At 49.0% G+C, this 60,948-nt stretch overlaps 3 long non-coding RNA genes across 3 annotated transcripts; 1 reads left to right on the forward strand and 2 right to left on the reverse strand.

The window, feature by feature from the left end:
* Positions 1–3,035: 3,035 nt before the first annotated feature.
* On the reverse strand, positions 3,036–13,614 carry LOC123384340. Its single transcript, XR_006595278.1, has 3 exons — positions 9,678–13,614; positions 7,078–7,133; positions 3,036–4,518 (listed from the first exon to the last, which is right to left on the reverse strand). It is a non-coding gene; the product is annotated as an uncharacterized LOC123384340 (long non-coding RNA).
* Positions 13,615–16,099: 2,485 nt separating this feature from the next.
* LOC109498564 lies at positions 16,100–19,792 on the forward strand. The gene is made up of 2 exons (XR_002155388.3): positions 16,100–16,768; positions 19,527–19,792. It is a non-coding gene; the product is annotated as an uncharacterized LOC109498564 (long non-coding RNA).
* A 32,931-nt stretch (positions 19,793–52,723) lies between these two features.
* Positions 52,724–57,877, reverse strand: LOC109498565. Its single transcript, XR_002740817.2, has 3 exons — positions 57,633–57,877; positions 53,822–53,981; positions 52,724–53,467 (listed from the first exon to the last, which is right to left on the reverse strand). It is a non-coding gene; the product is annotated as an uncharacterized LOC109498565 (long non-coding RNA).
* Between the last annotated feature and the right edge of the window lie 3,071 nt (positions 57,878–60,948).

The following is a 60,948-nucleotide window of genomic DNA, read 5'->3' on the forward strand; positions in this document are numbered from 1 at the left end:
GATGATAATAATGACTTTTTTTTTTTTTTTTTTTTTTTATAAATCTCCTGAGGGGCACCTGGGTGGCTCAGTCGGTTAAGCTTCCGACTTCAGCTCAGGTCACGATCTCACGGTCCGTGAGTTCGAGCCCCGTGTCGGGCTCTGGGCTGATTGATGGCTCAGAGCCTGGAGCCTGCTTCCGATTCTGTGTCTCCCTCTCTCTCTGCCCCTCCCCCGTTCATGCTCTGTCTCTGTCTCAAAAATTAATAAACGTTAAAAAAAAATTCAAAAACAAAATAATAAATCTCCCTTTCTCGTGCATCTCCAAGGAAGGTTCCTTTCTCAAGTTCATCTGGGTCTCAGGCCCAGGGATGGGCTTGGCCTGCCTTCCCTGATAGCAGCCAGAGTCTTCCCCCCTATATTCTTTGCTTCAGGGGAGGGTAGAGGAATGCCTTCTTCCACTCCCTGGAGGCTCTAGCTGTCAGTGGCTATAGGTAGAGGTGGCCCAGGCCAAGATCGCAGCCTGTCCTGAGAGTGAGCCCTAGTTGTACAATTACTGCCCCTAACCATCCCCCATCCCCAACCCAGGAGAGGCCCCCATACATCCCCCAGATGCTGAACCTGCCTCCCACCCCCCAAGTCATGCTGGCTTCAGGCTCCCTGTGCCACCCCCACCACTCCAGACTATCCTATAACACCTTTCCCACCGGGCCCCAACCCTCCAATCCTGGTGCGTGGGGCCCCGGAGGAGAGTTTCCAAAGTGTTTTAGTCACAGATCTCTGCTTAAATAAAATCCTGCTCAAGGTGGAGTTGAAAACCCTTGTGGACCCCATTTTTTCCACTTTGCTAGAACTCCTAGAGGTGTCGACCAATTGTCATTAAGTCTGAACAACTGTTAATTAAATACATTGTTCACAGCTAATACTTACAAAAGGTAAAATTAGAAAAACCCTTTCAAGTAATTTTACGGCTAAAAATATATTTAGTGTGGGTACATTTAAAAATATCTGATACACTTTGATTTCAAAAATAAAAATGCCAGGGGCTCATAGGGAGTCAACCTCCCACACCTCCCCAAATTAACCAGGATCACCTGGTTTTGTCCCTACGCCCTGTTCCCTTTAGTGTCACCACACTCAAACTGCGTATTATTGATGGGACTACTTGTTTAAAGTCTTCCTTCCCCTTGACCATCAGCTCTGCGAGGCGGTCTAGACCACCATGGTCGTCCTGGGGCCAGGAACAGGGCATAGCCTGGGAGAGAAGGACTATTTTAGAAGAACAAAAATGGTACATTGGGCTACACTAAAATTAAGAGGCTCTTTGAGGTGAGGCACTCAAAAAATAGTTGTTGGAGAGATGAATGAAGGAAGGAATGGATGAGTGAATCCATACAAGGTGATGAATCCATACAAGGAGACTCGGGGTGATGGTGCCCCACGTGCAAGGTGATTGCAGAGGGCTTCCAGTGTTTGAATTCTGGGTTGGGGGGCTGGCCTCTGTCTCCACGTGGCAGACCATGCTGGTGCTGAGAGCCACTCCCACGAGACGGTGGACAGCATGGAGACACCACAGCGAGAGTGGGGGTGGGGGGCGTCTATCTTCATGCTGTCTGACGAAGTGACGGGTCGCTTCATGAAGGTGACTCTCCCCGACCCCATGGGATTCCACTGGCCTCTCTCCTGGACCCCCAAACTTGGCCATATCTGAAAGGGGGAGGGAGACTCCCTCCCTGTTTCCAAGGAGGCTGTACTGGGCTCCAGGGGTGGGGACAGAGGCAGGCCTTCCCTGTGGCCGGGTAGTATTTACTGGGAAGATCCGGGGTCCATATCTGGACGACTACCTTCGTCACTTCTAACAGTAGTACTGTCTGGGGACACTGCAGAGGTCTGGGAGGGGTCTGCCACAAGGAAACCTGACCTTTCTGCTAGAGCACGAGAGCAACCTTGGCCCTGGCCAAACACAGGAGGCTGGAGGGGAATGGAACTGAGTTGAAATGCCCCCTCTGGTACCTACTAGTCATCTGACTTTGGGCAAGCGGGACTCCTCTCTGGCTGGGCCTCTGTTTCCTCCTCAATAAAATGAGGATAAATCATCCTTAAAGCCCTGCACCCACATAATACCATTTGAAGAGAAGTGGGTGCAGAAGGCCTTGGCAGGGAGCCCTGCACACGCAGGGTGGCCATTCTTATGAAGGGGGATATAAAAATCTTACTAAAGGAAAAACAAACTATATAAGATTGAGCTGCCCAGAATCTTTAAAAAAAATTTTTTACGTTTATTTATTTATTTTGAGAGAGAGACAGAGAGAGTGAGCAGGGGAGGGGCAGAGCGAGAGAGAGAGAGAGAGAATCCCAAGCAAGCTCCGTGCCATCAGCGTGGAGCCCGATGCAGGGCTCGAACTCACAAACTGTGAGATCATGACCTGAGCTGAAACCAGGAGTTGAATGCTCAACCGACTCAGCCACCCAGCTGCCCTGAGCTGCCCAAAATCTTTAAAGGAAGACCAGAGACTGGACAGTGCTCATGCCTGGAATGAATTCTCTACTCCAGATACTTTCCTGGACTCCCTTGTGGCAAGGAGTGGTCATGTGACCCAGTTTTGGCCAATGAAACAAGACGGGAAGTATGCTAGACGCTTCTGGGAAAGGGTTTCTTCCCTCTACCTACACTTATCCCCCTCCCCCCACCACCACTTTCTTTCTCTTTTTGAGTATTGTCATATGAGGACACCAGCTGGAGAAGAATCATCACCCAGCTGAGCCCTCCCTGAGTTTCCAATTCACAAAACTAGCCCACTAATTTTGGGGGTAGTTTGTTAATGTAGCAGTGGATAACTAGAAGAGCCTCTATCTCCAGAAGGGCAAAAGGGTGGGCATTGGGGGATGGGAGGAACTTGTGGCTATTTGTGCAATCTACTACATGTACTTTTAATTTTCCTTACTCTGTTCCTTTTTAATAACGTCCTGTTCATGTTTTATGGATGCAGTATCTTCATCTCCCAAAGGACATTAATCGTAGGACTTATTTTTCAGTTTTCTTCTGTTCCCTTCATTGTCTCTAAGTCCCTCCCCCCCCCCCCCCCACTGCCCCCATGGTTTGCTTTGGTCTCTTTCATGTCGGAAATTTCTTTACATGCGGAGTGATCCCTGGCTGCTCACTCATATTAACACTCTGATTGGAAAGCTGTGGGTGGGGGTGGTGGACTGGTGGGCTTCCATCTGGAGTGGGTGAGCAAGAGGCTATTGGGCTCACTCTGTGGAGCATTCTCCCTTCTCTCAAATCATCTTATCTGTAGGTCTTTGTCTCGGAAGTGGCCCACCCTGGATATGACAGGGGCTATTTGCAGACCGGGCTGAAGAGGAGTCAGGGACCTGAGGGTTCATTGCTCCCAGTATGGACTTCCAGCCCAAGCCCCTCCCCGCCCCCACTCCAATCCCCACTCACTAGCACCTTCTGTGATAGCTGGTATCTGCAATTTTTGAGCCTTTCAGGCAAATCGACTCGTTCTTTTTTGCAGCTCTCCATCCCCATAGCAACCGTCTACCCAGGCACTTAGGTCTGACTCTCTTCCTCTCTGCTAAGCCACTGGCCATTTCCTTATCCACTTCCCTTCTCTGTAAACTGTGGTTCAGGGTTATACTATCTCCCAGGTTTCTCAAAGACCGAGTTTTTGTTTCTGTTTCCTGTTTTAGGGAAAATTGTTTTAACGAGAGAAGGGGAGTAGAGATGCCTTTTGTCTGCCATCTTAAAAAAAAATACCATTTCTCGAGAGTTTTAAATGGTTAGGGCACCATTATATTGAGCAGAAGCGTGTCGAGAATGTGGGTTTCCTGATTCTCACTGGCCAGCTTGTGCTATAACCCAGACAGCTCTGTGTTCTGCTTTTATAAATGTATTTGACTCACTTAATAAAATAGCAAATCACATATTAAAGGAAATACAGGCAGAGAGAAAGGCATTCCAGGAAGTCCTGGCAAAAGACCAGAGGTGGAAAACAGGGGTGGAGGCACAAGGCCAGGCTGTCTCTGCTATGGCAGGAGTGCCCACTGTCCCCACAGCTCGCCCCTCCCTGCCTGCAGGTGTCTGCTCAGACATCACCTCCTCAGAGAGACTCGTGCCCACCCGTCACTTGTTACCTACGATCTCTGTTTTAGTTGTCCTCGTCTGACTGCCTGGTGATGACTTTACATCGACTTACTCATCTCTCGTGTCTTTCTGGAATGGGAGCTCCATGGCGGGAGGGAGGTTTTCTTGTTCACTTCCATATGGCCAGTGCCTAGCACCGTTGCCTGGTGGATTAGTAGAGGCTCAATAAAGAGCTGGTACATGAACGAATGGATGAAGGAAGGACTGTGTGAGTGCACAGGTTTCTACAAGGGAGCAGGAGTTCCGAGGCCGGGTGGAGGCTGAGGGGGGATGAGAGGGTCTTGGCTGGCCCAGGCAGTGGTCTTGAGTTGCCTACCATGGCGGCCCCCCTCTCTTGGGGAATCACAGCTGCTTCTCCTCTAAGAATCCTCTCCTTGGAGGTCAGGGGGCTATGAGAAAGGGAGAGAACACAAAGTCGCTTTATTCGGGGGAGTGGATTCCATCCTGAGACAAATTGTTACCTCTGAGGCCACCAGCCACCCAGCCAGCCTATCACCATGGCCTCCCTCTCAAGGATGTGGGCATAGGCCTGGCCAGAGCTGAAATTGCCCTGGAAACCAGTCTTCCCTTTAATTAACAGGGAGAGCGACCAAGCCCTGCTAATGGAGTCGGGTATGGAGTGGGGGTAGGGTCAAGTTCATAAAGTCCCCAAAGCATCAAGGCCTCCTTGTTTATTTTCCCGAAAATGTTCCCCTTTCCCCAGAACAGGGTGGGGGCCCAGTGGGCCGCAGGCAGGGAAAAAGCTTTAACCTCCAGCCTGCCCAGCTCAGCATGTCACAATTTGACTTGCATTTTTTTAATAATTGCAAACTTAATGAAAAAATAACCTAACCCCGAAACACAGCAGGGACTCGTGGCCAGTAGTTGGCGGGAGCCCCTGGCAGCTGTGAGGACAAGACGCAAAGGGTATAGGAGCCACTGGAAGACGGTGAACGCCCTTCATCTGGAGACCCTCTCTCTCCAGAGCTAGGCTGGGCTCCCCATTGCCTTTCGTATCGTGCCCAACTGATTCAGCCGAGGTCTCAGAGCTGAGTTTCCTCGGGTCTTACGTCAGGACTCTGGGACCCTGAGGGGAGAGGGTATGGCCAGGTTGTGCGCTTGTGGGAGCTGATACAGGCAGCGGGATTGGTTGGCCTGAGCTCTGAGAACGTTGGAGGGAAGTGAGAAGATGGCCTTCCTATAGGCTGAGCCCTGGCTGAGTGTGCCCAACATGTCAGGCAGCTGGGTTTCAGGGTCAATGAAACTTTGTACCGGAAGTCAGGTTATCTCCAGGGGTATGTGTGTACTGAGGGCAGAGATGGGGACTTCTTAGGGTTTGCGGATCCCAAGCTTGTCATGCTTTTGGGGTTGGTGGCTGAGAGTGCCAGGATTGGGCCAGTCAGCCAGGCTCCTCAGCTTGCCCTATACATCCTCATGATCTCATGATCGGGCAGGAACACCGAAACCCCTAAGTCCAGCCTCCAGAGCCAGCACTTCATTGAATCCATTGAACGATAGATTCTTTGAAACATTTAACCCTGGAGCGTTGGAGGCCCGGAAGCACCCACCTGCGACTCTTGAGAGGATAGAGACTTTCCAACCTGGGACAATAGTAGGAGTGAAACATTTATCGCAACTGCTCCATGAGGCCGTAACCATCATGCTCCTTACTTTGCAGATGTGGAAACTGAGGCACCAGAAGTTCACGTAATTGGCCCAGTTTTAGGAGGGGTAGAGCTGCCCGTAGATAAACCCAGGCCATCTGGCCCCAGAGGACGCTGTGCCACTTCAGATGCCGAATAGCATTGAGGCTCAGCGTTTTAGAATCGTAGAATGTTACATGGGCAGGATATTAGAGCCACCGAATCTTAACGTCAGAGCACTTCGGAACCCACCGTCATTGACTTGTCAAATTCTGCAGTCGTAAAATCCGGGCAGCTTAGAATCGTGGAATTTTAAACGCCTGGGGGGGGGGGGCTTCAAGTCAGAGAAGTGTGGATTCTGGGATACTGGACTGGACAGAAAGGTTGGCAACCCAAGGTCCATCCTCCCATATGGCAGCCAGGGAAACTGAGGCCCGCAGAGAGGAAGGGAGGTATCCAGGAGAGGCAGAGCCTGGCGGAGTGGCGTCGATGTTTGGAGAGAGAAACTTGAAGGAACAAAGACAGACCCGAGGCAGGCAGGGATCTGTGTGTGAGGAGGAATTTGTTCGCATTTTGCTGCCCTGCCGGTTGTTACTTCCACTCTTGCCCTCCGATGCTGTCCTCGGAGCCTGCCCTCGCCAGGCTCTGCATCCTGTTTATACTTCTGACAAACTGAATTTTCAGAAGTTGGCTTCCTAGAAGCCAGCTTAACACATTGGAGGCTCCCTTTGCTTGCGTGCCGTTTCTTGGTGAGATGCCTGCTCTCCAGGGGCCCAGAGGAAGGACATAGAGGTTTTGCACACTCGCATCAGCAGCCCAGGAGGGTGGAGGGACAGGAATCACCGGGGCCGATGCCTTGGGAGCTTGGATAGACCCAGGAGCAGGGATAGAAATGGAGTGTCCTGAGGCAGGAGGTGACAGGTCCACCGGAGCTCCATGCTTCTCAGCCCACACCTGGAAATGTACGTCCTAACTGGGGGTCCTCGATCTCTCAGAGACATCAGCCAAAGGGATTCGTGCAGAGAAGGGCTGGGGAGAGGTCGGTGGGAAGCCCATGCACTTGGAGGTCTTTAGCCTGGAGCCGATGGGCAAGAAGCAGGAAACTTAGCCTCCTGGATGCCACCCCCTTGAAGGCAGAGGAAAGCCCAGAAGAAGCTTTATGGGCATGCTTAAGACCGAAGGGCAGAAACTACCGGAGAAGATTTGGTTTCCGTCAAAAGCAGTGGTTCTCAAAGTATCGTCTGGAATCCCTGGGGTCCCATGCCCATCCCAGGGGGGCTACAGGTGATATATCAGATTTCATAATAATACTAAGACATCATTTACCCTTTTCACTCTCAATGTAATTTTCCGAAGCTGTGACCTGTGATAGCACCTTCGCTCTGAAAACAATGAAAAAAAATTAATGCAGAAGAAAATTCATGATGAACAAAATGTCAAAATTTTAAATAAAGGCAAGATCAATGTTATTATTTTTTCCTTTTGCCTCAGGCTCCAATATGGATTTTTCAAAATACTGTTTTAAAATAGTCATCTTGATTACTGAGATTTTTGGGGCACGCCTCGAATTTTATGCTCATTTAGTTCTCCCTTCCCCTGGCTCTGGAGGTAATCGACATGAATAGAAGCTGTATAGGGTCCTCAATAGTTTTTAAGGGTAAAGGGGTCCTGAGACCAAAATGCTTGAGAATCACTCGTCAGTGGGACCACGTTCCTTCCGTTGGAATTACCCAACGGTGGAGGAGATTATATGTTGAGGTATTGAGTCTTCATGACAAGGTGCGTGCAAACAGAAGGTTAAAGAATCAGGCATGGGGAAAAGGGACAAGCGTTCAGTGTCTCTTGTCTGGATGTCTCCAGCAGCTGCCCTCGGGCCTCCTCTTGCCCCATCACCCCTGACAGCTAAGGGATCTTCTCATTTCTCCACCTAAAGTCTCCTGATGGTCTCCTATCACACCCTGAGCAAAAACCAAACTCTTCCTTATGGCCTGTGTGCCCCAGCCCATCTCCTACTCCAGGCCCCAAGGGGCCTCTAGCTCCTGGCCCCACATCGGCCACTTTCCAGTCCCTCAACAGGCCAAATCCTTTCCCACCTCAGGGCTTTTGCCCATGATCTTCCCCCTGCTGGGAATACCCTTGTCTTCACTCTTTTGGTGGCTGTTCCTTTCATCCTCTCCAGCTTGACTGTCACTTCCTCTGGGTGGGCCTACCCTGACCACTCTACAGAAAGGAGGATTTCTCTAGCATCATCTCTCAACTGCTTGTTTGCTTCCTTCACAGACATCATCACCATCTATTTTGTCTTTACTTGTTGGCATGGATGGTTCACATCCATTCTCCCCATGAGATCATGAGCTCCTCCAGGGCAGGGAGCCTGGCTGTCCTAATGGAGGGTCCCGATCTGACATAGCACCAGGCATGGAGGAAGCCCTTGAGAAATGTTTGTTGAGCAAATAAACCAATTCATTATGAATGAATGAATGAATGAATGAATGATGAACAGTTGCCTATCAATGCTCAGGCACTCTCCAGGAAGCCCCAGACAATACACATTGCTGGAAATGTCAGTAACCAATGCTGGATGGTGTCTGATGAAACACTAGTGTTATGCGTTTGTCGCACCATCCATCAGCACTAATCGATTGGGAGAAGAGAGCAATTGGAAAGGCTGGGACCTGGCTCAGCTGAAGCGTGAGTACAGACTTCTAGGTTCCTTGCCCGGAACGCCATCCTATCTGTCTCTGATGATTCATATTTTATTCATTGCCAGGGCTAGGCTCAAATAGTCCTGTCTCCTAGGGCCCTTCCCTGACCCTGCTTCTGTCAGAATAAGTCACTCTTGCTCCAGGCATGCATTTGTTAGGACAACAACCCTTGTCTACTGCCTTGATTTGAAAACATTAGCTTATAGAAATGACCTGCCAGCCTGGAGGTTATTGTCCCATTTAAAAACAATTTTTGTTGATGTTTATTTATGTTTGAGAGAGAGAGAGAGAGAGAGAGAGAGAGAGGGACAGAGTGTGAGCAGGGGAGGGGCAGAGAGAGAGGGAGACACAGAATCGGAAGCAGGCTCCAGGCTCTGAACTGTGAGCACAGAGCCCAACGCGGGGCTCAAACTCACGGACCGTGAGATCATGACTTGAGCCAAAGTTGGACGCTCAACCAACCGAGCCACCCAGGCGCCCCTATTGTCTCATTTGATTTATTTATTTTTTGTTTTTTTATTGTCCCATTTTAGAGATGAAAAAAGTAAAGGCCAGGGAAGAGCTTACATTTTAGTAGAGGAGACTCATCCTAGGCCAAACAAATAGTTCCATATTATGTGGGAGGTAATAAGAGCTATGGTAAGAAAAAAATATATATGTATACGTATATATACACATATGTATACATACATATATATGTATGTATATATCCTCTCTCTATATATATACATAGATATATACATATACATATACATATACATATACATATATGTGTATACATATACGTGTATACATACATACATATACATATATATACATATATACATATGTACATATACATCTATATGTGTATATATATTGCAGGGGAAGGGCATAACGGAGCCCTCTCTGTGGGGTCAATAGCTGTAGGTTCAAATTCCAGCTAAACTTCAGTTAACTGTTATTCCAACATTTGATTACCGTTTACTTCTAGGATATCAGCCCCATGGGGACAGGGCCCATGTCGGTCTATTCACTGCTCTGCGCGCCAGCACCTAGAACAGTGCCCAGCACACAGCAGGTGCTCAGCATTGATGCGGGGTGAATAAAGGACCGCACGTGCACCCGGCATTGTGTATGTTCTATCTCATCTAATCTCAACGGTCAGTGAGGTAGGGGCTGTGATCACCCGCATTTTATGAATAAAGCAACTGGGGCCACAGCAAAGTTAGACTAACTCACCCAAGAACACACGGCTGGTAGATGGCGGAGTCCCAACTGGACCCTGCTCGAGTCCGGTCCGTCTTGCGTCTTGGCCATGACTGCGCGCAGCCTTACTCCGCTTGCTGTGTGGTCAGGGCACGTGACTCCGCTCGGCGCCTCAGTGTATCGTTTAAATAGTACCCATGACACAGGGTTCCTGCGAAAGTTCAAAGCCTGCAGAGCTCTTACGCTCCTGCCTGGCGCTCAGTCACACCTCCGTTCGGGCGACCCATCCTCCTTTGACGTTCCATCAGCCATCATGAAACAAAAGGGCATGGAATAAAAGTTTCCAAGCAGACAAACCTCCTATGATTTCTGGAAGGTCTTGGGGAGCTGGGTCAGTTACAGAGGTTGCAGAGAAGAATGCTTTGGGGTGAGGTTTTGGAAGTGGTGGCCCTGCCCATGCAGGTTGATTTGTAGACTGCCTTCTTCATCCCTCGGGAGGGGTTGCATAGCAAGAAGCATTTAGGGGGCACCCCCCGCCCCCGAGACTCAGCCACTGCGCTAAGAGCTCCGCGGGATCCCTCGTTGATTCTTCCCAGCCCCGTTATACAGTTTGGCACCATTGAGACTCAGGAAGTGAAGGGACTGATCCAAGAAACAGAGTTGGGACTCAAACTCAAGGAGGGCCCCAAAGCCAGCACCCCCAATCACTATGACCAGTCGCCACAGAACTAGGGAGGGCCGGAAGACAAGGGCAGGAAGAAAGTTGGAATGTTCCAGAGACCCAGGACTGGGCGGCCAAGCTTTGCCCAGGCCAGTGCCCCCACCCTCCTCTTCTGGCCTTCCTTTCTTTCCATCTCCCACCACCACCACCCCCACTCCCCAGGTCCCTGCACCATCTTTCCCTGTGTAGATATTTTGCCCTGAATGCCTGTTATCTTCCATTGGTTCTTGAGATGGAGATCTATGTTCAGTGGTTCATTCGGGAGGAAGGGAGGAAGGAAATGGGGAAGACAAGACTGGGATGACACACAGTGGATCTGTGTGTGAAATCTCAGCAGGAGATCCCGCAGGAGGGATCCAGGAGATCCGGCAGGAGATCCCGCAGGAGGAGTCGAGGATTTGTATTGCACACCAGCCAGGGACCTCCCCGGGGAAGGCTGTGTCTTTGGGCAGGCAATTCCCTGCAGCTAAGGGCAGTTCCCAGCTGGGAGCCATCGGGGGAGTGGGCGGCTGACTGGGATCCAGGCAGAGCCCCCAGCATCCATGCCACCCGCCCACCATTATCTGACAGCAAAGACTGCCTCCGGCGGCTCCCGCTGACAGATCACTGCCTACCCATCAGGCACCTCCTTACACGTCAGGTGGCTTCCCTCATTTCATCCTCGTGGCAACCCTGAGGGTGACACTATTGAAACCAAGGCTCAGTGAACTGAAGGCCTTGCCCAGAGTCACATGCCTGGAGATCGCTACAGCTGGGACTCTCACCCGACCCCAATAGGACCGCAGGATCCTACCCTTGCCCCTTATAAGAATTCCTTCCTTTCACCCAACTCAGCTCTGGGTCCCTGGAGTCCAAGTTCCTGCCCCTAAGGAGCTTACAGTCCAGTGGGCAAGTCAAGACATCTAATGTCTTGTGGTAAGTGTTGTGATGACAGGTGACCTGGGGAAGTTGGGGGTGGGGGGTGGCTATCTTGCCAGAAAGTCAGGGAAGGGAGGCACGTTCGGCCAGGTAGAGGGAGCGGACCAGAGGGTCCTACATAACGAGCCCTGCCCCTCCAGGAATATTTGCTGAGTGAATGCATGGATGGATGGACGGATGGACGGAAAAATGGATGGCTGATGGGAGGGGGTGGATTGGAAGATCCAGACAGGAAGCAGGGGGACCAGTGAGGAGTCTAGAACAACTGTCCAGGGGAGGGAGTGGGACCTAAACCTGCAGATTAGGAGCAATGAACGAGAAATGGGAGGTGAGCCTTATAGAATCCTGTGACCTAGAGCCTCTCCTCGCCCCATCTCTCCCAATCCCATCCATGTCCTTACTCCGTGCCCTGCAGATGCCCCTCTGCATCTCCCAGTCTTGCCCATTTCCCCTGGCTGCCCCAGCCCTGCTTCCACTGGGAAGTCTGACTGACACCACAGCTCTCCCTTACCCTGCGGCGTCACCTCCCCTCCCCCTCCCAGTTTAACCTTCCATTTGGAGAGGGCTGCAAATTTGGAGAACCATCTGCGGCTCCTGATGTCAGGCCCATCGGGGACCACGGAACACCCCTCGGCAGGGGTTACGATGGGATGAAGGTGAACCCGCCTACCCAGCACAGGTGGGATCTCTCTGCCCCCATAGGACCCACTCGTTAGCCCTCCGAAGACAGCATCTGATGGTAAAAATTGGGGCTCGGAGCCCAGATCATTGGGAACAGGAATGGCGTCTCTGGGGATGGTCCCTAGATTCCCATGGAGCAGAATGTGAGACTCTTCACAGGGAGGTTTGCAAAAGGCCTTACTTACAGATGCCATCAGAACAAAAACTCTCTGAAGCAAAAGAGTTTGGACCGCATCCGAGCCCCAGATCCACGGAACCAGGCCTGCCCAAGTGTGCAGCACAAACCGAATGAGGCCCGAGGAAGACAAGACCCCGTCCTTCATAGGCTGCCCGCGTGAGGGAGGTCTCATCCACACCCCTTGGAGGCACTGCGTTTATATCAGTTGACTCCTTTGGTTGCTTGTGTAAAAAAGGGGTTTGCCGGACTGGAAAGCCCAAGCTGGAGCTTCAGATGGGGCCGGGTCGAAGGGCTCCGGTGAAATCGTTGGAAGTTTGCCCCCCAGATTACAATGATCAGAAAACTAAGTTTCCCGAAACAGAAATCGAAGGAGGAATGGATTCCGGGGAAGCGAGCAACCAACGTCTTACCTCCCGTGCGCTAGGCGGCTGTCGTTGGCTTTGCTCGTTTATGGAGGAGAACCAGCCTCGGAAAGGGGAGATCATGCTCACAGTTAAGAAGTTCCCAGGAGGCCTTCCTGGATACCCTCTTGGACAGCCTGACCCTTGGTAGCACTGGCTTTAATTAAAATCACACTCCGAGCCAACCCGTCTGGGACTATCTGAGGGGACAGAAAGCAGCCTGTGTGTATGACCTCAGATGGGACGGGCCCGGAGGAAGAAAGGGCTCCGTCCTCACAGCGCTCTGTGGGGGTTATTCTGAATAATGGTAAGTACCATTTATTGAGCACTTTCTTCACAGCAGGCATGATTCTAGGTCCTTCGGGTGTCTTCAATCTCTCCAGCAACGCCGTGAGGTTGGTGCTGTTGTTGAGTTGTGGAAACTGGGGCATCATGTGGCCTTAGCTCAGAGGAGGTGACCAGTCAGTGCTGCTGTTTATCATTATCATCAGAGGACCTTTAAGCCTCAGATTCTGTGGGTCTCTCCAGGACTCGATGTCCCCACCCACAGCTCTTGCCATGTCTCAGAGACTCAGTTTCTACCACGTCACGGAACCGGCACGTTCTAGTCCCTTTCTTCTCTCGTCCCCTCCCTCCGCTCGGAGAAAACAAGGCCAGGGTTTGGAAAAGGGGCATCCTGTACTCAGACTCATGGGATGACACGTTAGTGACTGGGGGTGGGTGTCCATTTAGGTGCCAAGGGACGGCAGCGTCCCAGAAAGATTGCTGACTTTGTAGTTCTGTTACTCCTACAAGATTATGATGTGGAAAAAAGCCTCCAAGAGTCGTGCAACGCGCAACCTTCACAACCTTATGTGGCAGGCCCAGCCGAATGTCCCTGACTGTCAAGTGAGAAGTACGGGGTCTGTCTCAAATTGCTGCTGAAAGAATTGAGTGAGCCAACAGTTGTAAAATGTTTGGCATGTGGCCTACATAAAGTGGGTGCTCAAAAATAAAGATAATTAGGGGGCGCCCGGGTGGCTCAGTTGGTTAAGCATCTGACTCTCAGTTTGGGCTCAGGTCATGACCTCACGGTTTCGTGAGTTCACGCCCCGCCTTGGGCTCTGTGCTGACCGTGCGGAGCCTGCTCGGGATTTTCTCTCTCTCTCTCTCTCTCTGCCCCTCCCTTCCTCCTGCTGTCTCTGCCTCTCTCAAAATAAATAAATAAACAAAATTTTAAAAAAATAATGATAATATTGCATGAAATTGTCTAAGGTCGGGAAGGCTGAGTGCAGATTCAAACCTGCCGGCAAAGTAATACTTTTCGCCGTGTGCTTGGGATCCCATGACAGAAAGCCTGAAAGGAATGGAATGATTTACCCACCTTTGTTCTAGTCCACAACCGATTTAGCCCCAAACCGATGCCAGACAGGTCTTGGGTAACCCAAGTTGTTGACAGATAGAAGGGAGTATATGTGGATGCAAGGAAGGATACACGGACAGAGAGTGAATGAATGGGGAGTAGACGGGTGGGTAGGCGGAAGGAAGGATGGGTGCTGGACTGGTGGCCGGAGGAAGGGTAAATTGGCAGATGGTAAGACGGAAGGATGGATGTGTGGGTAAGTGGGCAGGTGCCTGAATACTTGGGTGGGTAAATGAGTGGGTCAGCGGAAAGACAGATGGAAGAGGGGGTAAGTAGCTAGAAAGGAAGATAATAGAACACGCTGAGAGAAGCACAGGCGGCGAATATCTCTGGCTCTCTGGCCACCTCCCCCCAGTTGCCTTTTCCAGTGGAAAATGGAAAATCACGGGCCCTGGGAAGACATTTCCCTGTGTGGTCTGTTAATAGAGGCCCAGAAAGGCCAGCCAAGGCTGAAAGCTCACCCCCTACCGGGACCCTGTTATTAGCCATGTTCCCCTACCCTGGCCCTTGGGTGGAAGTATGGGCTGGTGGCCACTGAGGAGCTGGGCCCACCCAGGTCCCTCATTAAGCCTTATTAAGCCCTCAGAGTGGGAGGAAGGAGGGGAGGAGACCTTTCTCACAAAGGTCAGCAGTTGGAAAGAGAAGGTACAGATGTTCTCTGGGGTGGTCATCCACTATGGAGCCATGAGGAATGTGGAAGTTTCCTTGGCCCAACCTGCTCCACCTCCGCCTTGCAGGCTGGGGAACCAAGGCCCACACAGGAGGGAAAAGGGACACACCCAGAAGTCAGGACAGAGCCACCCTTAAACTCAGGTCTCCCAACTCACAGGCTGCAGCCTTGCCTCTCTCTGAAATCTGCAGCCTTAAGATTGACATTGGAGATAGAAAGGAATGGGCAGGAGCAGGGCTCCTACATATGTGAAGCCCCCGGGCCAAGCATTTCCTGTCCACGAAGCCTCCGGTCTCCTCTGCGCCCCCACTGGTAATGTGGAAACGATTTGTTTGTCCTTTCATTGATGCAACAAGCCCTCATTCAATGTCTACTCTGGGCCAAACACTGATCGAGGCGCCAGGAGTATGGCATTAGCTAGCTAAACAAGGTTTCTACCCTCCCAGAGCTTACCTTCTAGAAGGGGATGGAGATCATAAACAGGCAGATAAATAACATGTACTATGAAGACAATCTAATAGGGATTATGAGATATACAGCAACGGAAGGGACAATTTGGGGATGGGACGGCTGGGGAGGCAGGGCCTCTCTGAGAAGGTGACCACGGCCAAGGTAGGCAATTGTAAAGTCCGTGTTCCCTGTTGTCTGTACGGTTGGAGCTGGGACGTGGCTGCCCACGGTGGCCCTGCGACCAGGCCGTTCCTGCCAATGGGATAGGAGCGGAAGCGATAAGTGGCCTTGCAAACCTAGGCTTCCAGCTGTGGTTGGGCGTCCCCCATGCTCTCTTGTCTCTTCCCATGGCTGAAAGCAAGGGACAAAAAGGCTTCAGGATGAAAGAACCTGGATCCCAGCATCATCACGTGGAGCAGAGCCACCACCGTGCGGCCACAGTCACTACGTAAGTGAGAAATACACTTTTAGTGTGCTTGAGTCATCGCACGTTTCAGGGCCTTTTTGTCACAGCACTCCAGCCTAATCTAGAGCATACCGCGTGTTTGAACCGAGACCCTAGAGACCACATGGCAAAGTGGGTTAGGGCATCACAGGCGGACAATGGCGAGCGGAAAAGCCTCAAGGCAGGACCAAGCTTGGCTTTATCGGAGGAACAGAAGGGACACTGGTGTGGCCCGAATGAATGAAGAGGGGAAACGTGGGGGCAGTGGCCTGTCGGGAGTCCAGCTTTTAGGAGAGGCCACTGTGAATGGGGCCATAAGCAGGGGAGAAACCCACCTTGGTGTGCATTTTGAAAAGATCCCCCCTGGCTGCTGTGCAGAGATGAGCAGGAGCGGCAACGGGGAACAGGGAAGGGCTGGGGCGGTCGTGGCAGGAGATGATGGTGGCCTGGAGGAGGCCAAGGGCAAGAGAGAAGGAGTAAAGGGAATTGATTTAGGGTATATTTTGGAGGCGTTGCTGATTGGGGGGGGGGCAAGAGAAATGAAATAATCCACAAGCCACTGGACAAAATCTAACGCGGAAGCCAATGCAGATCAATAGGCATTGGGAGGGTATTTTCCCAGCTCACAACCTCCTCTCCCGAGAGCCTTCCACCCACGGGAACTCTGCTTAGTTCACAATCTGGCCCCTCCCCTGTGGCTGAATAGACTGGAGATGAGCTCATAATTGGGGCTCAGCCAATCAGACCCCAGGGCCCTGTCCCTGACAGAGACCCCAGGGAGATGTGGTTGCCCGCCCATCCACCCATCCCAGCGGAAAGAAAGCGTGTAGCCGCAAACGGAGTCCAACCCGGCTGGAAGTGCCCCCAGCCAAGCAGGGACCGGCTACCCTTTGCAGATCCTTGGCCTGGCCCGGCAGAAATGGGTGTCCCGGGGCAGAGGATGGGAGGGGCGGGCCAGGCTTCTGGGCCACAGGCTGTAGGCGTGCGATCAGAGACCAGTTATCCCCTGGGAAGAGGGAAGGCGCTTCTGTTTCCCGGTCTGGCGAGTGGCTTTCTGTGGCACATCGTATCTTCCCCAAACGGCCACAAGAGTATTTCTTTTTCCCACGTGCTCTTCGAGAACCCTGCCACTCTCCTCCACCAAGAGGGGGAGTCCACATCCGGCCTCTCCGCGGTTGGGCGTGCAGGTTCTACAGGCTCCCTGGGTCCTTTCACCTCGGTTTCTGCGCCTGTAAAGTGGGGATGCCAGTAACAGCAGGTAAATGTTAAGGTGAGCCCCATAAGGACGGGGATTCTGGCTGTTCCCTGCCCTCTCCCCAGAGCCCAGAACAGTGCCTGGCCTATAGTAGCTGCTCAATGAATGGCTGTTGAATGAACGCCTCTGAATCTAATTTTTACTTCTGTGCTTGGCACCAAGCAGCTGTTCAATAAATGCTGGTCCTCCTCACCCCTCCCAGCCTCTCCATCCTGCCAGCCCTGTTTCCACCTGCTCCGGGGAGCCCTCCTGGGCTTCACAGCATCCACTGACGGCCCCGGGGCCCTAGGGTCTTTGCTGCCCCAGGCAAAGTTCTCCACTGATGTCCTCAGCCCATCTCTCACATGCTTCGCCCTATCTGTTGAGCAGATGCTCCCCTTGTTCCCTAGCCCTCCTGCCCCACATGTATCATGCCAGAAAGCGGGGACTAAAACCAGCCCAGAGAGGACCCCCAGCTTCCCTGCCCACCGCTAAACCCCAGGCCATACACACTCTTGCCCCTGGACAGACTGTGGGGGATGTGGCATCTCCACGTCGCTGAGGCCAGATGCCAGGGGACCCTCCCCTCCCCCACCCCTCTTGGCTGCAGGGGCTGCTGTCCCACCAGGGCCAGGGCCATCCCCCATGCGTGACTCCAACATCTGTAATACTTTCCCCTCTCCTTGTGGACCTCCTCCTCCAAATTCCTCCCGCTTCATTATTAGTATATATAAAAAATAAAAAAAATTAAGCTGTCTTAATCATTTTCCATATTAGCTGACAGCCGGCTCCCATATGCCTGGGAATGAGACCATTTCTCCTGTGCCCCCCTCTGCTTTTCCAAAATAACTGACCCCAAACAAGGCCCGGTTGTCAAAACCCCTCCGGGTCGGATACAATCCACGGCCCTGTCTCCTCGGGGTCCTGGCTGGCTGGCGTGGCCTGAGTCAGAAGCAAAGGATAGAGGTTGTCTTGTGTCCCCAGGGCTGATCAGGGTGCTACTCATGAGCTGGAAGTCTCCATTCCTGCTTTGTCTGTTTTGTCCAGCCCAGAAAAGGAAAGGGCACGAGCTCTGGAGCAGACAGGTTGGTGTTCCAACACCGGCTCTGCCGGCCTCCAGCTGTGCGACCTTGGGCAATCCACTTAACCTCTCTGGGCCTCAGGTTCCTCACCTGCAAAATGGCAGAAACAATAGCACCAACTTCTCAGTGTTGGGATGAGGGGTCAAGGTGACGATGATGACAACTCCAGCGAGAGTAACGGTTGCTAGCCACGCATACCCTGCTGTACGACGGGCACCGAGCCAGGCCCCTACCTGTATCCCTGGCAATCAGTCTGCACAACAACCCGCCTTCCAGACGGGGAACAGAGAGGCTGAGAGGTTGCAGATCTCCCCCTGGGAACAAGCAGCAGAGATGTGGAAGAGCTGGGATTCTAATGCGGGCATCCTGACCCCAGCCCCTGCAATCTTCAGGTCCCCTTCCGGTGCTGGCCTTCTGTAGATGCTCCGTAACAGCTCGGTCCCCCCCTCCGTCCCAGTTTCACCTTATCTTTCTCTCTCTCTTGGCCTTCAACCCGAGCTCTGCTGTCTTGTCCCCGCTGCCCCCCACCCCATGCCTGCTAGGCTGTGGGCGTCGGGAGGGTGGGTAGGGGCCCAGGGCCCAGGCGTGATCGACTCAGGAGGGCCCGGCTCCACTCCGACCACTTGTCAGCATCCCCTGGGAGCACTAAAAAGCATGGACACCTGTGTCCCAGCCCTGGCGGTGAAGGGCTAGAGGTTCTGGGCTGAACTTGAACTGAAAGAGAAGTTCCAAGCCAGAAGGGGATATACTATTTCTCCAGACCTCAAGTTGGAAGACTGTTTCTGTTTTTGCTTATTGTGAACCAAACTGCTTTTTTTTTTCTTGACCAAAAAAGGATGACGAGTTGGTTCATAATAGAAGCCCCCAAGAATTCTCCTAGAATTTACCCAAAATATATCCCTTGGCTAAAATACTAGAATATTTATATTGCTATTGGCCTGTCATAAAGACTTGCAGTATTTCCTCTACACCCTCGATCCATACCCCCATAGGTCCAGCTTCGCCACATGGAAAATTCTTTCTAAGACAGGCACTTTGCATATGTAATTCCTCATCCTTTCTAAAGCCCTGGGTGGGGGACGTATCATTTCTCTCCATTTTACAGATGAGGAACCCAAGGTTCAGAGTGGTTAAATGATCTGTAAGAGTCACACCTGGATTTGAACCCAGGTCCCAACTGCAGAGCCACAGTTTTGCTGACTCAGCCTCTCCAGGAGGCCCGTGGTCCCACCAAGAGACAACTCTGTCCCACGGTCCTGACCCACAGCGTGCGAACCCTCCCACCTTGAGCCAGGCTGGCCTCCGCCCGGAGAGACGGCACCGCATCCAGCTGCCCGGGCTCAAATCGTAGCTCAGCCCTTCACTAACCATGACAACTCGGGCACGTCCTTTACCGCCTCAGCTTCTACTCTCCCCTTTGTTCAGTAGAAATACCGTCTCCCGTCTTGCAGGGCTGTTCTGTGGAACGAAGCCATCCCGTTCTAGCACAGAGCGGCCAGAATTCTTACTCTACTTCTAAGTCCCGAAGTGGGGCACACCGAGCAGGTGCTCAAAAATCGCTCCTTGGTGGCAAACGGGAGGCTCGAAACAACAAAAACAAGAAACTAGAAAGAAATGTGACAAAACATTGGCAATAGAGCCTTCTGGGGATGAGATGACGGGTGATTTTGTTGTCTTCTTCGGGATTTGTTTTTCCCCAGGCTCTCAGATGGAAAGAACATTACACCGCGTTTCCCTAATTCTGGGACGGCGTGAGCTCTGATATGCACCATCGACGGCATTTTTTTTTTTTTTTTTTCAGAGGAAAAGGAGGAAATGCTACCGTTCGGAATCGTAAGACTTCTCCCGATTTTAGAAAAGTTAACGTCTATGGAGGAAGCCTTCTTAGGTCAAGGAAATAGTGTGGAACCAAGTAATCACAGTGGGGGCCGTCGGCAGGGGAGAATAAAATTTATTTTTATTTTTATTTTTAAATTTTTTTACCGTTTATTTATTTTTGAGACAGAGAGAGACAGAGCATGAACGGGGGAGGCGCAGAGAGAGAGGGAGACACAGAATTGGAAGCAGGCTCCAGGCTCTGAGCCATCAGCCCAGAGCCCAATGTGGGGCTCGAACTCACGGACCGCGAGATAGTGACCCGGGCTGATGTCGGACGCTTAACTGACTGAGCCACCCAGGCGCCCCTAAAATTTATTTTTAAAAGACTCCTGGGGGCGTCTGGGTGGCTCAGTCGGTTAAGCGGCCGACTTCGGCTGAGGTCATGATCTCGCGGTCCGTGAGTTCGAACCCCACGTCGGGCTCTGTGCTGACGGCTCAGAGCCTGGAGCCTGTTTCGGATTCTGTGTCTCCCTCTCTCTCTGACCCTCCCCCGTTCATGCTCTGTCTCTCTCTGTCTCAAAAATAAATAAACGTTAAAAAAGAAAAAAAGAAAAAAAAATAAATAAAAGACGCCTGGATCAGGGTGCCTGTGTGGTTCAGTCAGTTGAGCGTCCAACTTCGCCTCGGGTCACGATCTCGTGGTTCGTGAGTTCACGCCCCGCACCCGGCCCTCTGCTGTCAGCTCAGAGCTCAGAGCCTGCTTTGGATCCTCTGTCCCCCTCTCTCTGCCTCCACCCCCCCCCTCAAAAATAAATAAAACATTAAAAAAGGAGAAGAAGAAAAAGATACATCACTTTCCAGAACCCCAGAACATCAGCTTAATGCTGCCAGCACACATCTGACTGACCTGGGCTCTGTCCCGGTCCTCAAAACCCAGCACCTCTGGGCTGGGACCTGAGAATCTATATTTTGTGCTAACAGAGCAGATCCTAGAAACCGTGCTGGAAACAAATCTCCCCCTCCTCCACTTTCTGTCCCCATCTTACAGATGAGAAATCTGAGGTCCCTGAGAGGAGTCATTAGGACCCTCTAACATACATGAATGGCACAAGCAACCAATCCCCCCCCCCGCCTCACCCCAAAGGGTCTTTCTCACCCCCTACCCCAGCCCTTCCCCCACTCATTGCTCTGCCCACCCTGAGATGTTTCTTCCCTCTTTCCCTAAGGGAGTGTCCCCTGTTCTTCATTAGGAGATTCTGGGTATTTTTGTCTCTCCGAGTACAGTATTCTATTGCCAGCAAATAATTTTAAATAGAAAAAACATGCCCCCAAATTAAACTGGAAAACAGAAAATAAATAGGAAGGGAGTGAGGTGAGTGTCTGCCTGCTCTCTTGGTGAAGCGGGTGGGCTCCAAGCCTCCTCTCCCACCCCTCTGAGATGGGATCACAGCACCCACCTCCCGGGTGCCGTGAGGACCAGGCAGGAAGTGCGAGAGATACACTCTGCACGGAGCATCTGTGTTCATTCCCGTCCACAGTTGCTTGATAAGTGACTACTTACTTGCTCTTCGGACTTTGAGATAATCACGTGAAGGAAATGGCGAGGGACCCAAAGTCCTCTACTTGGCTATTTCCCTATCAAGAGCCGTTTTATTTGTTTACTTTTTACTACTTATTTATTTTGGGAGGGCGCGTGCGTGCAAGTGAGTGAGGAGGAGGGGCAGAGAGAGAAGACAGAGAATCCCAAGCAGGTCCCGAGCCACCAGCACAGAGCCCGACTCGGGGCTCGAACTCACCGACCGAACCGTGAGATCGTGACCTGAGCCAAGATCAAGAGCCGGATGCTTAACCGACTCACCCGGGCCTTCCATCAAGAGCCATTAAAAAATTTTAAAAATTAATTAAAATTAAATTAATTTAAAATTAATTAAAACTAAAACATTAAATTAAAATTAACATTAAAAAATGTTAAAAAAAATGTTTGTTTAACATGTGTTTATTTTTGAGAGGCAGAGAGAGACGGAATGTGGACACGGGAGGGGCAGAGAGCTACGGAGACAGAGAGACTCCAAAGCAGGCTCCTGGCTCCGAGGTGTCAGCACAGAGCCCGATGCGGGGCTCGAACTCACGAATCGTGACATCACGACCTGAGCCCGAGTTGGACGCTTAACCCGCGGAGCCACCCAGGCGTGATCAAGGGTCATTTTAAAACAGGCCATCCGATGTCAACTGTTCACAGCTCAGAATGACCTTCCAAAAGCCTAACACAGAGCCTATGTTCCTCCAGCTTTAGAACTTTCCAACCCTCCCCATTGTCTATAAAACATAGCGAACCCGCTCAGCCTCAGAATCCCCCTGGGACAGAGGTCCTGAAGGGTTTCCAATGTCAAGTTTCACCTTCCTCTACCTTCCTTGCACCCTCTGCCCTCCCACCGACGTCCACCTCCTTTCATCCCCCAGGGAGGAGTCAGGTGCGGGGTTAGGTTAATCCGAGACCTTACCTTCAGCCACACTTTTGTCACGGGTCAGAGCGAGACCCTCCCTTATTTTATTATCTGTCCCTCTCAGGCCCTGTTCCCGCTGTCATCTCCCTGCACCTCAGCAACCCCTCTAACACACCTGGCAAATGCTATTAAATATGCACATGGCCTCAGAGATTATGCGATGTTGTGCTCTGCATGTGTGTTTTTCATTTCACCTAAATGCTATTACTAGAATTGTTTCTTGTCTTTCCCACTCAACCAACACTGGTTTAAGATCTCGCTTCCATGTACGTTGCTTCTCACTCCTGCATCGTCTGCCACGGGGAGCCTCCTCCATGCTTTACCTGCCTCTTCCGCTGGGGCCGGAGGAAATAAACCTCTGGACCATACGTCGTGCAAGAGAACCTAACAGCTTCTGCTTATCACGTGGGCCGGTCACTGTATGTTCATGTACTGTGGCCCTTTAGAAGACCACAAACCATCATAGTGTCTGCCATTGTTTTCAATCACCTCCACCAAAGAAATGGCCACCCCCTTGGGGGAGATGTTGCCCCCATTGGGAATGCATCAGCTGAGGCCATTTCCCTCGTGTGATTGGCTAGAACATGGACCGGTGAGCTTGATGTGGACAATAGATGCGAGAGCCACAATGGGGGAAACAGTTCCTTTTCCACCTTTGTGCTTATCATGGCTGGGTGTGATGTCTGGATCTGCGGCAACCATCTTGTGACTACGAGGACAACCTTGATGTGCTTCCGGTGGCCAAATAGGGTACCAGAACCTAGACCATTGATCGTATTGTTGAACAAAGTAACCATCCCTGAAGGTGCCCTAGCCATGAACTCCCTGTTACATGAAGTAATGCATTTTCTCTCATCGGTTAAGCCTGTCCAACTGTTTTGTTGTTGCCTTTGTTGTTTGTTTTGCTTTGTTTTGTAATGGCAGCTGAAGGCATCATAACATTCTGTTCTCTTTCCCAGTAAGTTCTAGCGAATATCCCGAGGCAGAGGCTCACCGACCCTGATGGGCCAAGAGCCCATCCCCAAACTAACCACGTAGCAGGCTTGGGTCCTGTGCCCACCTACCCTTGTGGCTTAAGGGCAGGAAGGGATTCACCACACCTCGACCTAGAGTGGGGGCCGTTCCTCAGAGGGAGACCAGCAAGGTGTTTCCCAAAGAGGTCATGAATGCTAAGAGGGTAGAGAGGACAGCTGGGTTCCACACCCACCCTGCCCCTTCTGCAACGAGTACCTTCCAGGGCCCCACCCCTCCCATCCCCCAGTCCCCACACTTGTCTTCATTGAACTCACAGCTTCCTCTGCTGGAAGCTGTCCCCAAGACCCAGCTGAAGTTGACCACTACCCTGGTGGTGCCTCATGGGGCATTTGTAGTCTACCTTGGCCCTTGAGTGGCCAGTCTTCACAGCATGCAACCATCCATCCACCCATCCACACAACAATCATTAACGAGGGCTTTCGATGGCCACCCACAGGCCTTGGGGTACCAAGGAAGAATAAGACAGAATTCCCATCCTCAGGGATTTCACAGTCCGGGGGAGGAAGCCAGACTCACAGACCTTCATTCCATCCGCATCTATTGGGACCTTCTCCATGCTGGTTCTCAGGTACAGAGACGAGTAAGATATTCCTTCCCAAAGAAAGAGGAAGTTCCCCAGCTGGGGGACAAAGAACAAAGAAGTAAAGTGCATAACGAGGTGTAGAAGCCACGCCCACTGATCACTCCGACTGGGAAATGGCAAGATGCCTTAGACAATCTTGGCCCTGGGGGGGTGCCCTGACTACGTGTATGCCAGGGAAGTTGGGCGCCATTTGCCCGGGGGTCAGGTGCAGCCGATGCCTTTGTGGCCTGACTGAGGCCACCCTTCCCCTCACCCCGGGTCTGCAGGGCTCCTGCCCCCCGGGGTCCTGCTTGCATAAGGAGACCTGGATCTTTTGGGAAGGAGAGAGCGGGAGGAGCCAACACCTGGCCTCCAGGAATCAGAATTGATGCTGTGGGGCGGGGGGGGGGGGGGGGGGGGGGGGGGGCAGGGGCGGGATCTGTGCGGGCAGATGCTAGGAGTTTGCGGTGGAGACGCTGCTTGTTAGGGACCAACATCTGCGGAAGGGAGGGAAGAAGGACTGAGCAGCAGACCCAATACAGCCTTGGCCTAGCTGACGAGGAAGTCGGGAGAAAGAATTGCCCTTCAGGGTGGCCCCAAAGGGGCCTAAATGTCTGGATCTTTATTCCCAGCCCTCTCGTCCTCCAGATGCAGGCTGCCCCGGGGAGCCACGACTTCTGTCAAAACTGCCGACCCTGCAGGGGCTGACGCTGAAGTCTCCTGGCCCTCGCCTACGACTGTCGGGTCCTTCAGGGTCAGCCTCGGCTCTAAGTGCCACCATTCTTTTTTTTTTTTTTTTAATTTTTTTTTTCAACGTTTATTTATTTTGGGGACAGAGAGAGACAGAGCATGAACGGGGGAGGGGCAGAGAGAGAGGGAGACACAGAGTCGGAAACAGGCTCCAGGCTCCGAGCCATCAGCCCAGAGCCCGACGCGGGGCTCGAACTCCCGGACCGCGAGATCGTGACCTGGCTGAAGTCGGACGCTTAACCGACTGCGCCCCCCAGGGCGCCCCAAGTGCCACCATTCTTAGGGCCACTTCTTCAAGAGGCCCACCGCGGTAACCACAATTAGGCAGACCTGTCCTGGGGCATCAGTGTGGCCCCAAATCGGGTCTAGAGGAACCCCCAGAAAAGCCGAGTTATTTCACACGCGAAGTTTTTTCAGCTGTGAAGCGAAACCTTTAAGTCTGAGGCGGCCCGGGGAAACCTCCGATGGTGAAGCGCACTGGACCAGGAAAGCAGGCAGGGTGCACGCAATTCTTGCTTGGCCACCGTTAAAAGAAGAAGCAAAACTCCCCGTGTGCTCACACGGAGGGCTCCCCCCCGTGTTTGTCCAGGAAGCCGTGAGAAAATAGGAGCGACAGTGTAACTGCCATGGCGCGCAGATGCTTTCTAGGGAATGCCAACCCCTCCGCCTTCACCCCATGACCTTTCCTCACTGGCTCACCGTGCTCAAGGTCAACCCTCCAGCTCTCGGTCCTTTGCGGCCTTTGGGTCTTTGGAACACACAGCCCCTTTTGCCTGAGTTGCTCCTGGCCCAGCCCAGCTTAGATCTCAGCCGGAGTGTTGCCTCCTCGACAAGCGCTTGGGCCTATGCACACAGATTTGTGTGGACCCGGGCCTTGCGTCCAGCAGATAGTGATTCCAGGAACAAGCATGGATGGGTGAGCCCATGAACCCGATCTAACCCCCTAGCCCCACCTCTCACTGCTGTGTCTCCTCACTCCTCCATTTTCTCCTCTGCCAAAAAGTCAGTAGGAATACCTTCCTGGGTCAGTTAGGAATGCTTCTGCAGCTGCAAACAGCAGAAACCCCGACGAAGAGCTGCTTAAACATGATCTCCCAAGCAAGAAGCCTGAAAGGAGGAATGCCAGGGCTGGTGTACCGGCACGGTCACGTGACGAAGGACCCATGTGCTCCCGCGTTCTCTCTCTCACCCCGTCTCTCCTTCCTTCTCCCTCCCCATCTTCCTCTTCCCACCGCGTCCACTCCGCCGCTGATCAACCATTTGCCTTTTGTCCAAAAGCCTGCTGCCTCGTGATCTCGAGATGACTGCCGAGCTCCAAGCACCACCTTCAAGTTCAAAGCCAGAAGAAAGCTCTGAAAGGCGAGATGCCGTCTACGGACTCTGCTCACACGCCTGTGGCTTTTATCAGGAAACAGTATCTTTCTGAGAACTGTCCCATCCGATCCCCCTCGCATCCCGCTGGGCAGACACAGCCACTCCGACAGGCGAGGAGAGTGGGAATGCCGGGATTAGGCATCGGATCTTCGGCCTCCCTGGGGGGAGGGTGCAAAGGGAAAGAGGGCAGAATGGACTCCTGGGTCATCAGCCCGTCGTGTCTCCTTTTCTACTTCACAGCAGAAGAGAACTTGTGTGAAAACTCGACTTGCTGGGAGCTCTCTGAAGGCCACCGCAGGTCCGAGAATAATCTGCCTTCCTAATTACTCATGACCTAGTAAGAGAAATCAGTTTTGGAAGCGATCGGTAATACTTTGCATTTGCGTAACTACAGGCTTTTCAAAGCGGGAGAGAAAAGAAATTACTAAGCGCAGCCCGGGTCCCAGGACTTTGGCAATGCATCATCCTCCCCGTGACCCCGCATCCTCCCCGTGACCCCTTCGATCCAGCTGAAACAGCCTCGCCGCACCACCCCGATCCCCTCACTGCCAGACCCTGCGCTTGTTTTCCTGACCTTATAACTATTCGAATCCCCCTCAGCATTTGGGCTGCTGAATTTGACCGGTTGACCTCTCCCTCCTCCATCTGATCCTGGGGGCTCCTCCCCCACGGGCAGGCGGACCAACTCGGGTCTCCCACCTCTGCTCTTCTCCTCTGTCTCCCCTCCCCGTCTATCTCTGTCCCCGAGGTTCTCAAAGCCTTGGGCGCCTCAGCGTCACCCAAAGAGCCTGCTGACGCGCAGATGGCCGGTCTCCCCACGCCGCTGCCCGCGACTCCACAGTCTGCGATGAAACCTGAACGTTTCAGGTGATGTGAAGCCGCTGGTCCTGGGACCACGTCTGGAGAACCACCCACCGTCTCAGCTGGTGTGCAGGGCCCTGGCTCTCAGCCTTGGCCGCGTGTTAGAATCTCCGGGGAAGCCTTAAAATGCTGATGCGTGGGGCGCCTGGGTGGCGCAGTCGGTTAAGCGTCCGCCTTCAGCCAGGTCACGATCTCGCGGTCCGTGAGTTCGAGCCCTGCGTGGGGCTCTGTGCTGATGATGGCTCAGAGCCTGGAGCCTGTTTCCGATTCTGTGTCTCCCTCTCTCTCTGCCCCTCCCCCGTTCATGCTCTGTCTCTCTCTGTCCCAAAAATAAATAAACGTTGAAAAAAAAATTAAAAAAAAAAAATGCTGATGCGTGGGTCCCATTCCCCCAGAGACTGAACTGACTGGTCCGCACGATATCCTGGGCACCTGCAGCTTTGTAAACCTCCACACGTGCTTCCCCTGTGCACCCAAAGCTGCGACCCCCCCGGGTGGATACCCCCTGCATGCTGAGGACTCCTAAATCCATTTCCCTTTCCCAGACTTGCCCTCCGAATCCCCACCTGATTCAGCCGCTCGGTATCTCCACCGGGCTGATGCACAGCATCTCAGCGTTAACACAACCACAGTGGAAGTCTGGATCTTTGCTTCCAAACCTGTTGCTTCTCCACCTTCCGCGTCTCAAAAGACCGCAGGCTACAGCCCTTGGAGGCACCCTTGACCTCTCTCTCCCCGTCCGGCCCCGCCTGCAATCCTTCGGCACGTCCTGCCAGGGCTGCCTCCAGAACACGGCTCCCAATCTCCTCTTCTCTCCACCTGCACTGCTAACGCCTGGGTCAGGGTACCACCTTCCCTGGCTGGTCCCCGCAGCATCCTGACCTCCTCGCTCTTTCCACTCCGTACTCCCTCGCCAACGCACTCTTCCTCAGCGCGGCCAGAATCATCTCTGCAAATCATACACCAGACCATGATGTGCCCCGGCTTCAGGTCCAGCAAAACAACGCCTCCACTCCTGCTTCCTCCTCAGCCTGACCTCCCGCCACACTGGCCTGCCTTCTCTCCCTCAAACACACCCAGTTATCTCTTGAATGTGCTTTTCCACTCACCTGGACGACTTCCCTGGGTCCCTCTGCATGGGGCCAGCGACTTCTCACCTTCCAGGTCTGTTTACGTGGTACCTTCCCCAAAACAATAACCCCGGCCCACTTGTTATATACTTGGTTGTCCTCTGTCCCCTTCTCAGCCCCTATGGGTCTACGATTCTTTGATTTGCCTATTTACTGGTTCGAGGAGTTTCCCACTAGCCTGTGAGCTTCTTGAGGGCAGGAACCGTGTCTGCCTTGTTCACCGCTGGAGCCTCAGCCCCCGGGTGAGAGAAAATGTCTGGAAGTTCCTTAAGAATGGCGACCACAGCCTGTCTACTCCTTTAGCACTGCTGTGTGCACAGCCCCTGGCCCTGAGCGGGTGTTCAACAAAAGCTTCCCGAATGATTCTAACGGCGTTTACCTGTCGGACTTCTAAGACGGTCTCGTCTTAGTTTCCCCACGAAAGGGGGCGAGCGATTCCAATACCCCTTCCGACAGAACTGCTACCCCATCCTAGAAGGAAGGACCGGCAGTCACCCCTGTTCGATGGAGGTCATCGGCTGCCCTTGCCCCCTCTGCAGCCCTCTGTTTCCCAGGCGACCCCGGTGGACCAGCCTGTCCCAGAAACTGGAGCACAGGCTCCGTTATGAGCTCTCTGCAGGAAGATGTTTGACTAACTGCCTTTGCTAGCGGGTAGTTGATCCCCCAGGGGGCTTTCTCTAATTAAAACCAAAAGTGAAACAATAACTGTGCCGGAGCATATGCACATGGTGCCGCTTAAAAGGGACAGATTTACAAGGTGTCAACAACTCCAGAGTAGCCCCTGCTCCAGCATCAGGTGCTACAAATCATCAAAATTGGAACCAAATGAGTCACCGGGACTCGAGATACAACATCCAGTGAGGGCTGCTGGGTGGTTCTGAGAAATTTATGAAGATTATTTGAAACGCACCGAATATGTTCCTGCCACAGGCCCTTTGCACTTATGGCGTATGCTTGACTTATAGATTTAAGTACGGTTTATGGTGTCTAATCCATTGAATTTTTATCCTAAGTGACACTCAAATTGTCTCATCTTCGGCCAGTAAGAAACTCTTTAAGTTGGCTCTTGAGTCCTTTGGACATTTCTCCACTAGTCTTTATATCTAGTAACATTTCTGTGTAGTATGACAAAATACTCCAGACTTTTCTTACCCTCAGGCCCAACACAGCTGTTTCTTCAAGGAGTCCTGATTCCTTTTAACAGGAAATGATACCTCAAGACCAGGGTCTGGATGCTAAGGATGTTCATTGTTAGTGGGCTGGTCGTGGCCTTGCTAGTGGATGCACATGTATGTAGAATAACACGGAGAGGGGCCCCTGGGTGGCTCAGTCGGTTAAGCGTCCGACTTCAGCTCAGGTCACGATCTCGCGGTCCGTGAGTTCGAGCCCCGCGTCAGGCTCTGGGCTGACGGCTCGGAGCCTGGAGCCTGCTTCCGATTCTGTGTCTCCCTCTCTCTCTGCCCCTCCCCCGTTCATGCTCTGTCTCTCTCTGTCCCCAAAATAAATAAACGTTAAAAAAAAAATTAAAAAAAAAAAAAGAATAACACGGAGATTCTACTGGGACTTTCAAGTCAACTCAGAACTGTTTAACTTCTTTCCAATGTATGTGTATGTTTTTTTCTTACCGGAGAATTCTGTCCTTCAGGAGAGGTTCATGGAAACAATGTTGCCAGAGTACTTGCATGATGAGAACACTCTGTGCCCTTTGTATTCTGGAAACTGGTTTTGATGGATACAAAAACTTTGGTCATCATTTTCTTGCCTCCAGGATCCTAAATGTTGCCCTGTTTCCTGCTACCATAAAGCAGTGCTTTCAAAAAAAGAAAAAATCTGATGAAATCCAATGTTCTTTGTTTGTGTAAGGGCTCTATTTGCCTAGATACCCTTTATTTTTCTGTCAAGTGATTTTACTGGAATATGTCTTGGTCAATTTAGGTCAATACCGTCAGGTGTGTGGGGTTCTCTTTCAATACATAATTTCAAAGTTGCTTTCTGCCTCAAGAAAGCTTTCTTTTTTAAAAACAAGTTTATTTTTATTTATTTTGAGAGAGATTGAGAGCAAGCAGGGGAGGGACAGAGAGAGAGGGAGGCAGAATCCCAAGCAGGCTCAGCACCGTCAACACAGAGCCCAGTGCAGGGCTCGAACTCACGGACAGTGAGATCCTGACCTGAGCCAAAATTAAGAGTTGGATGCTTAACAGATTGAGCCACCCGGGGGCCCCAAGAAAGCTTTCTTGAGTTGTGGTTTTTAGTGTTTATTCTGTTTGGTCTTCTTCCTTTGATTTTCTCTTTTAGGAGCTCCTGTTATCCATATGATGTATCTTCTTGGCTTATCAATATCAGTCACTTTCTCTTGAGTCTTTTTAATGTCTCCATTTCTTTTTGATCGTTTGAGAACTTTCTCCATTTTTACTTTCCCTTTCTCTTCTAGTATTACTTATTGTGTTGATTCACTCTGTCCTTCTAGTTTATGCTTCACTTTTTTAATAGCGTTCTTTTTATTTCTAAATATAATTTCTGAGTTTTTCCTAATGGCTTCTGACTCAATTGGAAACAGCACATCGCAGTTCTAGTCTACTTTATGAACATGTTTCTCTGGAAGGCTTTCAGGATCTGGAGGGATATTATCGTCCATATATTTTTTAATAACTTAGTTTGGGGTTTGACCTTGATCCTTTTCCCAAAGTTCGTTTTTACGTTAAATTAGGTTTTATTTTTTTTTTAAATTTTTTTAACGTTTATTTATTTTTGGGACAGAGAGAGACAGAGCATGAACGGGGGAGGGGCAGAGAGAGAGGGAGACACAGAATCCAAAGCAGGCTCCAGGCTCTGAGCCGTCAGCCCAGAGCCCGACGCGGGGCTCGAACTCACGGACCGTGAGATCGTGACCTGAACTGAAGTCGGACGCCCAACCGACTGAGCCACCCAGGCGCCCCACGTTAAATTAGGTTTTAGAAGCGGGGCGGGAGTGGGGGAGGCGTTTAGAATGCACACACTGTTCAAAGGAGCTTTTCTAAATTGTTAGAGCTTCCTCTTTTTTTTTTTTTTTTTTGTTTTTAGACAACATCCAGAGATATGGTGGCTTGCTTTCTGAGATGTTCTGGTTCTATTCTCCTCCCCCACTTGAGTCAGAGCCTTTCTCCTTCTTCCGGACCATCTTCATCACGCTCAATTTTCTTTTTTTTTTTTTTTCAACGTTTATTTATTTTTGGGACAGAGAGAGACAGAGCATGAACGGGGGAGGGGCAGAGAGAGAGGGAGACACAGAATCGGAAACAGGCTCCAGGCTCGAGCCATCAGCCCAGAGCCCGACGCGGGGCTCGAACTCCCAGACCGCGAGATCGTGACCTGGCTGAAGTCAGACGCTTAACCGACTGCGCCACCCAGGCGCCCCAATCGTGCTCAATTTTCAAGAACTGTCGGCTTTGGGGCTTATCCTACTCTTAGGTCTGCCAGACACAGGTTGCTTACCTCTGCTTCCTCCAGCACAGGCTGGATATCTCACCGATTTTGTGGCTGCCATGGTTTCCCCACAGTGTGCTTATACTCGGAGTTGAAGGGAACTCAGTGACTTAGGTTTGCTATAAATGTTATCTATGGATTTTGGTTTGCTATCTGTCTGCTCTGTTTTTTATGGGGAGTTTGGGAAGATCCAAAAACTATGTATCTAGTATTGCTGCCATCTTTCCAGAATTTTCCACGAAATTAAAAAAAAAAAAACAAGTTTTAATGTTTATTTATTTTTGAGTGAGAGAGAGACAGAGTGTGGACAGGGGAGGGGCAGAGAGAGAGGGAGACACAGAATCCGAAACAGGCTCCAGTCCCTGAGCTGTCAGCACAGAGCCCGAGGCGGGGCTCGAACCCACGGACCGCGAGATCATGACCCGAGCCTACGTCGGATGCTTAAGCAATTGAGCCACCCACACGGCCCCAGGAAATTTGTAGTTTAGATTTTAATGTAATTTTTAATTTAGATCACATTCCAACTTGAGTTTTTAATGCGAGGCTATAAGGTAGCACCGAAAACAGGGGGACAACAGTACTGGTTTTGAACACAGAATTTTAAATATATTTAAAGTTGTCAACATTTAACAGTAGTTAAGACTTCGAATGCCAGTACAGATTTCTGACTTCTCTGGAAACGCTGGAAGTTCTGGATCTACTGGGCCCACCTTTCAACATGGCAACAGTGGGCTGGGCTGCAGAGTGGGCTCCCATTCAGAGGGGGGGTGTGCTCTGTAGCTCTCCACGGTCCCCATCGGCTGACTTCACACTACGTTATCTGCTTGGTCCCAGAAGCTTTGAGCTTGCAGCTCCCGAACTATGGGGACTCTGGGTACGTTAACTTCCTAACTAACAAAATACCACACACTGGGTGGTTTAGAACAACGGACATGCATTGCTTCACATGCTGAGCGGGGTCATGCTCCCTTTGAAGGCATCAGGGGAAGATCTGTCCCAGTCTTCTCTCCTAGATTCTGGTATTTACTTGGCTTGTGGCAGCCAATTCCAGTCTTCACAGAGTGTTCCGCTGGTGTGCGTGTCTGTGTCTAAATGGCCCCTTTTCATAAGGACATCAGGGATGCTGGATTAGGGCCTGCCCTATTCTAGCATGATCTCATCCTAACCTGACTACATCTGTGACAATCCTATTTCCAGACAGGGTCACCCAAGGATTAGGACTTCAACACAGGAATTTGCAGGGTGTGGGGTGGAGATACAAGTCGAGCCACGACACTGGGTTTCCCCGGAGCTTCTCTTTGGGGGAGAACCATAGGCCCCAAGGTCCCTTGCGGCCCCAGGAAAAACTCAAACTGAAGCCCACGCCTCTCCAAGTATCTGCAGGAGAAACACATTCTCTTTGAGAGTGGTAGCCCAGAGTCTGAATTTCTCCGAGGCAGTTTTAGGGTCCCTAATCAGCCTGTTGCTAACTCCCCACTCCCCCCAAGTTGAGCGCCCAGCTGGACTGCCTAGATGTGCCCTTGGCCACAGAGGGAAGCAATCCCAAGGCGCTGTATCACCACGGTAGGGTTTGGGCCAGATCCACCAACAACTGCACTCCTGTTGACCCCACATTTTTCTTTAGCTTCCTCCTTTTTTTCCCTTTACACAAATAAATATCTTTAAGTGTACTTACTGAACTAAAATATAATTAAAAATCAAAAATCATATCACAAATGTAAGTCAGGGAGGCGATATCTATCTTTTGCTATGACGAGCAGATGCTAGAAACGTAAACGCTCTAAAAACTAAGCAACAGCATTCAATTCTTGCTAGAGCCTCTTGCCTCCCTGAGAAACTCGAGCCTGAGTTCTTTCTTTGTTTAAAAAAAAAAAAAAGATTAGCAAACGCTGGAGAGGTGTTGAAGAGTATTATTGCCCAACTGAGACTTTCTCCTTAGAGGACTGATGAAAAATGAGAAGTAAAACAACACTTCTGTCATTCTGCTGTGTGCGATTCATGCTTTGCAGAGTCCTGAGTCCTGGCCAGGGTACCTTGGGTACACCCACGATGCTCCATCCACACTTGCGGAAACACTGACACCACAGGAAAAGGACTGAAAGAAGAATTCTTGGTTGCCATTAAGTCTCTTCCTTGTATCGGTCAGCAGTTGGTGGGTAACAGCCACCCCAGAGCTCCGTGGCTTGAAACATTTATTACTGCAGCTCGTGCATCTGTGGGTCGGCTGGAGCTGTCCGTTTTGGCTGGGCTGGATCGTGCGCCCCCCCAGGAATACTCATTCTTTTCAAGTGCACACGGAGCATTTGTTAAAATAGACGTTATTCTGTATGAGGAAACAGAACAGAGTATCGTAGTGCAGGGGAAAATCTTCCAGTTAATATCCTGGAACTTTGCTCAAGGCTGGGCTTGGCCAGGGCACTTAAGCGGGGACAGCACTGCCCCCCATATCTCACTTTCCTCCTGTGGGAGCCCAGATGCACCGTCACAGTGATGGCAAAAACACAAGGCAGCAGATAGAAGCGTGAGAGCTTTCATAAGGCCCAGGCACGCTGTCATTTCTGCCTCGTTTTATTGACCAAAACCTGGTTGAGGGTAGCGTTTCTTCTTTTGTGGGAGGAACTGCAAAGGACATAGATACAGGGAGAGGTAAAGAATTGGGACCTTGGGGCGCCTGGGTGGCTTGGTCGGTTAAGCGTCCGACTTCGGCTCGGGTCATGATCTCACAGTCTGTGAGTTCGAGCCCCAGGTCGGGCTCTGTGCTGACAGCTCGGAGCCTGGAGCCCGTTTCAGATTCTGTGTCTCCCTCTCTCTCTGCCCCTCCCCTGTTCATGCTCTGTCTCTCTCTGTCTCAAAAATAAATAAACGTTAAAAAAAAAAAGAATTGGGACCAATACTGCACTCTCCCACAGTAATGCAATTGCTTGCATTATTTCACAAATTTCACCATTCATAAGATAATGACCTTGGACTATATCAGCTTTTCAGCTCTTTCACCGTAGGGGACTTTTTTCATTTTTCTTCTGCAACATCCAAATGGTGAAAGATTTTTATGTCTTTAGTAAACTGCATTTATTAGTAGAATTGCTTTCAGGCTTTTTGAAATAGTACCATCTTCTGGGACATCAATTTTAAGACCGATGGATTAGATACCCTTGAGGTATCTAACAGTCTATCCACCCAAGAGTCTACACATTTATTAAGCAGTTATTCTAAGATTCTAAGCTTTTAAAATATTCAAGATGCTTATATTTTTTGTTATATACTTCTAGGACTCAACAACTAGCCAATGAAACTACACTTCCAAAGAATCTGGGTTTATACTTCTAAGATTCTCTGGATTTGTTTCCAAGATCCAAAGACTATGAATGCTATTACATCTTAGAATATTAACCAGAGGATTTTCCCCTGCACTATTATACTCTTTGTCCTGTTTCCTCGTACAGAATGATGTGTATTTCAGTGAATGTTACATGTGCACTTGAAAAAACCGTGTCTCAGGTCATGATCACACTGCTCAGGGGTTCAAGCCCCACGTTGGACCTGTGCTGATGGCTCAGAGCCTGGAGCCTGCTTCAGATTCTGTGTCTCCCTCTCTCTCTGCCCCTCCCCCACTCATGCTGTGTCTCTCTCTCTTTCAAAAATAAACATTAAAGAAGAAAAGAAAAGAATGCGTATTACACGGTTGTTGGGTAGAGTATTGTGTAAATTTCAATTCAATGCAGTTGTTTGATGGTGTTGTTCAGTTCTCCTTGCTAATTTTGTCTGTGATTTCTATTGATTACTGAGAGAGGAGTATTGAAGTCTTCAACAATAATTATGAATGTGTCTATTCCACCTTTCAGTGGTCAGTTTTCACTTCTTGTATTATAAAGTTTTGGTCTTTGTTTTTTTTTTTTTTTAAGTACGTACACACTTTGGGTTTGTTTTGTCTTCTTAGTGAATAGACCCATTGATCATTATTTAATGTTTTTCTTTATCCCCAGTGATTTGCTTTGCTCTGAAGTTCACTTTGGTATTAATATAGTCGTTCCAGCTTTCTTGTGATTATTGTTGGCATGGTATGCCATTTTTCATCCTGTCAAGTTTAATCTGCCTGTGTCACCATATTCGAAGTGAGTTACTTACAGATGTCGTATGGTTGGGTCACGTTTGAGTTTTTAAATCTATTTTGCCCATCTCTGATTTTTGAGTGGTATGTTTAGACCATTTACACTTAATATCCTTATTCGTTTGGATTTACAGATACCATTTTATTATTTCTTTTCTATTTGTTTCCTCTATTTTTTATTCCATTTCTTCCTTTTCTGACTATTTTTCTTGGGGGTTATTTGAACATGTGTTCGGTATTCCATTTTAACTTATCTATTGTTTTTTTATTTATTCTTTATTAATTATTTATTAATCTTAATCTTATCTATTGTGTTTTTATTACTTCTTTGTATGGGTATTTTTTAGTGGCTGCTCTATTGATGGCCACATACATACTTTAGCTTGTCACCATCTATTTAGAGTCAGTATTTTACCACGTTGAGTGAAATATAGACACCTTACCATTTATATGTCTGTTTACCCTCCTTCCTTTATGTTGCAGTGGTCTTATATATAACATCTATGTACATTGAACTTTCTAACAATGATTAGGCAAATATTCACTGTTATGTGTCCCTATATGTTAAAGAACTCAGGAGAAAAAAGTAGTTCGTTGTTTTTACCTAAATATTTACCACTGATGACCCATTATTACCATTTATCTTGCTCTTTCTTCCTGGTCTTCTAAATTCCCTTCTATTTGAAGGACTTCCTCTAGCAATTCTCTTAAAGCAGACTTGATGGCTATGAATTCTCTTAGTTGTTGTTGTTGTTTTCACCTGAGAATGTCTTTTTTTCACCTTCATTCCTGAAGGATATTTTTGCTGGGTATAGAACTCTGAGGTGACAGTTCTTTTTTTTTTTTTCAGCACCTTAAATGTATTGTTTTACTGCCTTCTCACCTCCATGGCTTCTGCTGTAAAATCTGGAACCAAAAGTGTGGGGGAAAAGTTTTATGGGGGTGTCAGGCAGTTAATAAAAATAGCATGTTGGGGCGCCTGGGTGGCGCAGTCGGTTAAGCGTCCGACTTCAACCAGGTCACGATCTCGCGGTCCGTGAGTTCGAGCCCCGCGTCAGGCTCTGGGCTGATGGCTCAGAGCCTGGAGTCTGTTTCCGATTCTGTGTCTCCCTCTCTCTCTGCCCCTCCCCCGTTCATGCTCTGTCTCTCTCTGTCCCAAAAAAATAAATAAACATTGAAAAAAAAAATTAAAAAAAAATAGCATGTTATTTTTCTGGATTTTGAATTGCTTGTGGTATTTATTGGCTTTTAAAAATATGTGATATATTTCCATTTTCTTCTCTCATTTTAAATAAATATTGACATACATACCTAAGTGTATATTCATAATTTTCTTTTCTTTTTCTTAAGAAGGGTTACCCCAAATGGTATAAGGGTTAGACCTCACCAAAACTGGATTGAGCCCTGCTTCCACTCTCCTCCTGCACCCCGCATCCCTTCAAAGACATATCAGGGCCAAAAAAAAGACAGGAGTGGGACGCCTGGTGGCTCAGTCTATTGAGCGTCCGTCTTCTCTGACTTCGGCTCAGGTCACAATTTCACAGTTCATGGGTTTGAGCCCCACCTCAGGCTCTCTGCTTGTCCACGCAGAGCCTGCTTCAGATCTTCTGTCCCCCCACCCCCTCTCTGCTTTGCTCTCTCTCTCTCTCTCTTTCTCTCAAAAATAAATAAACATTTAAAAGAGAAAAAAAGGACAGGACTTGGCTGCGTCCTAACCACAGTACAGGAAAATTCTTCAGGAGGTGCCTACCCAGACAGGGTCCCCCACAGGTCAGAGACTTGAAGTGAAACAGACCCCTGAAGGTGGCGGAGGTGAAATATCAAAATCCGAGTCCTGGATGAAAATCAGAAGGAGGAAGGCACAGCAGGAGTGGAGAACGTGGCTGTAGGACCAGAGGCTCCTTCCTATGCTGGGATTCGATAAGCCCCCCAGGTTTTAGACATAACCCAGCCGTGAAGAACATTAAACTGACTGAGATTTCAACCTCAGTCTCTATTCCTTCTCCTCTCACTCACTTCTGCCCAGCCATCTAGGTTTTCCTGCTGTTTCTCCCATGACAGGCAAGGCACACTCCAGCCTGGCCTCAGGGCCTTTGCACTTCCCATTCCCTCACCCAGATGGACCTTGCTTCCCTAGGTCTTCATGGGCCTCACTCCTTCATGTCGTCTATGTCTCTGCATAAAGGCTGCCTTGCTAGGACGTGTCCTCTGACCACTCTGTATATAATGACACTCCTTTTCCATTACCACCTATCTCTTACTCCTGATTTTTCTTCAGAGCACTTATCACCACCCTTGACATTTCATCATATATTTATTTGCTAACCTGTTGTTCATCTGTCTCTTCCACTAGAATGCAAATTAACCTCCAATTAACCTCCACAGTGGCAGAGATTTTTATCTGACATGTCATGGTTATGTTCCTACTGCCCAGGAAAAGAAAAGAAAGAAGAGAAAAGAAAGGAAAGAAAAGAAAAGAAAGGAAAAGAAAAGTAAAGAAAAGAAAAAAGAAAAAAGAAAAGAAAGAAGAGAAAAGAAAAGAAAAAGAAAGTACTTGGTACATAGAGGCTCTTGACAAACATTTGTTGAATGAATTAACTAATTAATTGTCTGCTAGCTGTATGAATGAAAGTTGATATAGTTAAGTTTATGCAAGGAAAAATAAGGTTATGTTTACTGGAATTTGTACCTGGCTCATCTATGCTTAGTGCTAGGAGAGACTGATTTTTTTTTTAAGAGTCTTGCTGTGTGTAAGATTCTATAATCTTCCCTGTGTTTGTTTGAAAATTTCTGTAATACTGTGATTCTCTGTGTCTGCGTCAAGGATCCTGGAAATCCTGGCCTTGGTGGCTCTGGACAGCTTACCCTGAAATACAAAGCCAGATCTTAATGACTCCAAGATGGACAGGATAAGCTGAGGGCACCCGGCCTGATTTCACACAGCAGCTCCAGCTTGGAGGGATAATTGGAAAGATTATCACCAGGAAATTGTTTACAGGCCAAGCAAGCTCCAGACATAGCCATCACCACCCCCAGCTCCTGCCTGGTTTTTATTTCACGCAAGTGGTTTTCTGAGCAGAGAAAAGGGTAGAACCCTGCCTAGTTTGGTGGGTCTGTGTAGCCCCAGGGACAAAGGGGGGCACCCGCAGAGGTCAAGGGTATCCAGGGCATCATGGGAGGAGAGAAGGGGCTGGGACCTTGGGCGTCCTGTGAAGCAGTTGGATGCTTCTGGAACAGGGTCAGCACACCCATATGCCCACAGGGACCAGGCAGGTACCCGAACAAACAAACATGGCCAGATGGGGGCCTAGGCAGATAGGGCCTCCACATTCCCTCAGAAAAGAGGAGCTCTGACCCGTTTTTGCCAAACAGGGGTCCTAGCGTAGCCAGAGTTTCTGATCTCTCATTAAAAGCCAGAAATCCCAATTTGTATTGGAAATCTCCTAATTTTAAATGTTGGCCACAGAATCAAAAAATTTTAAAGCCCTATTTTCTAGTTAATATTTCCACGTAACAAACCACTCCAAATGTAGTGACGTCGAGCAACCATTTTATTATGTCCCTGGATTCTCGGTGTCAGAAGTCTGAACAGGGCACGGTGGGGATAGCTTGACCCTGCTCCACGGTGTCCGGGCTTCAGCTGGGAAGACTCACATGGCTAGGCTAGAATCATCTGGAGGTTTCTCCGCTCACATATCTGGTGCTTGGGCTGGGATGATTCAGAGGCTGGGCTCAGCTGGGATTGTCCACTGGTGCGCCCACACATGGCCTCTCCATGTGGCCTGGGCTTCTCACATCATGTGGCTGGTTCCAAGACAAAGGATCTAGAGAGCGGGCACTGCGGGAGAACCAGGCAGGAGGGATCTGGCTTCTAGTCCCACAGCGTCACCTCCACCATACTTGACTGGTCGAAGAAGCCACAGGCCTACCCAGATGCAAGGGACAGGATACAGAGACCCCCCTCCCCCCCCCCCCAGGTGGGAGGAGAGTCAAAGAGTCTGCGGCCATTTATAAAAACACCATGCACTGTGTGGCCATGCCAGATGGGTCTGCAGGCTGGATTTGACCAGAACGTTGCCAGCAGCGTCTTCAAAGGGCAGAAGGGGACAAAGATCCAGCTCACACAGTAAAGTGAAGCCTGGAAGTGACATCCTCGGGGCACATCCTACGGGTGTGGAGCCAAGAGCAGAGGGGTGTCTACCTGGGTGGGCTTTCCCTGGAACACAGTCTCGCGGGACCTCCGGTCCGGGTCCCAACCCATGCCATCACAGAGCCTGCTCATGGCCATCCTTTCCCTTGTCCCTTGACTCAGGCCAATCCCAAGCCACACCGTGACCCAGAACCCATCCTCAGCATGGCTGAGGCACCCACTTCCCCACTGACCCAAAGCCTCAACCATTTTCCCTTCCTCTTCCGCTCTGGAAGGTCTTTAAGTCATTGGACGCAGAAGGCCGATCCTACTTTTTTCCTAGGCAATACGACAGAAGTGCCTCTGGTGGGCCCAAGTGCTCCGAAGGGGGAAATATCTTCCTTTCCGATCACCCTCTGGAAGGTGATGCCCTGGGGACAGCACAGAAATGGGTGTTCGATGGAGGCCCAAGCAGGGACTGTCGGCCAAGCATTGTTCTCTTGGCCTCTTTCCATCCATTCTCTTCATGTAATACTTACAATGACCTTGCGAAGCAACGGTTCCCATTTAGGAGGTGAACAAACTGAGTTTCACAGAAAGTACATAAGTTGCCCAGAGTTACCCAGGCAAGTGGGTGGGTTCACACCAGGTGGAGCCATGGGGTTGACACCGAAGCCAAGGTGTGTGGTGCAAGAGAAGACCAGCCTGCTTAGAGTGGAGGAGGTGGGTTAGAGAGGAAGGGGGTGGACCAGCCAGGGCCGGACTAGAAGAGCCTTGTGAGCCCCGCAAAGCTTGATGGGTCGGACAGCCGGGAGCTCATTCAAGGTTCCTGAGTCGAGGGGTGACTATACTAATTAAGGCCAGTGATGATGAATGCAATTCCTTACTGTGTTCCATTTTACACGTCCTCTTTTCCATACGTTTCCTCATTTGATTCCCACCCATGTGGTTACATTCTCCGTGTACCAAATGAGCAAAGTAAGGGGCACCTGGGTGGCTCAGTCGGTTAAGCATCCGACTTTGGCTCAGGTCATGATCTCGCAGTTCGTAAGTTCCAGCCCCGCGTCAGGCTCTGTGCTGACGGCTCAGAGCCCGCTTTGGATTCTGTGGCTCCTTCTCCTTCTGCCCCTCCTCTGCTCACACTCTGTTTCTCTCCGCGTGTCTCAAAAATAAATAAACATTAAAAAAAAAAAAAAGCAAAGTAAGTCTCTGCAATTACAATACGGCCAAAAGTTCTAGCGGCAAAACCAGAGCTGGAATGCAGGCCTCCTGACTTCCGCATCCCAGTCAGTGGGAGAGTGGACAGCTGCCTTTCTGGCCCCATGGCATCCCCTCCCCTTATCCCATCTTTTCCTTGTGGGATCTTTCCCTCTCACCTCTGGCTCCAAGAGATTCTCTTCCAGCGGGCTGTCAGTTATAGGGTCCCATAGGAGATGAGGGTAAGGCCAGGCTGGCCAATCAGAGTACTTCTCAGGGGTTAACGCGGATGCTGGCGGAAAGACAGTCTCAGTGTTTTCTCTCAAGTTGTCGGCGGTGGGGATCATCGTGTGAGCCTGGAACCCCTGGCAACCGGCTTACTGGCATCTGGGGAATCCCTACTTGAGAATGAAGCCAGCAGAGAGGACAGCTGGGCTGAGAGGCCGAGGGAGGGAGGTGGCTCCTGTGGCACCAGCACGAGTCCCCCAGATCCAGCGGTGCCTCACCTCCCGATTGTGAGAGCCACTCTGGCCTGCTTTCCTGTCACTTGCACCCAAAGCAGCCCTGACACACAAATGTAGGGGTAAGACGGACTCGGGTCCTCTCTCAACATGTTTCTTCTCCTGTAAAATGGGAATGATCAAGATGCCAAATTTATCGAGTCTCCGGAGAGTTCTATATACTTCCTCAATTACGAGGGAACAAAAAAGGAAAAGAAAAGAAAAAGAGACGGGAGCGTAAGGGAAAGTTGTGATGGGAAAGAATAAAAATTACTGCCGTCCGCAAATGCCAGAATTATTTTCAGAGGAATTTCAAACTCCGGACATAATATCAGAACGCTTAAAAGAGTTCAGTGACGCTGGATAGATGGTCAAGATTCCCAAATCAATAGCGTTTCCATATACCATCAGTGGCAAATTTTATAATACATATTTTTTAAAAGATTTCATCCATTCTAGCCGCAAAATCTGTAAGATTGCCGGAATAAATCTGCCAGGAGATGTACAAAAACTCTATGAAGAAATTTTTAACTGTGTAGTGAAGGACGTACATGATGACCTACATAAGTGGTGAAATATACCAAGTTCACAGATGGGAAGGCTCAGCCTGGCAAGTCTTTCCCCAATTTAATTTATAAATGTGGCACAATTTTAGTTAAAATCCCAACAGGGTTTTTCACTGAACTCGACAATTTGGTGCTAAAATCCATGTTGGAGAGAACAAACGATCAGAAATACTAAGCCTTTAAAAAAGAAAGACCTGTCCTACAAGACATCAAGATGTATTCACTCTAAGGTAATAGTGATGAAACCATGAAACACCAAATATAGGTTCATTGAATGTGTTTCCGGATTAGCGAACGATCCAAATCAGGCAGTGTTTTAATTTTTTTTTTTTAACGTTCATTTATTTTTGAGACAGAGAGAGACAGAGCATGAACGGGGGAGGGTCAGAGAGAGAGGGAGACACAGAGTCTGAAACAGGCTCCGGGCTCTGAGCTGTCAGCACAGAGCCCGACGCGGGGCTCGAACTCACAGACCGCGAGATCATGACCTGAGCCGAAGTTGGATGCTTAACCGACTGAGCCACCCAGGCACCCCCAGGCAGTGTTTTAAAACCGGAGGCTGCTTCCATGATGACAGAGTGGACACTTTTTTGTTCCCAAAGATCTTGCTCCTTGCAACACAATTATACTTCCTGTGCCATTGACATCAGGCCTACCCATGTGACCTACTTGGGCCAATAAGACGTGACCTTGAATGATGTAATGCCCCTCCTGGGTAGAAGCTTTAAAAGCCATCGCGGTTCCTCAAAAAGTTAAAAATAGAACCGCCCTGAAGCACTGGTCTTGGCTCAGTCAGTTAAGTGTCTGACTCTTGATTTTGGCTCAGGTCATGATTTTACGGTTCGTGAGTTCAAGCCCTGCATTGGGCTCTGTGCTGACAGCATGGAGCCTGCTTGGGATTCTCTCTCTCTCTCTCTCTCTCTCTCTCAATCTCTCTCAAAATAAATAAACATTAAAAAAAAGAACTACACAATAGCCAAATTATGGAAACAGTCCAAGAGCCCATCAAACCGATGAATAGATAAAGAAGACGTGTTGTATGTATGTATATATACACACATATAAAACATACAATGGAATATTGTTCAGCCGTTAAAAAGAATGAAATCTTGCCATTTGCAATGACATGGATAGGACTAGAGAGTATTATGCTAAGTGACATAAGTCGTTCAGAGAAAGACAAATACCATATGATTTCACTCATAGGTGTAATTTCAGAAACAAAACAAATGAACAAAGCGGGGGAAAGAGAGAGAGAAGCAATCCGAGAAACAGCCTCTTAACTACAGAGAACACACTGATGGTTACGGGGAGGGGGGGAGGGATGATGGGGGTTAAGGAGTGCTCTTGGGGGGGCGGGGGAGACGTAGACATTTGTTGCTGTAAGCCAGGGAGATTTGAGGTTTGTTTGTGACCTCAGCGTAATTTAGGAAAGCTGACTAACACAGAAATATAACCTAACGGATCGATAAAATGCTGCAGGTTTTATCCTTCGTCAGAGTAGAAATGGCAAATTATTGTAATTAGTACATCTATGCTTTATAATGGTTTCTCATCGTTCTGAACAGGAGCATTCCTCAAAATATTTCCAAGGATTTATATATTTTTAAAAGCGGTTTTATTTTTTTTTTAATTTTTTTTTTCAACGTTTATTTATTTTTGGAACAGAGAGAGACAGAGCATGAACGGGGGAGGGGCAGAGAGAGAGGGAGACACAGAATCTGAAACAGACTCCAGGCTCTGAGCCATCAGCCCAGAGCCTGACGCGGGGCTCAAACTCACGGACCACGAGATCGTCACCTGGCTGAAGTCGGACACTTAACCGACTGCGCCACCCAGGCGCCCCTAAAAGCGGTTTTAAAACCAAGTTTGGGGAAATGCCGCGGGCCTTCGCAGATGAGATCCATCCTTCATATTAGCGTACTAAAGGCTGCAAAATCCTGCAGGAAAGAAAACTTTACCGACTCAGGGTTTCCCCAGGTCACTTGGTGATAGAACCCGTAACCTGACTGGTAACATATCCTGAGGGTTTGGGATACAGGTGTTTCTCAAAATGATTTTCTCTCTTTGCTGTTATATATTTAACACTAGGTGATGTACAGGCATTTTTATCTCTTACATCTCTCAACCTCTGCGAGAGAGGCGTCATTAGGCCCATTTTGCAGTTGACAAAATGAAGGCTCCGAGAGGTCGTTTGACTTGCTCAGAGAAAACACAGCAAAAATAACAGGGAGGCCCGGGGCTGGAACTCAAGTCTGGCAACAAAGACTGAGCTCTCAACCCACTTGATTTCCTCAGGCCTCCAAAATCACCTTCTGGCTTCTGAGGCTAAAGGCGAAGGGTCTTTATCAGTTGATACGTTAATTTATTACTCTTCATTTTACTCCTGGCCACACCTCCTCATGCTCTATGTACCTCCTTCCTGACTATTCCTTTCTCTCTCAGGGCCTTCCTTTCTGCTACCTTCCTTACACGTCTTCATCCTTAAGCCTTCTTTAAGGTTTAGTTCATGACCCCTCCTCCAAGAAGGCTTCCTTGACTACTTGCCTCCACAGTGAACTCTCTTTGACTTTACACCAATAGGTAGGGAGGCAGGACATTTCCCTGGGATGCAACTTCTCAGCCACCGCCTTAGACCTACTAAATCAAAAACTCTGGGGATAGGCCCCCGCCATCTGGGTCTTAACAAGCCCTCCCGGTAAGATTGCGGAAGCCCTTCGAAGTCAGACAACCACCGGTCCAAAGCCAATCATGTTGGGTTTTGTTTTTTTTCCTTCTGACAAACAATTAGCTTAGGAAAAGACACTGAACAAAATTCTGGACAGAGATGTGAGGCAAAGCTGTAGGGACAGGGTTTCTGGGAACTACCCTCATTCTTAATAAGAAACATAGGATGAAAGGTTATACCCATTAAGATGCTTTTGGTTTCAAGCAGCTAACAGGGGCTTAAATAAAAGGGGTTTTATTTCATTTCTTTAATTTATTTCAAAAACTCTGGAGGTAAGCAGTGACTAGCGTTGGTTGGATGACTCAGTAATGTGTGTTAGCCTCTTGGCCTTTCCCTCTGATCACAGGAAGGCTGCCACAGTTCAGGTGTCACATCACGTTCCAGGCAGGAGGAAGAAACGGGGAAGGCTGTCGAAGCAATGTATGTCCCTCTTATTGGGAAAGTGGAGGCTTCAGTCTATGTCTCATTGGCTAGAACTGGTCACATGGGCGTCTCTAGCAGCAAGGGAGGCTGGGAAAGTAGGTGTTTGGCTTTTCCAAGCTCTATAATGAAGGCGCCAAGAAGGGTTGGGGACGAGCAAATCCACATTCTCACTGAGTTGACTTCTAGCTACCAGAAGCTGAAAAGCTTCCTGACAGGAAGCATCACCAGCTCCTTCCTCAGTAGTTGGGAGGGATTCGTGAAACGGCTGGGGAGTCAGACCGGGGTGGGCTCGCAAACTAAATTTGGTATGGGTTTCTCCAACGTGTCTTTCCCCGTCTCTTATCTTACTGTCTTCTCGCTTTTCATAGAATCATTCCTCCTGGAACATCAGAGGGAGAGGCCTTTAGATTTCCAAAAGATGGGAAAAAATAGAGCAGTTCAGGTTTTGAGAGGGAGACTGTTCTGTCCGTTCCAGGCTGTCATTTCCGTGCTGTGTGACCTTGAGCGGGTGCCTTCACCTCTCTGAGCCTCCATTTCTCCATCCGTGAAATGGAGCTCACGAGAGCCCTTACCTACCTCTGGGGAGGTTATAAGGATGAAATGAGATCAACTACATAAAGCCACAAGCTCAGAGTCAGGTAGGTGCTTAGTGAGTTGGTACCTATCATTGTCATTATCAATTACTCTAGCCTGTTGTGGAGTTGGGAAGGTGGCTGTTCAGGCCTCAGGGCATGGAAAATCCATGGGTAGTCTCCTTACTACTCCTTAACACAAAATGCCAAACTAAATTCTCATTAGCATGTCAGTCATTTGCATGTAAATGAGCGTCCTAGAAGCCAGGAAGTGATACCCTTGAGGTTAGGGGGATAAATGCCTCCCCACCCCTTTTATCAGCAGCTCAAGCCCCGCGGGGGGAGGGGCAGTCAGTGGCTGTTCTCCCTTTCAGGACGGAGGTGGCCAGCATTCCGAGCTGCCCTCCGCACTTCCTGACATTTGTGGTTTAATCAAGCCCCATTAATCCCTCCCAGTTTCAAAGCCCGGCACAGGAACCACAAACTCCCACAGCCTCTGACGGGAATCGTGTGGCTAAAGCCAAGGGGAACTCTTTGAAAGGTAATTAGCGTCCTTTGAATCCAGGGCCCTTTGATTTTGCTTCCTGGCTTTAAACGGTCACACAAGGCGCCGCCAGTGGCCCGGGAGGGGATGCTTGCAGACACGGCCGAGGGTAGCTGAGTTGTTGAGTTGTACCACGAGCCATTCCCTCATTCACTCACTGGCTGCACACTGTTCACTGATCATTCATTCATTCAATCGGTCGTGTACTAGTGTTTCTGCAGCAGACCCCCAAGCTACGCCCCAGGGCTATGCGCTTATTATTTAGTGGGAGAGGCAGACAGGAAATCAGTCTGTCTTATTTAAATAAGCAGATGAAAAGACTCACCTTTGAGAATGAAGTGCCAAGCACTAAATAAGCTGGGTGTCCATGCAGAGACTAGCGGGGGGCGGGGGGGAGTCTTCACGACGGGTAGTTGGGGAAAGCCATGATGGGGAGAGAGCAGTACCAGTGGGCACCCTGACCCCTAAAGCCAGTTCTGTAACACGCAGCTGCTGTGTATAATGTACGGATAGAGGTGCCTGCTGGTTGCTGTGACAACCCATGGGCCATGATCAGCTCTGTTGGAGGAAAGTTAAAGAAAGCTTTCCTATGGAAAGAAGTCAACACAGGCTAGGTAGTGCTGTTTTAACAACTCCGGAGACCCGAATCGCGAGGCGGATTTTTGGCTCAACACATCTAAGAGTGCCGTGGATGTGGCTCTGTGCACACCACCATCCTCGCTCCGGGGGCTAGTGGCTGTGGCAGAGGGAAGAGACAATTCTGGAAAGTCTTGACACTGTGGGTAAATGCTCCAGCCTGGGAAAGACACGGGTCGTGTGTACCCACAACTCATCAACCGGAACTTGTCACATGGCTCTGACCCAATCACAAGGGGGCCAAGAAGTACCATCCCACGTCCTGTCCAAGAGCACCAGACAGGTCTGGTGAACGGTGTTAGGGACAACCTCAGTGGATGACTGTGGACCGAGCCTTGCAGCAGAGAAGCAGGACCTGAGAACTGCAGACAGCGGAAACAGAATGTGCAAAGGCACTGGGGCCTAAAATAGCCTGGAGTGTTCGGGTAGCTGGAGTGCTGGCAGGGCTGGAGATAGAGCTGGAAAGGTAGTCCCAAACCCCTATGTGATAGGTATTGTGATTTTCTCCATTTTTGAGATGAGAAGATTGAGGACACAAAGGGTGAATGGTGGGGCTGATATGTAAAGCCATCTGGTCTGATTCCCGTGTCTGAACTCTTTCTTTGTCTCTATGCCATATTGTCTTTAAGGTAGGTGGTGCCAGATTATAAAAGATCTTCAATGCCGAGCTAAGGAAATTGGCCTCCACGGACCAAGCAGTTAAAGTTTACAAGCTGTGGTGATTATAGTTGTTAAAAATACACATACATTGGGGCGCCTGGGTGGCTCAGTCGGTTAAGCGTCCGACTTCGGCTCAGGTCACGATCTCGCAGTCCGTGAGTTCGAGCCCCGCGTCGGGCTCTGGGCTGATGGCTCAGAGCCTGGGGCCTGTTTCAGATTCTGTGTCTCCCTCTCTCTGCCCCTCCCCCATTCATGCTCTGTCTCTCTCTGTCTCAAAAATAAATAAATATTAAAAAAAAATGAAAAAAAAATATTAACAGAAAGCATGGTGCGATCCTAAGAAAATACATTTATAGAATTGCCTGGGTGGCTCTGTCAGTTAAGCATCAGACTCTTGATTTCAGCTCAGGTCGTGATATCACGGTTTGTGGGATAGAGCCCCATACTGGGCTCTGTACTCATGGCACAGAGCCTGCTGGGGATCCTCTCTCTCTCTCTCTCTCAAAATAAATAAACTTAACAAAAAAAAGAAAATACATTTATTTTGAGCGTCCTAGAAGCCTGGAAGTGATACCCTTGAGGTTAGGGGGATAAATGCCTCCCCACCCCCTTTTATCAGCAGCTCATCAATATAGATCAATATGCTCATGGAAGCATGAGTTTGTATCTTTCACACGGTATCCAGGCTCCAAGATGGCCCCAGTGATCCCACTTCCTGGTATTTATTCTCTTGTTTCTCCTTCCCTACATTGAACCAGGGCTGGCCCGTGTGATCAGCAGAATATGGCAGAAGTCACAGGGTGTGACTTCTGAATCTAGCTCACAAAGGCGTTGAGATTCCACCACTCAAACTATCCTGTGTTGCCCAGGTGAAGCAGAATTGAGTCCCCCAGCATAGAACAGCATAGAACAGCATCAGCATGAGCGAACCTTCTTGGATGAGCGTCCTTCAGCCCCAGTCAAGCCTTCAGGTGAGTGGAGCTCCAAGCCAATACCTAACTGGATCCTCCGAAAAAACCCTGAACCAGAACCACGTGGCTGAGCTGCTTCCAGATCCTTTGCCCATAGAAACCATGAGAACCATGAGAGATAATAAATGATTACTGTTAATCCAGGGGTTGACAAACTTTTCCTGTAAAGAGCCAGATAGTAAATGTTTTAGTCTGTGTGGCCCATACAGGCTCTATTAAAACTCTTCAGGGGCGCCTGGGCGGCTCAGTCGGTTAAGCGTCCGCCTTCCGCTCGGGTCATGATCTCACAGTTCACGAGTTCGAGCCCCTCACTGGGCTCTGGGCTGACAGCTGGGAGCCTGGAGCCTGCTTCGGATTCTGTGTCCCCCTCTCCCTCTGGCCCTCCCCCCACTTGTGCCCTGTCTCTCTCTCTCCCTCTCAAAAATAAATAAAACATTAAAAAAAAACACAACAAACTATTCAACTCTGCCAAAGCAGCCATAGACCATACATAAATGAATGGGCATGGCTGTGTTCCAACAAAACTTTATTTACCAAAATAAGCAGTGAGCCAAATTTGGCCTGAGGACTATAGTTTGCAAATCTCTATTCTAAGCTACCTTGTTTTGTGGTTCGTGGTGGGGCAATATGTAATTAACCCACTCCTTGAATCTGTGGCGTACTTGAATACCTCACATCTCAGACAAAGCACTCTGTCAGTGATTTGGAGGCTGGATTAGAAGCTGCTGGCATTGGTGGGGGGGTGGGGGGGCAGTGGTCCCAGGAAGAGATGATGATCTCGGTCTTGGGCGAGAAGATGTAGGCACCCAGGTGATAACATAGATGTCCTTTGTTCTTCCTGCCAATCAACCTCGCAAGAGAGATGTTAAAGCCATAATTAGACCATGTCCTTTCATCCTCCCTGCACTCGTGCGGATCCTGAACTATCTCCATTAACAAGCAAACGGGACGGATAAAGGGGAAGCCGTCCCCCTCCCCAGTTCTGTGAAAAGTACCCCGAGCCAACACAGGGCAAGCTCCAGCTGGTGCCGATGCCAACCGAGCCACGAGGCCAGAATAAAGAAGCTGACTGTGGAACATTAGGAACACTACCTGTCACCCGGTCTCCCTGCCCTTTCCACGTGCCCTCTGCACCCTGTTCCTCCCAGCCCCTCTGAGGACCCAGTTGCCACCCTGCTGGGTTGTAAGGTTGCAGCTGGGCCAGGCACTGCCTGGGAGAGACCTGACCTGAGGGGGCGGGGGGAGGGGGTGGTTTCCAGGTGGGGGGGGGGTTGTACAGCAGCAAGGAGCAAGATGTGAGTTGCTCAGGAGCTGGTGCAGGTGTGGGGAGGGGTGGGGTGTGGAGGGGGACAGGAGAGACCAAGCCTCGAAAAATAAAGAGAGGAAAGAGGGAAGGGGAGGGCAGAGAGGATCAAATCTAGGAGAGGCTGGATACGGAGTTTCAACAATGTCATCAGACTCTGTCCTCTCTTGAACCTTCCGCGAGGACCCCCTTCTCTAGCGATCTCTATAGCTTTTGGGTTCCAGAGCCACACAAAGTGGTGGCAATCTTCCAGCAATCCCAGCTGCAGTTTTGGGACTCCCTCTAATTGGCTCTCAGGTCACATGCCCGATCAGGTTGGCTTAGGTCCAGAGCTCCACTCCCAGCCGTCCTGGACTGAAGGAAGGGAGGCCTGAGCACCCCCCCCACACACACACCCCGAAAGAAGTCGGGGTGTTTGCCAGAAGAAAGGGGAATGGCTACCGGGAGCGTGGAGTCACAAACAATAAATGCTCCTTTAGAGTTTACTGGCTGGTCGAAATTTTCTGATCCTGTCTTTGTGCAAAAGGGGAGACCAGGCTGAGAGGGGAACGATGTGCCTGTAGTCACACATTTTGTCACGGGTGCTATGGGCTGAATGTTTGTGTCCCCCCAAACCCATATGTTGAAGCCCTATCCCGTAACTTGATGGTATTAGGAGTGGGGCTTTTGGGGGGGGACTAAGGTTTAGATGGAGTCATGAGCATGAAGCTCCCGTGATGGGATTAGTGTTCTTGAAGGAAGAGGAGAACAGAGTCCTGTCCCCGCCATGTGAGGACACAGAAAGAAGGCAGCCGTCTCTAAACCAAGATGGGAGCCCTCCCCAGACACTGAATCTGCCACTACCTTGATCTTGGACTTCTTAGCTTCCGGAACTGTGAGATATGAGTGTTCGTTATTTAAGCCCCCTGGTCTAGGGTATTTATTTTGTTACAGCAGCCCGAGCCGACTGAGACAGTGACAAAGCCCGGGCATGGTTCTCGGCCTTGCTCTCTGGCAACTGCCTCCTCAAGGACAAGGCCAAATGAGTCAGACCCCAAGGGAGTTGATGGGGTTCCAAGGCCAGCAGAGAATAGTATTTCTAGTGTGGAAGGATGATAGAGGTCTTTGAGCAAGGGTGCGAAGTGTGGGCAGAGTTTCGTGGAGAACAGGGAGGAAGATAGGGAACAGTTTTCTCTCCCTTTGAGGACCTCACAGTCAGCTGGGGGAAGAAGACAGGTGGATGGCAGTTGTCACAGACACTGACCTGTGACCAGAGCCCTGACGTTATTCCCTTCGCTCCGGGGAAATAGAGGAGGGCAGGGGAGGATTGTAAGGGGCTGTGACCATTTGTAAATTTGCAAGTGGCCTTGATCTTGGGAGGGCTGGAGGTGGTCAAGGCATATAGATGAGGACTTCTGCTTAGAGCGGGCAGAAGCCACTCAACTCAAACCATCTCGGCCCAAAGTGCTGTTTGGGGAAGAATATTGGAGCAACTCACGTTATCCATCCAAATGGTGCCAAACATCCATGGGGAGATGACCATGTAACTTGGCATTTTCTTTCTAGAAGACAGTTGGGCAAGATGAAGGAAAGCCTACAACCTAGAAATTCCACTTGTGGGAAGTTACCCTAAGAAACTCAGCGAAGATGAGGGTGAAGATTTAGCTCTGAGGATGTTCATTGCAACACTGTTTACAGGGAAATAACTGGAAATGGTCTGAATGCCCAACACCAGGAGCTGTCCTATCGAATGACTGGAAGTCTGATGATGGACTATTCCTTAGTCATTCATTCTGCCGCTGTGGTCAGCATCAACAACTTCCAGACGTCTGTCCAGGGGCCAGGGCCGCTCTGCGAAAAGTTGCTTTTAGCGGATGGCAAAATCGGAAACACAGGGACAACAGCGAGCTATCCATACAACTTGCTTGTCTGTAACACTGTCTCCTCTCTACCTCTTTGGCTGGACGATGATAATGCACGTTGGCTTTTCTTTCTAAACTTCACAATAAGATAATTCACAGTGGCATAAACAAATAGTGGCTTATTTTTTCGCGTCGGAAGAAGTCCGGAGGTGGAGACGCACTGGGGAACTTTCAGTGCTTACAATGCCAGGCAGGTAGGAGTCTCTGTGATTCTCTTGCCCTTTCCTTCGTGGACCCAACAAGGCTGCCATTGGTCTCGGCAAGGTATCCACGTTCATGGCAGGAAGAGTGGGGATGAGATAGGCCCAGTGATGCTGTCCCTTTTCCAGGAAAGCAAAATCTTTCCTAAAAGTCTCCAGCAGACCTCTTATGCCTTATTGGCTAAATTAGGTTGTAGGACTGCTCTTACGGGAGCATCCCATATGGGATCCCAAATGGGATTGCCACGTTGGGTTTATTAATGGTGACTGATTTCCTGGGCCAGAACACATGGCCCCCTCAAACAAAACCAAGAAGGAAAGAGGTAGGGTGGTGGGCAACAGCTAATAAGAGGGCGGCTAGCCAAGCCTGCCACATGTGATGGGAAGAGAGTTGACAGGCCTAGTTCGGAGCCTCCTAATTTTTGGAAAGTGGAATTTACGGGTCCATGAAACGCTGAGGACTAGGAACCCCTGGAAAAAAATGGCTGGTTTTCAGCCCAGATTCCTGTGGTGCCCAGAGTTATTTAGGGGCTGCTGTTAGGGCAAGAACATGGCAAGAAGGGGTGAAAATAGCCCCCCATCTTCCTCTAACCCAAGAACTTGCATTTTTATCTGAGTGTGATATTAAGCATCCACATAAAGCTTCACTTGATGTACACAGGTCTATGTGTGTTTGTCTGTATATGTGTGTGTAAGTGGAAACATGTGTTTATCTTTCTATACATGCGTATACATGCATTTCGACGGACGGATGGATAGGCCGATTGATGGTTTGATCTAGAAAGACACAGCAGGGGTACGATCTTCAGAGGGCTGGAGGTGGCGGACTGGTGATCACTAAAGCCTGAGTCGGTATTTATTTTTTTATTTAATTTTTTTTTTTCAACGTTTTTTATTTATTTTCGGGACAGAGAGAGCCAGAGCCAAAGTTTTTAACACCGCAATACTCCCATGTTGATATTAATTTGCATATAAATTCACCCTACTCACACCTTTGTATTCATTTGAATGCCACGCGATTCCCACATTTTTATTAATTTTAGTAGCATCCAATTCACATTTACATTAACTGGCCAGGCCCCCCACCTCCCCGTGCATTTTGTTTCTGACCCCTGAATACCCTGGGGTGCTAACAATGGCTCTCTCTCTGGGTCATGGGTCATTTTTAATTTTTCCTTTTCGCCGGTCTGGACTGTCTAATTTTGCTAAAATAAACAGACATGGCTTTTGTAATAAGGGGGAAAGACGCCATTTTAATTAAAAAGTAATAACAATGTGGCCTGTGATCCCGTGGGCTGTTTGGGCCGTGCTCCCTCGGCTCCCACTGAGCCTGGCTCTTCTGGGGTGCGCCTGCCTCCCACTCGGCCTCCGCTGTGTCGCCAAGGGAGTGACTGGGGTCCCGGCCTTGCCCTGTGAGCGAGGTTCTCCCCAGGGGGTGTGTTTGGGAGACAGGGGCCGGACAACGGCTGAAGAACGAGCCCCTTCGCGGAAAACTGAGAAGTCCAGTGAGGGTCTGAGGCCCTTGCAAACGCCGAACTCAAGCGTGGGGACATAGTTCCTGGAAATGTCAACCACTTAGCTCTGTGGCCGGGGCTGTGGATAGATATGTTGCCCCAAACTAATATGGTATTATCACAGCACAGTTCCACCCTCGGCTACCAAGAGTCACCAGGACCACATCTGGTTTGAATCTCTTTTCGTTACAACCTAAAAAAAAAAAAAAAAAAAAAAAAAAAAAATTGAAGCTGAAATCTAAGCCACTACTTTGACGCACTCTGTATCTCATCCTCCTTTCTTCCTCTCCCTTTTTGGGTCCTCCTCTCTGGCTTTTTTTTCTCTCCCACTCCAGAAACTTCGAACCAGGTGTAGAAACTGCCCGACCCATTTTACAGATGGGGGACACTGAGGCCCAGGGAGAGGCAGTGACTACCGCAGACCTTCTTACTGACCTGCTGAGTAGCCTGTGGCAAGCCGCTTGAGTCCCCCAGTTTCCTTATCTACAAGGCAGGATGGTGCTGGCACATCCCCCGTCCCCCCCCCCCCCACCCCTGCACAAGTCACCTTTGAGGGGAGCAGACAGGACTGCGGGCAGGAAGAGCCTACTGATCAGCAAGGCGATTGTCACTGTCACTCCAGGCCTTCTAGTGAATCCTTGGCAGAATTTGCTCTCTCGAGAACTCCCTTCCCCCGATTTCTAATCGTAGCATCATGGGCCATTTATCTGGGGGAAGGACAGGAAAGACAGCCACAATAATATCTTCTAACACAGTAGGTGCTACGTTCAGTGCTTCACACATGCAGCATCAGAGAAGAGCCACGTTCTGCAATCAAGCTGACCTCAGGCAAGCACCTCGCTGTCTTAGCCTCAGTTTCCACATGCGAAAGGTGGGGGGTGATTGATAATAGCGCCTACCTAACAGCTCCTTGCGAGAAAAAAGGAGCGCGCGTGTATACGGGGTTAGAATTTATCCTGGCCAGCAGGTGCACACCAACGAGGCAGTGTTTGCTTCCTCTCACTGATCTCTCTGCCTGCCTGGATGTTTGACAGCATCCTTTCTCTACATCTTCTTCCCCAACTTCTCCCTCCTCCTCCTGACCTTTTTTCCCAGGCAGAAGGGACTTCACTCGCAACTTACCTCGTTTTTTGTTTTTTTTTTGTTTTTTTGGTTTTTTTTTTGCCTCGTGTGGTTTATTATATACAGTCAAGGTCCATCTTCCCGCCCACCAGGCCAGGCTCTTTATGTACCGACGAAACTCTAGGAATTGAGAAAATTTGTTTCTCTCTAAATTACATGGGCTTTCAAGATTATTTCCTTGGGAGGGCCTCAGAATTCCTGAGAGTCCAAGGCTAAACGTGGACTTTTTCCCCTGGAGCTTTAGCTGTACCAATCCTGATACCCTGGAAGGCAAGTGGATGCCTCTGGCTGCCCCGGGAGAAAAGCCTTGGCATAAGGAAAGGGAAAAGGGACAAGCACGTTGAAATATTTCAAAATTTTCATCCTCGTTACACTTCTATAAAGCATTTTCTAACTGCGGGGCACTAAAGGAGGGCTCAATTCTTTTAGCTATTATGTTATTATCGCTATTTTCACTTATCCCCCACAATTACAAGTGTTATACTTTTTTTTTTAATAAGCCATCTGATTCAAGTATAACTTATACACAGTATAACTCATGCACAAAGGGAACACACCATGTAATTGTTACCCCCCACGCCTAGCTTTTCCCCAAAGCTAGGGACCAAAGACCAATTGCTCCAAAGACCAATCTACATCATGACTTCTAACACCATGGATTAGTTTTGCCCGGTTTCGCATCTGATGCACATGGAATCATGCCGTGTGTTGTACATATTTTCTGGTGCTCACACGGGCTAATTTCTTTGGGGTATAAACCTAGGAGTGGAATCGCTGGCCGTAGGGTTTGGGTATTCTAGACACTATCCGTTTTCCAAAGTGGCTGTACCATTGTAAGCCAAGATGTATCAAAGTTTCTTCCACATCCTTGTCTACAGTTGGTAGTACCAGACTTTTTTCTTTTCTTTGTTCTTCTTTTAAGTTTATTTATTTATTTGGAGAGAGAGCGAGAGCACAAGCAGATGAGGGGCAGAGAGAAGGAGAGACAGACTCCCAAGCAGGCTCCGCGCCATCAACGCAGAGCCAGATGTGGGGCTCGAACTCCAAACTGACATCATGACCTGAGCTGAGACAAGAGTCAGACGCTTAACTGACTGTGCCCCCCAGGCACCCCCCAGGTTTTTTACTTTTTAACCATATTCCAGTGAATGTTCAGAGCTGTCTCACTGAGGCCGATATTTTCATTTCCCTGATAACCAGTGAGGGGGAGCACCTTTTCCTGCGCTTTATTGATCATTTGGATATTCTCTTTTGTGTAACGCTTGTCTGTGTGTGTTGTCCTTTTTCTTTTTTTAATTTTTTTTTAACGTTTATTTATTATTGAAAGACAGAGTCAGAGAGTGAGGAGGGGAGGGGCAGAGGGAAAGGGAGACACAGAATCCGAAGACAGCTCCAGGCTCTGAGCTGTCAGCACAGAGGCCGATGCTGGGCTCGAACTCACAGACTATGAAATCATGACCTGAGCCGAAGTCGGACGCTTAACTGACTGACCCACCCAGGCGCCCTTACGTGTTGTCCTTTTTTAAACTGGTTTGTCTATTTCTTCATGAATGGGGGTACTCTTTGTATGCCCCGGTTCACAAGTCTTTTGTTGGTTGTTCATATAGCAAATAGCTTCTCTTGCTCTGTGGCGTACCTTTTCGCCTTCTTCGTAGTTTCTTTGGATGGAAAGACACTCCTAATTTTATTTTTTTTTACTTTTTTTTTTTAATATTAAATATAATTTATCATCAAATTGGTTTCCATACAACACCCAGAGCTCATCCCAACAGGTGTCCTCCTCAATGCCCATCACCCACCTTCCCCTCTCCCCCACCCCCATCAACCCTCAGTTTGTTCTCAGTATTTCAGAGTCTCTTATGGTTTGCCTCCCTCCCTCTCTGTAACTTTTTTTTCCCCTTCCCCTCCCCCATGGTCTTCTATTAAGTTTCTCAGGATCCACATATGAGCAATAGCCCTGCTAGGAATTTACCCAAGGGATACAGGAGTGCTGATGCATAGGGGCACTTGTACCCCAATGTTTATAGCAGCACTTTCAACAATAGCCAAATTATGGAAAGAGCCTAAATGTCCATCAACTGACGAATGGATAAAGGAGATGTGGTTTATATATACAATGGAATACTACTTGGCAATGAGAAAGAATGAAATCCGGCCATTTGCAGCAACGTGGATGGAACTGGAGGGTATTGTGCTAAGTGAAGTTAGTCAGACAGAGAAAGAGAGACGTTCCTAATCTTAATAAGGTCCAAGTTATCACTATTTTTCTTTATGGTCAGCATTTTTCTGAAGTGTTTGAGGAAACTTAGCCTAACTCAAGGTTATGGGGATATTCACCTATTGTTTTACTCATCCTTTTAATTTTCTCCTTTAATTTCACAAACCACTTGGAATTCTTTTTTGTATGGTGTGAAGGAAAGAATCAAGATTTCATTTTTGCCCAGCTCGATATTCAGTTGACGTGCCACCATTTATTGAAAAGTTTATCCTTTCCTCGCTGAATTACCCTGTCAATTTTGTGCCAAATCAGTGTCACATACGTGTGGATCTATTTCTAGCCTCTCCACTCATTCTATTTGTCTCTTTCTACCAAGACGGCATTGTTTTAATTACTGGTTTCATAATACATTTACATGTAATACATCCTAATTCTTGCTAGAGGTAATTTTCCTAACTTTCTTCTTCAAGACTTTCTTGGGTACTCTTGGCTGTTTGGATTTTCATGTAAATTTTAGTATCAGCTAGACATTCCTTTCTCCCCTCCAAAAAAAAAGAGAGAGAGAGAGAGAGAGAGAAAAGAAAGACGTCTTGGAATTTTGATTGAGATTGCATTGAATTTGTAGATCAGGTCATGGAGAACTGACATCATTGCAATACTGAACACACATGAACATGGATTGTACCCATTTTAAGGATGAGAAAATTGAATTTCAGTTTAGTAATGGCCGCAGGCATTTCTGAAACAAAGATGGTCACAAGCATCTGAGGGGACACACCATCAGGAATAACTTTTCGGGGGTCACTAGAAGGACTGAAAACTTGGCAAGAGTAATCCTTGCACTCAGTCGGTTTGGGAAGAGAAACAGTGTTAGCCAGAAAAAGGAACACTGAGGAGAGAGGGAGATGTCCTTACCAGGTCCCTGTCCCCCCACAGAGCAGGAGGGCCTTCGGCTCATCACCTGCCCCCGTTGAGCCTCAGTTTCCTAACTTTGTGGAGCTAATGAACCTAGTCTAACCTTACAGTGTTGGCTTGCAGTTCAAGCGAGATCATGGGGGTGTTCCTTCATTCATCCATTCATGCAACAAGTGCGTGTATTGGATTCCAACTGCATGCTAGGAAGTGCCAGGTGAATTACACGAAGCATCTGCTCACCTAGAGAGGGAAGAGACGGGATAATGAGGTGATGAAAACATAATCACAGTGATAATCAAGGAGTATAATTGCCTTGTGACGGGTGGGGCAGCTTCTTTAGAAAAAGATTTGAGGGGCCCCTGGGTGGCTCAGTCGGTTAAGCGGCCGACTTCGGCTCAGGTCACGATCTCGCGGTCCGTGAGTTCAAGCCCCGCGTCGGGCTCTGTGCTGACAGCTCAGAGCCTGGAGCCTGTTTCAGATTCTGTGTCTCCCTCTCTCTGACCCTCCCCCGTTCATGCTTTGTCTCCCTCTGTCTCAAAAATAAATAAAAACGTTAAAAAAATTAAAAAAAAAAAGAAAAAGATTTGAGAATGCTTTGTAAAATAAAAGGGCTGCACACCCTTGAGAATCATTCTTACTCTACTTTTCTCCCTGTTTTTTTCTTTTCTAATAAGAAGAGGTCAATATAAGACAAACTATAGTTAATTTATAGCCTCAACCCACCAAGCTTAGTTAAAAAAAAAAAAATTAAAATAGTAACAGTTAATGTTTAATGAGCTTACCCTGTGTCTGGCACTGTTCTAAAATTTAAAAAAAAATTTTTTTTTAAGTTTATTTATTTACTTTGAGAGAGACAGAGACAACACGGGCAGGGGACAGGCAGAGAGAGAGGGAGAGAGAATCCCAAGCAGGCTCTGTACTGCCAGCCCAGAGCCAGACACGGGGCTCAAACTCACGATACAGTGAGATTATGACCTGAGCCGAAACCAAGAGTTGGACACTCAACCGACTAAGCCACCCAAGTGCCCCTAGAATTTTTTTATGAAGAGATCATTCACATTAGAAGATATTCGCATAATTCACATAAAATTCACCCTTTTTAATGTACAGTTCAGGGGTTTGGGCAACTACTGAGAGACACCGATTCTGGAACATCTTTATCACCGTAAGGAAAACTCTTCACCAAGAGTGAACCCTCGTGTAAGCTATGGCCTTCAGGTGATATTGTTGTGTCGTGTAAGCATACAATCCACCCTGGTGTGGGGTACGATAGTGGAGCAGGCTGTGTTTATATGGGGGCCTGGGGTATACGAGAATGGGAAATCTCTGTAACCTTCTGCTTTGAACCTAAAAATGCTCTAAAAAATAAAGTCTATTTTATGACCATACCCATTAGCAGTCACGACGTATTGCCCCTCTTCCCAGCCTCTGGAAACCACTGATCTACTTTCTGTTTCTAACGAGTTGCCTACTCTGTACATTTCATATAAATAGAATACAAATATATGACCTTTTCAACTCTGCTGTTTCAAGCAACATAATAGTTTCAAGGTTCCTCCGTGTGATCTAACGCATTAGTACTTCATTCTTTTTTTTTTTTAACTTTTCAACATTTTTATTCATATTTGAGAGACAGAGCAAAAGCAGAGGAAGGGCAGAGAGAGAGAGAGGGAGACCCAGAATCGGAAGCAGGCTCCAGGCGCCGAGCTGTCAGCACGGAGCCCGACGTGGGGCTCGAACCCACAAACCGTGAGATCGTGACCTGAGCCGAAGTTGGATGCTTAACTGACAGAGCCACCCAGGCAACCCTATAGTTCATTCATTTTTGGTGACTGAAGAGCATTCTCTCCTATGGGTATAACACATTTTGTTTATCCATTTATCGGTAGATATTCGGGTTGGTTCCGCTTCGGGGTTGTTATGAATAATACCGTTATGAATAATACTGTATATTCATATACAAGTTGTAGTGTGAATATGTCTTCAGTTCCTTTGAGTAAATACCTAGGATTGAAATTCATGCATTATATGGGGCAGCTGGGTGGCGCAGTTGGTTAAGCGTCCGACTTCAGCCAGGTCACGATCTCGCGGTCCGGGAGCTCGAGCCCCGCGTCAGGCTCTGGGCTGATGGCTCGGAGCCTGGAGCCTGTTTCCGATTCTGTGTCTCCCTCTCTCTCTGCCCCTCCCCTGTTCATGCTCTGTCTCTCTCTGTCCCAAAAATAAATAAACGTTGAAAAAAAAATTAAAAAAAAAAAAGAAAAAAAGAAATTCATGCATTATATGGTATCTCTACATTTAACTTTCTGGATAATTGCCAAATCATTCTTTAGAGGGGCGACAACCTTTTACATTTCTACCAGCACCGTATGAGAGTTTCAATTTCTCCACATTCTTGCCAACAATTGTTATTGTCTGCTTTTTTGTTTGACCCATCCTAGTGGGTGTGAAGTGCTCTCTCATTATGGTTTTGATTTGCACTGCCCAAATGACTAATGGATGTTGAGCATCTTTTCATGTGCTTATTGGCCATTTGTATATGTTCTGTGGGAAAACGTCTATGCCAAGTCTTTTGCCCATTTTTTTTAAGTTTATTTATTTATTTTGAGAGAGAGAGAGAGACAGAGAGAGAGAGAGAGAGAGAGAGAGAGAGAATGAGGAGGGGAGGGGCGGGGGGGGGCGGGGCAGAGGATCCAAAGCAGGCTCTATACTGACAGTGGAGAGCCCAATGTGGGGCTCAAACTCATGAACTGTGAGATCATGAGTTGAGTCAAAGTTGGATGCTTAACTGGCTGAGCCATCCAGGCACCCTGTCCTTTCCCATTTTTAAATGGAGACGTTTGAGTTTTTTGTTTGTTTGCTTGTTTTTATTGTTGAGTTGTAAAACCCGTATAGGTTCTGGATACTACAACCATATCAGATAAATGGTTTGTGAATATTGCCTCCCATTTTTGTGAGTGGTCTTTTCACTTTCTTGGTAGTGTTCTTTGAATTACAGAACTTTTTTGGTTTGGCTGCTTGTGCTTTTGGTGTCACATCTAAGAAATCAACTTACTCCTAAATATTTTTCTAAGACCTTTATAAGTGCTGGCTCTTAGAGTTAAGCCTTTGATTGGTTTTTAGTTAATTTCTGTATATGGATCAAGATAGTGACCCATCTCAGTTCTACGTGGATGCTCCCTTCCACGTGGATATCCTCTTGTCTGGGTACCATTCATTGAAAACAACTATTTTTTCCCCTGTTGAATTATCTTGGCATCTTTGTCAAAAATCAATTGCCCATTAATATATGAATTTATTTCTGGATTCTCAATTCTCCTGCAGTGATCTATGTGCCTATCTTCATAACAATACCACACAGATTTTATTGCTGTAGCACTGTAATACATTTTGAAATAGGGATGCATGGACCCTCCAATGTT

The sequence above is a fragment of the Felis catus genome, chromosome A3 (assembly GCF_018350175.1).
Source record: "Felis catus isolate Fca126 chromosome A3, F.catus_Fca126_mat1.0, whole genome shotgun sequence".
NCBI lineage: Eukaryota > Metazoa > Chordata > Mammalia > Carnivora > Felidae > Felis > Felis catus.